This window comes from Mercenaria mercenaria, chromosome 6 (genome assembly GCF_021730395.1).
Source record: "Mercenaria mercenaria strain notata chromosome 6, MADL_Memer_1, whole genome shotgun sequence".
NCBI classification, from domain to species: domain Eukaryota; kingdom Metazoa; phylum Mollusca; class Bivalvia; order Venerida; family Veneridae; genus Mercenaria; species Mercenaria mercenaria.
Genome location: NC_069366.1, coordinates 52,718,517 through 52,774,759, shown reverse-complemented (window position 1 = coordinate 52,774,759; position 56,243 = coordinate 52,718,517). Strand labels below are relative to the sequence as shown.

The 56,243-nt window shown below is 34.4% G+C and overlaps 2 protein-coding genes across 2 annotated transcripts; both read right to left on the bottom strand.

Moving 5' to 3' along the window:
* Positions 1–23,041: 23,041 nt before the first annotated feature.
* Positions 23,042–50,209, bottom strand: LOC128558039 (uncharacterized). Its single transcript, XM_053546811.1, has 4 exons — positions 50,152–50,209; positions 25,292–25,543; positions 24,811–24,953; positions 23,042–23,324 (listed from the first exon to the last, which is right to left on the bottom strand). Exons 1-4 carry the CDS (start codon positions 50,207–50,209, stop codon positions 23,148–23,150), a joined length of 630 nt encoding a protein of 209 aa, XP_053402786.1. The 3' UTR covers positions 23,042–23,147.
* On the bottom strand, positions 50,120–52,628 carry LOC128557740 (uncharacterized). Its single transcript, XM_053545906.1, has 2 exons — positions 52,535–52,628; positions 50,120–51,178 (listed from the first exon to the last, which is right to left on the bottom strand). The coding sequence occupies exon 2, from the start codon at positions 51,164–51,166 to the stop codon at positions 50,591–50,593; it is 576 nt and encodes a 191-aa protein (XP_053401881.1). The 5' UTR covers positions 51,167–51,178; positions 52,535–52,628; the 3' UTR covers positions 50,120–50,590.
* Positions 52,629–56,243: the final 3,615 nt, after the last annotated feature.

Sequence of the window (56,243 nt, the reverse complement as noted above, 5' to 3'; positions counted from 1 at the left end):
ATAAAAATTTACGTCGAATTAAGAATAAGATATGATCTGTTATGTTATATCCATTTTGATGATTGGCTATTGAAAGGAAAAATATGCAAGATGTTTGTCAATTACTTTTGCTAGGTCACAATCGCCTTTTAACCTTACCCTGCTTATTTTCTAAAATGGATGTGTCCTTCATTCAATTTGGACAGTACCACCTGTTTATCAAGGAGGTGTTCACTGAAAATTTATTGACTGAACAGCGAACAGTGCAGACCACGGAAGTGCAGGCTGGTCTTGGTCTGCACTGGTCGCAAAGGCAAAATAACTTGCCACCAGCAGGCAAAAGGTTAATTTATTTAAAAGCGATCGTGGTTTGTGCAAAGATGACCATGTATTTTCGTATTTCGTATTAAAATTAAGTAGGAACAAACCCAAATTTCGAATGGCGGGTTCTGCAAACAAATTTTACTTTCCGTTATTTGTCAAATCTATCGGAAATTAACTTGGTCCGCGATTTATATAGGGAGTCGTGTAATAAACATTACTACACATTATAGTATAACCTTCCATTAGTTGAAACTTAACGCAAATATCATCACCAACATTTCTTTCTCAGTTAGTTCGGTTTGCAAGAGCGTGTAGTCATGTTAAGGATTTCAACGTAACCTATATATTACAAATAAACTTCTTCAACAGGGCTACCGTTATTATAAATTACGTAAATACTTTGCTAAATTTTGCTATCATAATTCAGATTTGGTTTTGAAATACAATAGCAATTCAAACTTCAGACACACGGATTAAAATGGTTATAATACCGATATTTTGAGACAAACAATCTATTTCAAGACAAATTTGAGAAGAGGACATTACGTGGTTAGGAATCTAAGCCGATAGTTTTGACTTATCGTTTAGGAAAAACTCATGTTACGTATATCTGAAAATATTTTATTTTCTTTGATGAATCAACCCTAACAGCAGTTTTTACCATCCAATGACTATATCAACCATACTGCTTTTTTCAAACTAAAATGCGTTGATGCTGATACAGATTCACCGATAATAGTTATTGTCAATGAAGCATTCGTCTGTAGACTCCTATCCGTGTCAACTAGCAATATGTAAACATAACGATCTGAATATGTAGTATAGTAAAATATTAAAACAAACGTAAAAGTCCCCAATAATGATATTTGGAAAAATGCTAAGTAAAATGGCGCCGCCTTTTAAAATAATGTTTTTACGTAAATAATTTCAAAACATTGGTAAACTGAAAACTTTAAAATGGTATAATGCCGTGCATTACATTTAACGAAATTTCTAACGCCAATCGATATCTCTGCCAATAAAATTCATATAATTAATAGTGCATAATTGAAATTCTCACATGTGTAGAAAACTATAATGAAAAATACATCTTAAAAATAAATTATGAAAATTTCAACGAAATGAAAAGATGCTATGATATCAGTTTATTTATTCTATGGCCTTGACCCAATTTCAAAAAGTCACAAAAACTCACACGAATGTCTATAAGTTACAAACGAGCGGATTTCATTAGATTGCAAACACATTTTGACAAAAACAAGATAACTTATACTTATTTATACTGTCATATTTTGGAAATGAATCTGACACTTGTTTGACATTTGACCGTATATCAGTAACAAATCACTCATCTATACGCCTGAAAATAAACTTAAAAATGTTTTTAGTTCTATCTGAAAAATCACTAGTTTTGTGACGTTTTAAAATACAGATAAATTAAGTAAAATGTTTATTTTGCACAAATTTGATTTTGTTGAAATTTTAGTATGTTATTATTTGGGTATATATACACGTGTAAGGAATTTTATAAATTTTAATGTACAATTAGAATGATGAAATATATAGCCAAAAATATCGAAGGGACGTCAGAAGTTCCAACTGATATATTTTAATTCTGAATTAGAAAATACTTTTTCTATTGCGGACGGTTTTCTAAAATATAATGTAAATGCTAACAGAAATAAGCTTACGGTTTTCCTGGAAGAACGACTCCTTTCCGCTTGCCTCTATACCATTTGCCACAAGAACATCTCTCCCTTCGGAGTAAAAAAAAAACAATCTCAATAAATTACTCGTCTTGCTCTTTTAACCATAAAATTATACTTACAAAATCCTGCAATGAAATTCAAATGACGCATTTTTCTTTAAATCCTATTCTTACGAAATGTTTCAATGAAGCTTCAAATGTCACAGTTCATTGAAGGGTTACATCATATTGCTTCACTGGTCAAGCTAAAAGAATATTAACCCTTAGCCTGCTGCAGGCGAATTTAACAGCCTTTGCAAACAGCTTGGCACCAGATCAGACGCCGATTAAATCGGCGTCTGATCAGGTTCCAAGCTGTTTGCTACTCTGACAATATTTCTTCCAAATTTGGAGCAAATTGAATGAACTTTACAATTTTAGCAGACGACATTTCCAGCAGACGACAATTTATCTAGCATGCTAAAGGTTAACAAAAAGGTATGGTTGGTTTACATATACTGCTTAACATTTAGTGATTTTTTTTTATTCTTACGTGTTGTTCTGCAGGTTTGTCGTTATATTTGCCGCCAGCCGTTTTGCTTATCAAAAACAAAGAGATGACACCACTCGTCGGACAATGTCAACAAACGTCCAGTCGAAGTTTTGCATAGATTAAGGAGTAAAAAGGGGAAGCTCAAAAGGAAAATGATTTTAAATCTTGCGAGGCGTTATGTCATCAAGACTTAACATCTACAGCAAATTTTAAAAGCAAGGACGCTGGTCAGTGCATAAATTTATTCCTCTGCCGGTATGAAAATGCACTTCTTACATGTCTACTCGTATCAATTAATCTTAAAGCGTTAGTCTGTGAATTTTGAATAAAAAATGACCAAGTCAAAATAATCGTAAACCGTAAAGATTTTAAGCGACATCTTAACCTAGTGAAGATCATGCATGCAACAGGAACAACAAGGAGAGTGCGTTGGTCATGAAGATCGACGCAAAGAAATTATTAACAAGCTTGGAGTGTTTTAAAATGTTAAAAACATTTTCAAACAAACAAGAATGTTGGGAATGACACCGCGTGTTAATCAATCACAGTACGAGCTAATTACTATACACTCCAGCGACACGATGAGCAAGTAGACTAATATGCACATGCATCACGAAGGTATCCAGTCATCCTTTGCTTTAGAGCGATTGTTTTCACGTAAAAATAATAACGACTAGTCAATATTTCTTTTCGGCAGACTTGATGTCATTTTTGAACCCCAAGGGTACTGCAGATTACGTAGATTTATTAAATAACCAAGGCCTTCGGAGTGGTATCTCTAGGCTTTTTTTTCACAGATCACAGTTCGGATGCGTAAGACTTAAACCACGGTGGCGTCGTTTAACCCAGGTGGTTAAATATCAAATATCTGAACGATGAAGTGTTGGAAACAGACGCTTAATAACCTGATGACATTGTTTACTTTTAATCTAACATGCTCATAAAATAATATGATATACTGTACTTAAATCATACCATTTTAAGTTAAAGATCTCATCGCAAAACTAAAAATAAACTATCAAGAACACGGTTAATAATATTTCAAAAAAGTGACAAAGAAGTATATATTATTCGTAAAAGATTGCCATGCTTACAATCTGTGTCCATAGATACGTGTCTGTAATAGGCTTGCATCTCGTATTCAATTTTCTGCCATCTCAGTAGAAAGCCTGTCCCTGCAATACTTTCATTAGTCGAAAATTCGATTCCAAAGTCAGTGTTTAGGTACCAAATGGCTTTTGGTCGATTTGCATTGCAGTACCTGGAACATATTTCTAAGTAAACGTTAATGAAACTAAACTTTACACTGCTAAACTTCTAAAACGGACTGGTCAATTATTCAGATTAGGCAGTACCATTTATTATTCACTGGAAATTAACTGACTGAATAGTGAACAGTGCGACAAGGCTGATCTTGGTCAGCACTGGTTGCAAAGGCTTAACCACTTGCCGCCATATCAGGCTAAAGGTTAATACATCTTTAAAATCTTATCATAATTCAAAGGCCCCTAAGGTGTCAGTCAAAGTCAATGTAATATTTACGTTTTAAAATGTACGTAATAGTTTTTGTTTTTTAATATCTATTTCTGTCTTTTTGCAGATTCCGTATTAACAAAACTGGTTAAACAATTGTTTATTTGAGAATGTGTCATGAAAATGACAAAATTTAGCTAAAATTTTAGTCTTTAAAAGTGATGTGGCAGATAACAGTCATTGTGAGTCAGTTAAAATGTTATTAAAGAAATAGTTAACAATCGTTAATATAACAGGATATGCGAAGACTTGCAAATTTATTTAAATTAACATTGTTGTATATTTAATACTTAATATTGTTCTTGGCTGACCAACAGCATAAGCTCTATTTAGTTATACCGTTCAAGAAGTCGAGATTTTAAATCATGCACTTTCTGAATTTATCTCCATGGCAAACATTTTTAAGGTGATTAATCATATTTTCGTCAACTAATGATAGCATACATGAATATGCGCGAGCATCTAGTCATCATGGCTTAACAGGCGTACGTTTGGACCCGTATGCTATCATCTGAAAGGATTTTCAACATAAAGACCAGTCAAGTCGTAGTTTCAGCCGACAGGAAGCTAAGCTTTATTCAATTTGTTTAAATAACTGACTGATTTGTGATCCCTGATCCCTAAAAATGTTATGCTCAAAGCATTGGGTAATTGACCTGAACTATGAAATCGGCATGCACATTATAAAAAAGCATTTACTAGTAATGTGTGCGAAGGAAAATTGTATACATGAGATATGTATAGGTCTCTCCAGCTCTGACGTTTAACATGGTTTATCGGCTAACAAAATATAAGTTTATAGGATAAATTTTAATAATTTTCACACCCCGAAATCAATTTCTTAGAAAGTCATATTTTGTCTTGTGAAAATTTACCCCACTGCCTCTATATTGCACTGTATTTGCGGGTAAATATAGCTACTATATAAGAAATTTCCCTTACACGCCTTGAATTTTCCAGATATCTCTGTTTGAGAAATCGAGTTCACCTTCCGATACCAATAAGGACAGCGTAAAATTGTCTGACTTGCACTCGTTCCCACCAGGAATATCGAAGCTGAGAATCTCAATCTTCACTGGATCCTGCATTTCAAACACCCATCGACATGTCATTTTGTTATCTAAAACGAAAAAAAAAGTAAATGAAATATGCGTGCCATCAAGTGATATCTCTTTGGATTAAAATAATTGTACTTAATTGCGATGACTTCAAAAACAATAAATGTCAAATGAGTGTCAAAGGTAGAAACTAACTTTCACTTGTATTTTGAGGAGTACAAAAATGGTTGCTTCGTGCATTTGAGAAGCTTTTGAAATCATTAATATAATGAACATTCGACATGAGTTCTTTTTACAGACATTTATACATGTACTTACCTGTTTCTCAATATCAGAAAAAGAAACATTAATTTATATAAAATTCTTTGTAAATCAAGCTTTTACGGCAATACTGTAAATTTATATCCAGTCATCCGGTATACAGGATGTAGAGTTTTACTGTCTATCTATACTTTTTCTGTTAAAAATACAGACTTTTTTCAGACCAATTGATCAGCATTGTTTTATAAATGACAAGGTATTTCTAAACTAGTATCACCATAGTTAGTTGTTTTGCATACTACTTTCGCTTTTCTGCTGCACAGTTAATAGGTTAAATTTCTTTTTACATAAAGATTATTCTTTCTTTCGAACAAACAGTAGTCCAGCAATATACAGATTCAGATAGTTCATGCGCTACATTTTTATACCCCCTGAACACTCTAGGGTAGGCTAGGCTATCACGCTTAAATGACTACTCCCGCCTTTGAAATAACTAGCCAATCACCGTCTAAACCGTGGCAAGAGATTAAACTGCTTTTACCTTGCTAAGTCTGCACGCCGATTACAAGAGTGGACCAGTCAATTCTATTTAGAGTAGAGCAAGTAGAGTTAAGCTCTTCGGTGCGGAATGTATCATTCGTAGTTTAACTAATAAGAGTTAGCCTAGGTCCATGAACTCACCTCTCTTATTATGTGTTTGGCTGAAATTTGCGTACTGATTTCGGAAAAGACATTGATGAAAATTACATTTCTGTGCTGATATGAACGTCTTGTATCACGTCTCCTTGGTTGTATTACTTGTTTATGTGGATACGAAAAGTATCACAACCAACGAAACATGAAACAAAAGCAAGGACAATATTCCCCTATTTATCTGGGTCTTTTTTTTTAAGACTGGAGATTATTAATTTATTTATTTTGTTGGGTTTAACGTCACACTGACACAATTTTAGGTCATATGGCGACTTTCCAGCTTTGATGGTGGAGGGAGACCCCGGGTGCCCCTCCGTGCATTATTTAATCACGAGCGGGCACCTGGGTAGAACCACCGACCTTCCGTAATCTATCTGGATGACTTCCTCACATGAAGAATTCAACGCCCCGAGTGAGGCTCGAACCCACATCGATGACGGGTAAGTGATTTGAAGTCAGCGACCATAACCACTCGGCCACGGATACCAGACTGGAGATTAAGATAATGTTATCTACAATAGTTTTTGCCAAGTTGTCAGAAAACATACCCATTATAATTCCTTGCTGAAAGAAAACGTCTTTACTTATACATATAAATTTAATAAACTATAAACTTTCAGGCATATGGGAAAATTAGACCCATCGATTTTTCGCACGAGTGAAAATATTTTATATAACGCAAAGAAGGAGCCCTTTACTTTATTCAATTTTATGGGAAAAGTATTATAGGTATTTTAGCTTTGCAAACGATGTGATAATATTCAATGCATTGTCTTTTTAATGAACATTTTATTTTCAAAATCGATTAAACAGAAAATGGTCTTTTTTGTGTATACTTTATGTCTGTCTATCTACAATTAGATATATAGTAAAATATGGATAATTTGCTGAAATTTCTTCTGTTTAACAAAGAATAAACAGATTCTTATTTGCCCTTAAGACAAACGACTTAGTAATCTATATTCATTTAGCTATTGTTTCATATTAACTTCAGTTTTATAGGTGAAGAAAAAAATGGCCTTTTTTAAGCATTTTGCAGATGAGTATAGGTTTTTTATCGTTATCGGAAAGACCCGAACATTCTCGTATATTTCCGTCAATTCTTACGGAATTTAAGCTCCTTAACGGTAAGACTGATTTCTTCTCACCCGCTTAACTGCACACGTGTACGGATTTATAAATTAGTGGAAGCTCCATAATATGATTTTGTTTACAACCAATAGTCAATTTTAAACAGCTTGAGGATCGAAATTTAAAATTTCAAAAAAGAAGAATGTCGGTAAATAGCTATACATAGCTAATGTTTTCCTGTTTACATATATGCACCGACTTTAAATAAATTTTCTATTGTATTGTATTGTATTGTATTGAGTTTGCATCGAATTTGGATCAAGCTCGCAGCTCGAAACTGAAATGTTCAGTGTTTTATTCGAGCACTGAACATCGAGTCTGTTGAAAATGGAAATCTTAAGGAACTGATTTCGAGCTTGAATTAAATTTCGAGAGTGTAAGAAGAAAAAAGACCGCTAAAAGTTCCAAACGTTGAAATTTGAGGCGGTATATTTTGGGCAAGTTAGAAGTAGAAAATCGAAATTCAAATTTTCAAAAGGATGACGTTGAATTTTGCTTAGATTGAATTTCGCACTAACTCGGTAAACGAAATTCAAATCAAAAGAAATCATCGAAATTCGAGGCAGAATTGAAAATACAGCTAGCAGGAAGATCGAAGTTCAAATATTTTGAGAAGAGCAGTGGTCTAGTGGAGATTGTGTCGGCCGTTCAACCCAGGGGTTCGAGCGCCATTGGGATCAAGATCATGACTTCTCATATGACATCAGTACTGGTTTTTCCAGGAAGTCAACTCGAGAGTGGTTACTAGTCAATCGGCATTTTAAAGAAAATTTAAATTGCGATCTTTAAACTGGCTCTTAATTCAATACCTGCTCGATATTCAGATTGAAATTTTGACTTTGATTTTCGAACTTGTTCGACATTCAGTGTTAGATTTTCGAAACGTCGAGCGAATAAGATTAATGCAAGATCGAAATCCAGCTGTTTCAAATTCAATCCCAGTTTTAAATTCGATTGCTTTGAAAATTTGAGCAGGCTTGAAATATAATACCGGGAATAATCTATTAAGACTTTTAAAAACTTGAATTTCAATATATCTGATCTTGCACGATTTTTAATCTTTGAATTATGATCTTGAGCAGATCGCAGTTTCAGTATTATATTGAAAATCAGCTTTACAAAATTTGAACATAATTGCTTGCTCGATAACTGACTTTAAAAAAATTCACGACATAACAATAAATGTGCAGTTATTTGATTACACAAAAGTGATTGTTCGGTTTTATAATAATGTGTTTGTTAAGAATATCGTTATACAGGTATTCTGATTAATCCACCTAATACCATTTAGGTTCCGATTAGTTCCAATTTATTTGCAATCACTGTAAATTAGACTTGGCAATATTTTGTAACAGTACATTGGCGAAGAAGGGATTACTTGTTAGACATCGGCTTAAAATACGGAGTAGGCCGAAAACTACCGAACAGTCTCAACAGCAGATTTACCTGGCCAAACATATTATCGGCTTTTGTTGCGATTTTCGCGATGGGTCTAATTTTCCCATATGACGATTTCATTGAAATACATATGAATTATATGTTACATAACGTGTTAATGTTATCAATTTGAAGTTGTCTGTTACACGATGCATTGGTGTTGTCAATGTGTCAAGCTATATTTTTGCTATATTTACGATAGAGCCCGAGGTAGTTGAGGCTAGAAAGATATCCACATTTAGGTTTGGTGTTGCATAGAGTATGGTCTTGTGATCCCTGGCTTCTGCAAGTTGTGGGTATATTTCTACATCCCTCACAATCTGCAAGAAAAATTATCTATAACTATCTTAAAAGAAAGTTTCATGTTTCAAGTTTATTCATTTTCATCCAGAAGATCTGAGACTCATGTGACAATACAAAAATACATATGAATATAGCGACGCGTATAAGAAGTATACAGGGTTCTGAAATTTGAAATTTTATTGGTAACCCATTTGGTTTATCTGGCAATATTTGCTTAGAGCTTTATAATACAGCTGGATGTGATACGTAAATCAATAAAGGGTTCAGACTCTTATGTTCTTATGGATTTTACTCTACGAAATAGCAATGACTGTGAATCATTTTTTCTCTTAGACTTTTTTCAATTGATTTTAATGAATAAAGCTAGTTTTATTGGGGATTCTTCTCCCTTTAATTATTGCAAAATGGCAATATCATAAAAAGAGGTGTCAATTAATATAAACTTGCAAATCTCTATAAATACAGTATCAAATGCAATTTATCTCGTAATTCGTTTAAAGTTGATGAATAATTCTGTCTGATTCTTAACATGTTTTAATTAGCAGTTTTCATACAAGAACTAAACTGAGTAAATCACGTCTCTTACTTTTTTGACACTTTCAAGAATGTGTAGCATGCTAGTCCCTTTTTGCAGCTAATACACACAACATGTACTTTGTAAAGAAGTTCTTGCTATGTACAATAATGCATTGAATCCTGTTAATGGTACATATTGTACTACCTTACACTGAACTCAATTTGTGCTCTCGGCATACATTCTAGAGGACAAATCAATATTCATGGTATGTCTGTCTCCAAAATCAAATTAAATAACAACAAACAAACAAACAAAAAACAAACAAACAGTATGGATTTGAAAACGGAAATTTATTTATGCCGTATGTCAGTAACTAAGTTTTGAAGATCATTGCAATTGATTCATGTTTTTGTAGAAATCTGGGTAATTATCAGTCATACACTTATAGTTTATAAATGCTAATTATAAACGCAGTTACTGCTAATCCTACATGATTTGTTGCCCGCTGCTGGTATATTCTGCTGGCGTTCCGAAGCGTTCCGAAGCACAAATTGTTTTTATTTAGATGAATGTGCTTTTATTTTCGATATGTTCAAGGCTGCTAGGGAAACAGTCAAAACAAATGCTAAGTAGTAGCAACATTGGCTATTGTTGACATCGGGCAATCATCTCCGGCCACAGCGTTAAAGTATGGAATCTGGCAAAGGTACCTGGTTTAATCGAGTTTCTTGTTTTCAAAAAAGAAAAATGATTGATTTGAGAAAGCCTTTGAATGTGAACATCAAACTGTTATATCACATTTATGCATACAATCATTGTCGTCCTACAAATTAAAACTTATACAATGTGGACCTGTCACGAAACAACAACAGCAACAACAACAAATAAAACAAGGATAAATATCCGACATGGAAAGCCACATTCCAAAAACGCAGCCTTCCCATACTGCAGCTCAGCAAGCGGACGTGCACACGAACAACACACACACGAACAACACAAAATAAACACACGAGGACAAAAACGAGCAAACGAAAGAAAACTGTTGGGCATCGCCTTAGAATAGTTAGTGGCACAATACCACTGGGGAGCTTTAACCAATCTTGTAAAATCTTTCTTATACTGTTACGAAATAGATTTTATGTTGAGCATTTCTGCAGATACGCACTCGAACATTATTACACTGTGGGGCACCGCCTTAGAATAGTCAGTGGCACAATACCACTGGGGAGATTTAACCAACCTTGTAAAATCTTTCTTATACTGTTACAAGATAGATTTTATGTTGATACGCACTCAAACATTATTATTGCAGTTTACTGTGCTTCGCGCTTTTTAGACGATATTTTCAATACGAAAAATCCATTATTTGCACAACTGGAGGAAATTATTAATCCCCGGTATACAACTGCTTCATTTTTAGATCTACATCTCTCTACTTATGACTAGACTTTATAGCAAGAAGGTTGTTTCTTATTTTCCTATCATAGAGTTCCGCTTTTTGGACGGGGAAGTGCCCAAGATAACATCTTATGGGAAATATATTTAACAAATAATCAAGACCTTCAAGTGGTTTATCGTCTAATTTACCGCGGTTCAGAGTTCAGATGCGTAGGAATTGAACCACGAGGGCGAGTAGTTCTTAATAACGTCAGGACTGAGCTGTTTGGATGTCTGTTCTCAGGTCTGTTTCGCCAGGCCCTTAAGGGTGTTAAGGTTAGGTTTTATATATTTCTATACGAGCCTTTTTTGCGTTTTACATAACATACCTTCTGTTGCCTTTGCGTGGAATAACTTTTATATGTACCGTCCTACAACATTTATTTGTACCGTCCTATAACTTTGAAACATGGTTAGGCTTAAGAGTGAGGAAACGTGCACACCATAAACTGACTTAAGCTTCTTAGCGGTCTTTTTGCCACTGACCGTTGCAAGATGGTGCTCGACTTTATTCTTTTATTTGTTCGTTTTGTCATCGTGTCTTTGTTTTGTTTTGCATTTTGGAGAGGTTGTGGTTTTTAACGAGACTTTTCCTATTAGATATTCATCTTTTATTCATAATTTCTATAAAAACAAAGTGAATACTAAATCAAAGTAGAAAATCTGTGAAAAGATTGAGAAGTACTTCTTACCCAATTGTTCAACTTTAAGCGCAAATCCAGTAAATTCTGCTGTATAGTCGAACTCATTCAGACAGGTAATATAGTTTATGTAAAGGTATTCATCTTTTCCGAGATATGTTACCGAGCGTTCGAAAGATGATGCGTTTTCATAAGTAAGTATAAGATGAGGTCGATATGTCGTACTTTTTACTGTTTCTCCGAGTGACAAGAAATCTACACATGTGTCAACTTCGTTATCGGACTGCAAAACATAATGAAATTGAAATACTAGTATTACTAAATGAAATTAATACATCTTTCCTGAAACTACTTTAATAAGTTTAATACTTATCATAAGTTATGGGTGAAAATTGCTACACTAAGTATTCAATACAACAACCGTTAGACATAACCCAGCTCGTCGTATTATAATGTTATATTGAGATTCTACTAACGTAAAACGGCATCTTTTTTTTAAACATTGATATAACATGTAGAAATCAAATGTCAGGACAGGAACCATTAAACTACGACAACCACCCTTGATTTTATCGCACTTTCCATTCATTAATTCCACGTTACATGTAGAAGCTGAAAAGATTTACTGGTACTCCATTTAGGAGGCCATTGACTGAAAATGTTCAGGGCCCGTATCCATAAAGGTTCTAAGGAGAAAACTTAGGAAAATCCTTAACTTTCTAAAATTTCCTGAACAACAAAGAACAAAAGAAAAGTGTTAACTTTATAAGATTTATCGATAATCTTAATTACTATGCCAGACTGTATGTGATAATATTGTTAGACATTCCAACCATCTTGACGATTGTCCACAAAATGCTTTGGAACTTTTCCCTTAGTTAGTCCCTTAGGGAAAATTTTCCCTTAGGAGCTTTATGAATACCAGCCCTGACATACAGAAAAGGTAAAACAACTTTATTGGTGCCGAGCTTTAAACTAGATTTTATTTAATCAATTCCAGTTTTTGAAAAGATGAAAATACTTTATGTTATACTTACTTGAGAGCGTTTCGGAGTTGGTATTTTCAAATCAAGAAAGGTGACCTTCACTGCAGCTTCTGTGTCATTCCGAAAGTTATTTTCCATGAACATTTCATGTTTGTTGGGGAATGAACTCGGTAGCTTGGACTCGTAACGTATAACGGGTCATAAAAGTCTAGTTCAAAGTGACATGGATTTGCAAAGCCTATTCCTATGTAAAGATTAATATATTTATATGTGGTCTTGTCATTCTGTATTTGTTAAAACATTTGTTAGTTAAAGTGTATCTGATTTTCTTTGAAATTATTTTTTCTCCACCTTTCATTTATGTGGGGTAATTATGAGATACTTTTACAGAAAATCTTAATGTAGCAAAATACAGGCACAAACACGGAGTTAAACATAACCTGTTACCATATAAATTTAGCCCAACAAGACAAAACAATTACTCTCTGAATACTACTTACCCTCTAAGCAAATTTTTTCTCCAGATAGCCGATTAAGTATTTTATACTGCATATATTGTGCATGAGTACCAGATTTACAATCATTGTTTCCAACAGAAAATAACCACGTGTTACATCTGTCGTCTTGAATGCAGCGCTGTCTACATTCGGATTCGTTTTCAGCACGTCCTCTCGTATTTATTAATTGGCCTTTGAAAGATACATCTATTTCTGTACTTATTCCAATGGCACGGTGATTGTTTTGACAAACTGGGTCTCGTAAAACTGTAAAATAAATTCCATGGTTTAAGGGTAATAGCTGTATTTAGTGCCCAAAATCAACCACTTTTCAATCAGACTGAATGGCTCTGAGCTCAATATGAAATTGACAAATGGCAAGGTTGTACTCGAAACTCAGTTTCATAACAATTAGAGCCCAGATATAGAAAACCAAATGCAAATTATTGATACTCCATGGAGTACAGCTACTTGTTCTATTAGACTGCGAGCCATTATATTATAATCGCCGTAACGAGTGCGTAATCACTCATGGGTCGTCTTATTCACTTTAGGAGAGGCAAACATCAATCAATGATTAATGTCTCCAATATACATATGAGCCGCACCATGAGAAAACCAACATAGTGCGTTTGCGACCAGCGTGGATCCAGACCAGGCTGCGCATCCGCGCAGTCTGGTCAGGATCCATACTGTTCGCTAATAGTTTCTCTAATTGCAATAGGGTTTAAAAGCGAACAGCATGGATCCTGACCAGACTGCGCGGATGCGGAGGTCCGGATCTATGCTGGTCGCAAACGCACTATGTTGGTTTTCTCATGGCGCGGCTCATATGAGTATACTATTATTAATGGGTTTGTTAGTGACCCTCCACATAAATATGTGGGGTCAGTAGGATAAATGGAGGGTTAGGGGGCGTTAACTGAGTCCCCATATTTATCATACTGACCCCACATTGACACTCCACAGAAATATAGGAGGTCACCACGTGACTACCTTTCAACCAATGAAAATGCTAGAATCTTATGGGAGGTAACTCAACTGATGTCCCTTATTTCGCCTTCCACTTGCAATTTTATTTGTAGAACGAATTCACTAGTACTTTTTTTTGCGAAAACGGCCTTTTTCATTTGTTTGCGAAGTTCTAAATTTGTGCCACAGGAAACACGTGTATTTTACAATCCGAATCACGTTTTGTTTCCAAATCCACGTAAACCTTATATGTTTTACAAAATGTGACGAGTAAAACAAGTAACAATAACATATTGTAGCGTTATTACAAAAGTATTTTATCTTGTTTAAATGTCATAAGTTGTACTACCATTTTGTGAAAACTGCGACAGTTTAGTTTAAACAAAATGTTTTTCAAACAGTCAGTACAAAATATGCATCTGTATGTAAAGGGACGTAAAGGAAATAAGCATATTGTTAAGGTCTTGAGAGTAGGTTAAATGATATTAAAATAGAAGGAAAGGACGATGGAAGGATAAATAAAATCAAGAAGATTGTCTGCGTTCCCAAATGTAGTTTTGAACTGCTGATATACTAGTATTTACACGTGTTTTTCAATCGCTGAGATCCCGGTCTCTGTTCTGTAATGAGATATTGGTCTCTGTTCGGTAGTGTGAAGTGTAATCGTAAAATAGTTGGAAGGAGTTTCAAGACTGAAACGAACTCTAATAACACTAAAGTGGTGACAGTCAAAGAAGAAATGATGATTACTCTCTGAAAGACCACATTTAAAAAAGATGTTAAAGAAATGCTTTCTCTAAAGAAATCTGGTTTCAAGAACTGCTCTCAGTATCGGGTCGATCCTGAAACAGAATCTACCAGCCATTTCCAGTCTCCTATGTAATAGTAACAGAGCATTCTGGAGTCGATATTTAATGAAACTAACGAATTTGATATATTAAAACGTATTCTAACCCCTAAGAGTCCATTGTAGAAAGGCATTGTAGTAAAGAGATGTGCTAATTATCAGTGGCATTACGTAAGTATGTCTAGAAGTTTATTCAACTGATGGCGGGAATTGAGAAGAAAGATAATCAGGAGGAGGTTGTTCTTCATTTTTGTAGAGACGAATTGCCTTATGGTTTGTATTCGACTTTCAAGCGATTCTCAAGGAACGTTTTTTTTTTTTTTTTTTTTTTTTTTTTTTTTTTTTTTTTTTTTTTTTTGCATTTAACGTCGCACCGACACATGATAGATCATATGGCGACTTTCCAGCTTTAATGGTGGAGGAAGACCCCAGGTGCCCCTCCGTGCATTATTTCATCACGAGCGGGCACCTTGGTAGAACCACCGATCTTCCGTAAGCCAGCTGGATGACTTCCTCACATGAAGAATTCAACGCCCCGAGTGTATCTATGTGGTTCATGAAGAGATACAAGTTTAGCACCCCAAGAAACAAAACGTGCATCTTCTTGCTGATTATTTTTTGGGGTTCGAGTTTCACACAAGCATACTCACTTAGCCGTCTAGTTGAAACATGAGAATTATCATAATATCTATTCTTTCCCATGTCCGCTCTTTGAGTAGACACCAAGATGTTTGTCACACATAACCGAGGAAATTAGTTTCCAGATATACACTAAGTTATGTACAATAGGGATGTGCTGTGGTTTGAAGGTACCCTGACTGGTTTTAGTATAGCGTGACTAATTTTTAAGTATGTAAACATTCTAAAGGCAACAAAAAAGGCAATAACTCTAATATTTGTTAAAATATCCTGAAAAAAGTTGCATGTGCACAACTGCCCTACAGTGACCTGTGACCTATATTTGTTTAACATTTGAGCCGCGCCATGAGAAAACCAACATAGTGCATTTGCGACCACCATGGATCCAGACCAGTCTGCGCATCTGGATCCATGCTGGTCGCAAACGCACTATGTTGGCTTTCTCATGGCGCGGCTCATTTCAAGATCTATCAACTGGTTACTATGTTATTATGTTGAAAACAGTGCATTTTAAAATATTTAAAGGGCACAAACTCTGTAGTTACTGAAGAGACCCCGAGGAAAGCTATGCATGTATCCTTCAAAGCCCTAAAGTGATATGTGTCTGTGTTAAATTTCACGAGGATATATCAATGGAATATTTTGTTATGGGGGAAATTATGGATTGTAAAACAATTAAAAGGGCAATTAGTCTATAATTATTTAAATAAGTGATCCTGACGAAAGTTGCACAAGCACCACTATCATATAGTGATCTAAATGTGTATAAAAGTTCATGAAGATATATCAATAGGTTTGTAAGATACAGTCAAAAATACCTATTTCTAACCGAATAAAAGGGAAAATCTCTGCTTTTACTGGGTCAAAGGGAATAGTACTACATGCCTTTTAATAACTGAGTAAAGTTTGGTGATGCCAACTTAAATACGTTTTGAGTAATAAAATCAAGGAAGAATATCCAACAGGGAAAGCCGCGTTCTAAAAACGCAGCCTCCCCAAACGCGCACACGATCAACACACGCACACCACACACACAAAGCAAACACACAAGGACAAAACAAACAAACAAAGGAACACAGTGGGGCACCGCCTTGAAACGGTCAGTGGCAAAACCACCACTGGGGAGCTTAAACCGGTTTATGGTGCACCTAACCTCACTCTTACCCCCACCATGTTCCAAAGTCACATGACAATGTAAATAAAAGTTATCCCCGCCAGGTGAAACCCTAATATACGCAAAGGCAACAGAAAGCATGTAATGTAAAACACAAAAATGCTCTTCTATATATATATAAATACAATCCTTAAGAACCTAAAACGCACGTACTCAATGCCTTTACAGAAGACAGAGCAACAAGGGAAACACCCTTAAGGGCCCAACGAAACAGGCCAGAAGACGGAAATCAAAATAGCTCAGTCCTGGTGGGTTTTAAGAACTACTTATCACAGAGTCCTCCACCTGTTCCGTCAGACACAATCAAAAAGGAAAGCGTAGCGTCCAACTGTACAAGGGCTGAACACCAAACATGCGATGTGTCTCAGTTTGGTCATAACCTATGGGCGGCGGTTACCGCCAAAATTAGTAAATATACAACCCACCCATAAACAAGTCAGTCAATGCAGTGCATTTCAATGCTGTCTAGTCTAAAATTCCATCCCGTCCAATATATTTACATTCAACGCATTGTATTTTGAAACCATTTAATACAAAACTTCATTCCATCCATCTAAACATGGAACGATGCATTGAAAAACTTGTTGCGATGCACCGTAATATGAAATCTAACAAAACATGAAACCATGCAGCTCAAAGTGAACCCGTTTAATGCAACATGAGTACGTGCAGTGTAAGATGAAATTATTTACTACAACTTGACGCTGTTAATGCATACTGACACCGCTTTGTGTAATTGAGAGCGGTGTATTAAAACTTGATGCCATGCAGTCCAATATGAAGACGTTTAACGCAACATGAGTTCGTCTAGTATAAAGTGAAACGATTCATTAAATTTGATGCCATGCAGCCAGATGTGAAACCGTTTAATGACAATGCGTTTAATAACTGCTATATGGTTGTATGTTATACAGCAATGATTGATATATGAAATTTATACACATCAGCAGTCTTCAAAATATATACGAATTTTGACATGCCTTTCATAATTCTCAAGTGTACCCATTATCGTATAGAAAAGACTTGCACATTTAAGTATGTTTTCCGACTGCTTGCGAACCCGTCGCGCATCTTCGGGTTTTTTCCCCGGAAGAATGCTCCGAAACGATGCTATAATTTATGAATAGATGCAAACACCAACGACAATGTTTACAAACATAGGGAATTCAACACTTTTGTAACTCACAAAAACTTCATGAAAATCATTCTTATAATACAGGTAATAAACAGCTATACTACAAGTTTTCGGGGGACAATTTAGGCCCATCCGAAATAAATGTGTTTTCAAAACTTCATACGCAAACGTATTCACTGCATTCAGTCAATCGTTTTTCATCATAGTTTTAATTAAGAATATAAACCTTATATATGACACTGTCAATTTGAAACTAAAAATCTTGTATATCTCATATTTTTCATGCAAATCAAGTATAATTACCATCAAGGAAATACAAAAAATACAGTTATTTTGTGCAAGTGGTGCGTCTTTAAACGGGATATTTTGAATGAATTTTAAAATCACGTGATCCCCGATTACGGAAAAGCAATAAACATGAAAGTAGGACAAAAAAAACACCCATGTTAACCAAAACAAAAACAAACAAAAAGCATCATTCGTTTTTTTGCACATGTTTTGACTTTAAACGAATTTTGCACGGCTATTGTAATGTTTAGTAGTATATTTCAAAATGTGTAGTCTTTTTTAAAGATTTATTCTTTTTTATTCGTCTTTATTTGGTACCTACAACCATCAAGATTATCCAGCCGAAAATAAAAAAAAAACAAAAAAAAAAAAAAACGTCCGATGTATCGCCCTCCCACATCGCTCGGCGCCTCGTTTCTTAAATAGAACGTAATGACGCGACGTTGCGAAGCGTAACGTTTGGCGTTCCGCTAGACGTCGCTGAATTACACCTTCTTCACCTTAATGAAACGTTTAATGACTTTACTAAATACAATTGGAAAATTGCCATGACCCAAAATCTTACGAAGTTTGTAAACCACATCCCCATAAAAACAGATTTTGATATACCTTCTCGCAGAAGTGTCTTTGAATTGCTATTGTATTTCAAAACCAAATCTGAATTACGATAGTAAAATTTAGCAAAGTATTTACGTAATTTATAGTAACGGTAGCCCTGTTGAAGAAGTTTATTTGTAATAATATTATATAGGTTACGTTGAAGTCCTTAACATGACTACACGCTCTTGCAAACCGAACTTACTGAGAAATATATATCCCATAAGATGTAGCCTGGAGTACATTCCCATCCAAATGGGGGAAATTTACAATACTAAAATTAAAATCATCCCTCTTGTCATAAATTTTGGTATGTATAAAATTGTCGTAAATAAGAGAGATGTAAAATCTAGAAACAAAGCAGTAGTATCCGAGTTGTTAGTTTTATTTAATTGCAGCTCACGGGGATAAATATTATCCACCAACTGAGCAAAAAACGGATTATCCATATTACGTATATCATCTAGATAGCGTGATGTACTATTAAATGCAGTAATAATGTCTGCCTGTGTATCTGAAGAAAGGCCCAACATAAAATCTCTTTCATAACAATATAAAAACAAATCTGCGACAAGGAGTGCACAATTTGTTCCCATCGGAATACCAATTACTTGTCTGAAAACTGCATTCCAAAACCTGAGGTAAATATTGTTTAATAAAAAGGAAAGGGCTTTACAAACTTCGTCACATGTCCACATAGTATAATTCGTTACAATGCAACTAGTAAAGAATGCTTTATCAAAATTGCAAGCGAGAAAAGTAGCATTTTCCCTGGCAAAAGTCTTTTGAATTAGGGCAGTTAGTTTTTCATTTATTAAGTTATGTGGTAAAGTCGTATACAAAGTAGTAAAATCGTATGTACTGACTGAAGACACCTTGTAATTATTAATTCTAAATTTATCCAGGATTTCGCCAGAGTTTTTAACCGACCAAAATAAGTTTCTACAAGAGTTTTCGTGTACTTCGTCACAATATCTTTTCACGTGGGCTTTTACAGCAGTAAGGCATGATGTTAATAACTTGGAAATATTTGTGGCAGTACAAGAGCTTGAATTAGCAATAAAACGAGCTTTATGTGGTTGTTTATGTAATTCTGGAATCCAGTACATTGTTGGAAGTTTAATCTGCTGGTCATCTATACGAACTTTCAAATTGGAAACTTCAGTGATGTGATCAGCGAATAGAAATACTCAGTGTATAAGCTTTAGTACTATTTAGTTCGTTTCGTAAAACATTTATATAATGTAGGCGTCAAATGAAGATAATATTGTTAGCCGCCTTGTCTGCTGGAACTAAAACATATTTAGAATGAAATTCTTGGATTTCTTTTTTTTTTAGATGTCTTAACGTGAACTTGGGCTTAGGTGGAAGTAAGTGCTCATTTGTTTTATAAAATTCAATACGGTAATCAACAATATTAAAGATGTTACGTTTCCAAGACGATAATTCATTTGGATCAGCATTTTCACGTCGGCACTATTTAACACAAAAAGTTTCGATGGATTCTGCAATCTGACCACGACATGCATCGAAGTCAATATTTGAAGGAATTCTGTATTTAGGCCCTTTAAAAATAAATTACGAATACATTTGTCTTTGATAATATCAAAATTACCAGTGATGACATGGCCTGCATCTGAATAGCAACATTTTGAGTGTTTACATTCACAGGAAGTTGGAGTACATACATCTAGGTCTGAAACAATTTTATTGTAAATGAATATAATATTTCTTACAGGTGTTTTATATTTATAACAGATAATCGGAACTTCAGAGTTTCTGAAATATTTCGGTACAGAACCAATGACATGTTTATCCCGAAATATACTAGGTACATCGATGAAGTCTATACCTTTATTCATAAAACATATCTTAAGGAAATGTCTGTCATGGTCAGATTGAGTGTCGATATGTGGACGGAGAATGTTGTGTATAACTTTGAATAAGATATGATACAGTGTAAAAAGAATCTGTTTGTATAACATACTGGTCCGCTTCCTCGTCTAGTTTTTTAAGAGACTGAATAGATAAAGATGTGAGACGAGAAAGAATCGAGTGTCTACCAGAGTTTGAAAGAATTAAATCAAGGTCTGCAACAGACATATTGACTTTGGATTTGCGCTTAATATTACTATTGCATCTGGTTCCATGAGATCTATATTTACGTTTTCTAATGTTTAAAATTGAAAAGATATCAATATCCGGGTTTTTGGAGAAATTACCTTCTTGATATATATTATCATTTAAGCCCAACGGAAACGGTGACTGTAATTTTTTTTATCCATTTGAATTCTGCTAAATGTCTGGCTTTAATTTTAAAACTAGAGGTGGAATTTATATCATATACAGGTTGTTCTACTGGCTGAATTGTTACCTGATCAAAAGTATGGCCAGATTTATGGAATGTTGGTATAAAAAGGTAGTAATCTTGTTCCGACTACGTATTTTGTACGAATGTTCGCGGAAACGAATTTTCAAAGATCGTCCAGTTTGGCCAACATACTGAAAGCCACAATTAGGCGCGTTTCACGACAGTACATAAATCATGTGGGAAGTATTTCAATCAATGTCAGAATTGAGTTTTATATATATAAGCAATTTTAATTTTGAATGGACAGACAAACGCACGCACGGATGAATGGACGCATAGCCGGACGAACAACGCCAAATATACATCACTCCAGGCGAAATGAATACGATTGCTAAATTAATATGGCTTTCTTCTTCTGTTATAAGTTCTACAATTAATTAATTAAGCTAAAATCATTTAAGAAACAAATACTTACTAATTTTTGGACAACCAATTAGATCGTATCGTAACCAAATACGATAAGAATGATCAAATATTAACTTTATCTCCAGGTAACGAGCAAATATTTTTCTTCCAAACTTCTTTATTCTCAAGAATTTTGTGTCATTCTTTTCTGTGCCAAATATCTGTAACGGAAGATAATTTGAAAAAACAACACAACAATATATAGAGGATATTTGTTTGTTTGCAGTGAGATATCGAAATATATCATCACCGATAAGGGAGACAATTGAATATTTTCACGAAGGCGGAGCCTGAGTGAAAATATCAGAATTGTCTCCCTTATCGGTGATGATATATTTCGATATCTCACTGCAAACAAACAAATTTTCTTTTTATTTTATGCTAGTTTGTGAAGATCAACGAATTTTCTGTTTATTACGTGCAAAAATGTTCATATAAATCCAATATTTCATGACGAAATTCGGATTTGTTTAAGCTACCGTGTTACATATGATACATCCGCTAAATTACCATGGAAACTTATGCACATTAATATCGAATATTGGTGATTAGGTTCATTAAATCAACACGACGCCATTTTGTTTTTAAAAACAAAAACTGCATTAAATATTTTGTGTAAAAATACACAGTCCGCGGCTAACAGAGACATTGACAAATGCCGGTATTTAAGTAGAAGCATATTTAAAACTTTTCGGGTCAAACCGTCAGTTCGTTGAATAACCGGAAGCTTGCTTTGTTTACCAAAACACACGCTGAAGGTCAGATTAAAAAAACAACACGAAAAATCTAAACAACTGTGGAATATGCGTAAGTCCTTGGAAAATCAAGCTGCAGAGTTAAAAATCATCATGGATTCAATAGAAATAGCTAGGAAATATTGATCTAGGAGCTGCATAACATAAGAAATTGGATGGAAATTGGAACACAACTGGCTGGGCTCGGAGTTGGGTCTTGGAGTGGGAATACTTCCGACGAAAATGCTGGCATATTACGTAAGGTTGAGTTGATGTCTTGTGATAATTAACTAAGACAACAACCAACTGAATGTGCTGTCGCCAGTAAAATCTACCACACGATAGTGAACCAATGGGAAAAAGTAGAGGAAAGTTCAAACACACATATATCTGTAGCTACATGAATAGCAAGGCCTAGCAACCAAGCTGACAAAGGTAACAGTATTTCTTTTGCAAATTTAATTATATAGCTTGCTTGTTCTATATAGGATTGTCTAGCAGTTCATGACTCGTGTATGGCTTGAGTATTAGTATAATCCAGTAATTTTAAAGGCAGCAAAGGGAGGTAATTAAAGAATATATTTCAAGGGAGATAATTTATCTGGAAAAAAAGAAGTTCGGCACTGTGAGTGATATTGATTTATATCTCACTGCTATTTTCCAGTATTTCACCAATAAGCATAAAATAAAACATGATAATACGCCATCTTGTGACGTTCAACATCAATTATCACCGTTACCTGTCATGTCATTTTTTGAAGGATACATAACAAAACATGAATGCTTTATAAGACATACGTATTTTCTGAAAGAGAATGAACAACAGTAAAAATAATAGAATAATTTAGTCCTTTCAAAGCATGACAAGCACGTCGCTAAAAAGCACTGAAAATTCGGAGATTTATACGGCCTAGGCTTTTTTTGAAACTAGTTTGAAAACGATCTGTGCTATATAATGGTATTTGTTTTGCCTTCAATCAAAGTTAAAGATTTTAGTACCAGTTCTTCCTGTTTAGATGTCTCCGAGATTTTATGCCGATCATGCTTGACTTCTACAGTAATAGATCTATCAGCGCTAAAACCAAAGGCCATTCCTTCCACTCCAGTGACTGCAAGTAGATCTATCTGGAAGAACGATATATTTTCTAAATTAAATATGTAAATACACGCCATATGTTTTTTTTTTTTGTTTTTGTTAAACGCCGTTTTTCAACAATATTTTAGTTATGTAACGGCGGGCAGTTAACCTAACCAGTGTTCCTGGATTTTGTACCAGTATAAACCTGTTCTCCGCAAGTACATGTAACTGTCGACTTCCCCAAATGAATTAGAGGTGGATGACGAATCATTTCAGACACATTGTCTTTTATCAAATCGTCACGGAGAACATCGCCCAGGGCTCGAACTCACGACCCCGAAATCCGTAGATCTGCGCTCTCCCTACTGAGCTAAGCGGACGGGCTACACACCATATAAAATGCAGTTAAATTCAATGATAAATTAGAAGTACATATCTGATCAAAAGTTTGTAAATATCGATATTGCAGTCAAAATGCAGTTTCTTCGATGAACACTTGTTGTGCAGCTAATTTGTTTCAAGATACAATGAAATTTATCCACCAAGAATGCGGAGCTTATATTCTTCACGTTGTTATATGATAAAAATGTTGATAATAACTCTTATAACAATTGCTGTTATCGGTTCCAGACTTGGTCGCTATGTTATGTCTATAAAAGATCTATAACTCTTGAAGAACAAAAATGTGATAAAATGAAACACCTTAGAGACTTTGCATCCACATTTAAATACACCCAATGTAAATCATGCCAAATGAAAAGCAAAAGAAGCGCAATTTATTTATTTATTCTTTATTGTATTAAATGCAGTAGATCAAATGTAGTTTTACAGGGCTTTGTGTCAGAATAATTTGTGAAATTATTTGATATATTGCTGACGTAACAAATAAGCACAGATAGTGCTGACTCCTTTTTCATTCTATCATTGCTATAGATATAGTTATGTTGCTGTAAATAATAGAATTTTGGTCATTTATTGACGATTTTGGTAAGTTGCAGTATAATATGTACGAATTTAGACCAATCAGGAACAAGTTCTATAAATAGCACCAATCAAAGCGCACATCTGCTAAGGTATAAATAGGTAGACGGATGACAGTCCCGTGTATGGGTGCTTTACACCTGGCACGTTAAAGAACCAGGGAAGCTTATGAAATTGGAGCGTCTACCGACATCTTCTGACAGCTAAACGTTTTGCATTTTTTAAAAACTTGATGTTTTACATGTTTATAACAGCAGCCCACAGTGTCATATGTTAGATAGATATGAAATTCCGTAAAAATCTCTTTCACAAAGACAACTTTCCTATCTGGCTATTATTTTACAGTTTCAGCCACTATGAAAATACTCAAAACATCACACTGTAGTTGAAATTTTCTAACAGAAACAATTATTCCCTATGTGTCACAGATACAAGAACAATTATATGTTATTTCATAGTAGCGGTTTGTTCTTAAATACAAGTATGCATAAATATCAGTGACGAATATAACATCGTTTCTTGAAACACAGCCAAAATATATATTTCACTTACATCAATTACTTGTCCGTCAAAAAAACGTTTACCAGTAGGATGGTCAAGCTGAAAGAGCGTAGTCCTTCTTTTTCCAATATAGTCTACTTGAAAACGTGCAAGTTTGCCAAGTGCCATTCCAAAATATTGTCCGCACTCAGTCGCTGAAAAACATGATATAAATGTACTGAAATAGTATGATTGGTTGAGAGTCAAACCCTCACGTCTCCCTTAATACTGATATTGAATACAAAAATGTGTATTTGTTTCCATATACTTGTTGTTATGTCGCTTTAATGTAATAGTGGGATATTTTGCGCATCCGAAAGAGTGCCAAATATGGATATTCGATATACATGTATATCAATATCACACGCCCTCTGATATCGGCCTCATATTGCTCATGGGAAAATCTGAAACGAACATTGTACGTAGAAAAAAATATGCACAACAATGACATTTATTGTTCTTATATCCTCAGTCATCTCTGTTATTAGCTCACCTTCGCCATATACTTCAATCTCTTGAAAACTGGCCTCCGTATCCGGTGGTTGTATATATTCCAGTTGCGCAGTCGCATATGCTTGAACGGTCACGTAATATCCGGCTAATGGCTGAACACAGCGCATCTCTATTACACAGACATCCAACAAATCCTCAATTTCCCAGCAAAGTTGGCCACCAAAAGATTGAAACTGATATGGAAGATCATGAATCCATACCGCTATATTATACCATTTGTACGGGTATGCGCCTATAGTGATATATGACAAATAAACTGACTGAGACTGGGATGTAGATCTCTACGGTTAAAAGTGAAAATAATAATAACAAATTAAAAATTACTGAAACGTTTAGATTTTTGAAAGCTTAATCGGTACACAAAATAACATCATTTTAATCAGCAAAATGAACTTAACTTGTTTTTCATAGCATAAGTTTTGCTTATTGTTACTGATTCATTTCGACGGTTGATATTAACCTTTAACCTGCTTGCTGCAAGAGGTTTTGCCTTTGTGACCACTGCAGACAAAGATCAGCCTGCACATCAGTCAGCAAATTTTCAGTGAACATCCCTTTGAATAAGAAGTGGTACTACCCAAATTGAATAATTGGACCAGTCCATTTTAGAAATTTAGCAGTGTAAAGGTTAAAAACAAGGTATTCCTTACAATTTTTTCTATACAGTATCACTGCATGTATTAGATATGCCGAACCCAAATCTATGCGCACCCAAGGTTGATATGTTCTTGATGTAGAAAACTCGGTTGGATTATTTACTGAAAATAAGAGGATTCTGTGAAAAAGTATTTAGATTTATTTTATGCTCTTCAGTGAAATACGGAAATTTATCAGTGAAATAAAATTGATATTTTCACTGTTTCAAACAGTGAAAATATCATTTTTATTTTTCACTGGTAGATCTACGGAATTATAGATAGATCTACACTTGAATGCGAAATAATATGAATTATAGATGATAGAAAATTCCTTGCAAAAATTTCTTCAGTAGGCCTAAAGGTATAAATATATAAAAATAATAACAGGATCATGAATATTTACATTCTATTATAAATACATGTTTACAAAAGAAATCAGGAAACATGATAGAACTATTTACATTTTTTCTACAAAGATTTTCTGACGTCACGATATTATGACGCCATGATGCGATGCACGTGACGTTGCGCGGATAAAACTGGAATATAATTAAAAATGTATGAAATAAAAAGAAAATTTGTTTGTTTCAGTGTAAGATTGAAATATATTTCACTCGTGAACACCATAATTTACATTTTCACTCGTGACTGCGAAAATATTGCATTATACTGTTCACTCGGTGAAATATATTTCGATCTTACACTAAAACAAACAAATATCCTCTATGTAATTGTGCATACCATACATCGTTTCATAAAACTTTCTACCAATCTCTACAGTTTTTAATATGAACTAAGGCAAAGCCTCAAAGCGAGCTCAAAGAAATCGGATTTAGCTAAAAATATTATGCATCATTTATTTGTCACAAAGAAACTATTCCCTACTCACAAGAATTCAGGAGAACCCATTCACTTGAAAAAGTCTACATTTAGTTACACCATACCTGTAACAGCGAATATCATACGTTGCAAAAATTATGGAAAACCGGTGTCACGGTGACGTCATTACCGCGTTCCCGTTTCTTTCTGCTTATTAATGACATTTTTTCCATTTTCTGGCCGATGCTTGATCTTTTAAATGAAAATAATATTTTTTTCAAACAACTGGAAAGCATTCTTTCATTATTGTTGAGTGATGAATATTGTTTTAGCAATTGAATGAAGTTCTGTATTCACTCCGGAAAGAAGTACTTCCTGTGAGCACCTATTCGTTAGGGTGCGCTTTTTAAGAACTTCCGACGAAACTTTTCAAATCCATCACCAAGTGTGGAAGTACACTTGCGTTACCGTAAAGCTCGATTCTCAAGCAGGCCCTTCGGGCCTGCTCTTCGAGCTCGCTATAAACTAAAATATACACGAAATATTTTATTTCACTGCAAGAAATGGCTTTCTGCAAATGAACCCCACTCAGAATGTTTTAAAGCTTGTGTTAATGTTTATGTTTAAAAAAATAAAGTTAGACCTACATATTTCTTCTACATCATGTCTTATCAATTCTTTTTATCATTTTTTTCTTTACAAAGTCATGAGCGTCATGAACAGCGTCAAAACGTCAACACATCATGACGTCACAGCATATTTGTTAGGTATTACTTAGATACGTCCATGAAATTTTTAAAATATTCTAATAAATTTTAATATAGATGCGTTTGTTAATAGAGTCTACTGTTCTATCAAGAAAAGATGTTTGCCAAGTAGCGTTTTTGACACCGACCGTTCTAATGTGATCCTATTTGACTCTGGTTGATCAAATATTTTCAACATGAGAACCACTAACGTCTCAAGCCCCTACCACCCTAATCTCACTGTTTGGTACATAAAGCATACCACATTTAGTCTACCATTATCTTTCATTCTGAAACAACCCATTTTTTTTAGGAGACCTAAACTTTGTATTATTATACAATACACGCACTGTCATTATGTTATAGCGTCAATCTTCATAGCGGCGCGCTGGAAAAGAAAACATAAAAACAGGCAAATATTTGGTGATTATCTTCAAGGATGTAGATAATAATCCTTAATTACGTATTAGAATCGAAAAATATGTCTCACACAGTAATTTCCCCTTAAATAAAATCTTTGTTTGTTGTTCAGATGCGTATTATTATATCACTCGGGCTGGGTCCTCGTGATGTAATTCCTTCGCATATGAACTCCAAACAATGTTTTTATTCAGTGACAAATCACTGTTTCTTCCATAAAACAATCATTCTAACACGACTTGATTCATTTTCCTGCTGAAAGTTGTGTGTTATTTTACAACAATTCACTGTTCTGACGTCACAATTATTACGTCATATAGCGTCAAACGGCATAGCGGCGCGTTGAAAAAAAAACCAACAAGAAAACAGTAGGCAAATATTTGACGGACGTCGTCAGGGATGTACTTAAAAATCCTTGGTAACGTGTTAGAATCGAAATAATATATCTCATTTAGTGATTTGCTCTTGAATAAAATCATTGTTTGACGTTCAGATGCGTATTATTATATAGATCTAGGCTAATTCCTTCGCATCTGAACTCCAAACAATGATTTTATTCAACGACAAATCACTGGATGAGATATATTTTTTCTTAAATAACCGTATGAAATGAGCTGCACCATGAGAAAACCAACATAGTGCATTTGCGACCAACATGGATCCAGACCAGCCTGCGCATCCGCGCAGTCTGGTCAGGATCCATACTGTTCGCTAACGGTTTCTCTAATTGCAATAGGGTCTGGACCCATGCTGGCCGCAAATGCACAATGCTGGTTTTCTCATGGTCCGGCTCAAATGGCACTGGAAGGTATGATGAATCTTGCCTGATCCCCGCCAGTTCAGACCGTCCACTAGGACCCCTAGATCTTCTGTTGGTCTTACGTTTGTGGAAACTGGTCTGTGAAATGCCACATTATGATAGGCTTTATACATATATGCCATAATGTCACCCGAATAAATACCATCTGAAGAAAATGAAGAGAAGAAAAGGTATATTGTAAATAAATTACGTATTCAGAAACATGGGTCTTTAATCAAAGTGCTCAAAATATTGCAATATTAATGACAATCTGAGAAAGAATTTAATCCATTAACACAATTTGTTGATCCAGGAAAACAACTGAATTAATGATATTATGTCATTTTTATTTGATGTATTTGAAATAATTATTTATATAAGAGGCCTTAATTACATGTACCCTACGTTAAAGGGAGCGGTGGTCAAATGGTAAGGGTTTCGGCTGCTCCGTCCGTCTTTGGTTCGAGCCCCGCTGGGGTCACGACTACGCCTTTTCATATGACATCAGAACGTTTTTCTAGAAAACGGACTCGAAGGTTAAAATAAGCTTGAAGCTTTCATCGCAATAAAGCTTAAATAAATAAGTACAAACTAAAGGCACGGTTACTAAACTCTAGCTCCACCTCCCAAAAGTGGTGATATGGAAAGGATCTGTCGGCATTTTCGTGGTGCAGATATTACAAGTTTCTTCCTATAAACAGGTAAATAAACTTTTTATTCAATTTCATTTATATTGATACAGCTTATTTCGAAAATCGGAGAATGTAGTGTCGTGTAAGAATATCAAGAAACACTTGAAAATGTAACTGTTTGTTATGCTGACTGAAAGTTCTGTGAAGTACATACTATTGGTGTATCATTGAGCAGTTATAAATCAAAGCATTGTAAATACTGGAGGACGGATTGTCTTGAAATGTATTGATTCTGTCAGGTCCGCGAGATCAGCAATGTCCCTTTTCTGTTGGGAGTGTTAAACTAGTAAATGTCTTTTTCGGTTGTTTTTTTTACAACAGTGTAACCATTTCCTTGCCAAATTTCTATGTTCATTGTGAATTTAATGACAAAATATGAACAATGCAGACTATCATTATCAGATTGCACAGATGTGCATGTAGACACATGCACACAATTTCAAAACAATCATACATTTTGCAATAACTACTGGACAAATATACATCAAACTATAATAACATTGGGGACAGAACTGAAACACATTTGTTAAGATCACTAATTATAGCTGGGACGATCAGACTTTTAAGGAATACACATATAACTGATTACCGTGTTGCAAATTAAAATAGAATGTAATAGCCAAATCATTTGAGCATGAAATATTTTGATTTTGCTCTAGAATAGTAATAACTTTTACAAATTTACCGAGAGCTAAGTAAGATTGTATTCGGCAATATAATAGATTCCTTTCGCAATAAATTTCCAAGTATCATCAATCATTTGAAAAGTCTTTTACTTCTTTTGATTATCAAAAACATCTATCAAAGTTCTATTATTCTACAATCTATTACACTTATTTGTGGTGATTAAAAATAATAAATATTTTACTTCCCCTCAATTCTGAATTTTTTAGTACAGCTAAATTATATGTGTATTCCATTGATGTAAAATCTTCAATGAAAAATCTGTCATTTAACGATAAGAACACTGTCTCATATATAAAGCGTGCTTAGTTTATTGGTCAACGGGCACATCGTCTGCTCGAGTTTATACTACACTGATCCTCTGCATTCAATTAGGCCTAAAGCGCGCAGTGAAGCGTAGTGATTTCAGTTGTTCTGTTTGAGAACTATTTCCTTTCGGCGGAGTGTGAAATCTACGGTGGTTATCAAAAAATCGATTAGGCCGAAATGCGTATATGTATTATTGTGGTTCCACTGGACGGAATTGTCTTCGACAATCCGTCCAAAAATGGAAACAACTTTCATTTAGAAAGAGTCTCTTTGTGTTTACATATTGCAATGGCTGGTTCTCAGCTTGACACTGCAGTTGCAATTTAGGCGATCTTATCATTTCATTAAATTGGTTAATTATTGAGAACTATTTCTTTTTCTCCCTTTGAAATCAAGCAAATCTGTTTTGTTTCGCCTAGCTCCTCTCATTTGCCAGTAAAAAATCTATTGGTCTTATAGTATCGGATTTTGATAGGTTTGTTTCTGTAATTCCTGTTTTAATTTATTCAGATTCGTTCATTCTGTATTTTTTTTTGTAAGATCATGTAAAAAAAAAGAATATTTTTCATTCAAATTCTTTGAAATCATGTAGAAATCGGAAAGGATGTTTGGAAACATGTCGGACGTTTTCAATTACTTTCAACTTTCTTTTTATTGTTAAAAGATTTGTAAAAAAATCATTATGACTTCATCAGTAAATAAAAACGTCTAGTCGACAAACTGTAAAACATGATTATAAACAAGTCAACGACGAAGCACTCAACAGTTGCAGAAATGAAATTCCTTTCTGTAGCTCAACACGAAACTGGTGCTCAGCTTACAAGTACAATATGCAGGTGTTCCCATACAGAAAGCAAGGTAAAAAAAGCCTCGATGGAATTCCTTTCTGTAGCTCAACACAAAACTGGTGCCCAGCTTACAATTACAATATGCAGGTGTTCCCATACAGAAAGCAAGGTAAAAAAGCCTCGATGGAATTCCTTTCTGTAGCTCAACACGAAACTGGTGCCCAGCTTACAAGTACAATATGCAGGTGTTCCCATACAGAAAGCAAGGTAAAAAAAGCCTCGATGGAATTCCTTTCTGTAGCTCAACACGAAACTGGTGCCCAGCTTACAAGTACAATATGCAGGTGTTCCCATACAGAAAGCAAGGTAAAACAAGAAATATCTTTAAAAATGATGGTCGGCGAATTGTAATAAGGAAAGAAGTTTATGAATTTTTCATCTAACATTCATATTTCATCTAACATTTTTCAAATTGCAAAACTAAACACCGCACTTTAACAATTTAAACGGTTCTATTTTAATTTTTCGCAAAGGTTTCGTAGGGTTGCAGTTTTGTTTCGTTTATCCTTAGACGAATAATTACAGCAGTAGTTTGATGAAGATTCATGAAGCGGGGTCATTAAACGTGTTTATATTTTTAGCTAAATTGGTCCCTATCCCCATTTGTAACAAAATAGCAGGAGACCTTACGATATTGTTACACATCGAGTTTGATAAAAATCCATTACATTTTAGTGGTTAATGCGAAAAAAGGCATATCTACTTTTAGCTATAGTGGTCCCTAATAGGGCCCAAGTTCCTATATAAATAAATTTGGAAGAGGACCTTATAATGATGCTCCAGACCAAGTATGACAAAGATCCACCAAGCTGTTCTTGAGACGCTGTATAAAAGGCATTTCTAGTTTTAGCTCTAGCAGCCCCTAAAAGTGGTCAAATGTCCCAGCTGAACAAAGTTGGCTGCGGGCCTAATAAAGATGCTACAAATCAAGTTTGATTAGAATACATGAGAAAAAATCAATTAAAGCATTTTTTTATTTATTATTTTTATTTATTTCTAAAATAGGCCAACTGATCCCGCTTTAACAAATGCATATTCGCTATTCATGAATCTTTGGACAATGACGTCACACCTATAAAAAAGTGAAGGTCAAGCAAAACATACAATTGTAATTATTTCAATATTTCTGTTTCATAAGCAAAATTTGACCGTATTCATATCACATAGATAAACTGTATGCAACGTACCTTCATTTCAGTGTAATGAGATTCAGTCATTATATAGCATATATATAATGAAACAGATTTCAACTGAGTTCAATATTTGCATACAATACTAAAGAAAAAATATTCATATATAATAAATCAGTTAAATAATTTATAACAAATATATCAAAGCAAACAAGTACTCATTTTAATATGCAATCTTGAATTAGTTCACAAAAGCAAGAAACCTTTTCATATAAGACGACCAATTTTAACAAGGAAAATCTTTAAAAAGCACTTCTATACATAAAGACTCTTATAACCCCTTATTATGTGCTACGCAGACGTATTCAGCTCTTTCTTTCATTTGACATATTGTTGGTATTTGAACGGTTTTTATCAAATTTATAAACTTACTTATCATTTTGAGATATATCAATATTCTTGCTAAATATCTGAGCAAAGTTAGCTTTAAAACTGTGAACAGCGTCGTTTAGATAAACTTTGTCTACATTTCACTCTGCGTAGCACATCATCAGAGTGGAAGAAATTGGACACTCTCGTCCAATCAGGCAGAGTGTTACATAAATCTTCCATTTTGTAAATAAATCTACTAATGCGTTATCAAGTAGTTTGATTGCAAACTGAAGTCACGTGGCTAGGAAACGAAATCGAATTTGACGGCGTTCGCGAAAAAGCCTCGATGGAATTCCTTTCGGTAGCTCAACTACGAAACTGGTTGCTCAGGATTACAAGTACAATATGCAGGTGTTCCCATACAGAAAGCAAGGTAAAAAAAGCCTCGATGGAATTCGAATACTTCTGTCTTTATCGTTGTTTTTAAACAAATGAGCCGCGCCATGAGAAAACCAACATAGTGGGTTGGCGACCAGCATGGATCCAGACCAGCCTGCGCATCCGCGCAGTCTGGTCAGGATCCATGTTGTTCGCTAATGGTTTCTCTAATTTCGAGAGGCTTTGAAAGCGAACAGCATGGATCCTGACCAGACTGCGCGGATGCGCAGGCTGGTCTGGATCCATGCTGGTCGCAAACCCACTATGTTGGTTTTCTCATGGTGCGGCTCAAATATCCTATTATTACCATACTATCGAGACTGGCCGCCGGAATAATGAAACATTTCTTAGAGAAACAAATGGCTATAGAAAATGTATGTTAGTGGACACTCTTTTTTATTTTCTTTACGAAATATGGGTATTATGAGAAAGAATTTAGTTCATTTTGTTTTTAGATCTAAACATTTGGTAAGTGTTAAGATTATATACGTTTTCAATTTCCGGTCAGATACAAAAACAAAATATAATATTTAGTTATTTCCAAAAATAATACGATATGATTCGGCCTACTATTTTTTTCTTGTCATTCTAATGCCTTTATGTCAAGAGTTTGGCACCTTACAACCAACAATGAACTAAAACAATAGAAATTCTTACGTGACTTCAGTGAGCCAAACAAAAGAATTTCTAGCGCAACTTTTGCTGTGGAATTTATTGCAATATGACACGCTAAAATGTCGTACCAAAAAGATAAGATAACAAATAATTACAGAAAGAATGCATTGGAACAATGGAGAGATAAAAGCAAATTTGACAGACTACTGACAAAATATGACTCAGAATTTGTATAATGGCCGAATTTTAAGTTTGCCAGTATTTCTGCCTTCCAGATCGATTTTCGTAAAAAGGCTCTTCTATATTGTAGTTTACAACGATAAAAACAATCACAGCAATGACCGCTCGTCATTTTCTCTATCCAAGTCTCATTAGAAGCTCTACGGTTTCAGTCACCTGACACTAATAAGCTTTAAGGGTCATTACAACGTTGGAATTAGACAAAATTAATCCCTTATTTTCATATATATATTGCTTAGGACTTTTCTGATGAGCACATACACTCAGTTCCAAAAGAAAGTGTGCACTTAGTTTTCTGTTATTTTTTCTCGGTTATTTCATGAAAATTTATAATGTTTGGTACAATATTTTAAATCAGTTCGTAATACAAATTGGTGTGCATTTTAGATTTTGAGTTATACCTGCGAGTTAGTGTATGAAAAAAATGAAACAAAAAAGTCGGGGAATTTTTTGAAATATTTAAACTTAAAAAGTGCACACTTTCTTTTGGAACTGAGTATATATTGGTAATGTGGCGAGATGCCTCTATCAGGATGTTTGATATGATTTAGTTACCGCATACCTTATAATTCGTACCTAAATAGTTAACCAATCATACTCGCACCAACGAGGAGCAGTTATAAATTCAATATTTCAGATGATAGACTAATGAAATAAGCATATTTTCATGATTCTAGAAAAGAAAGTTCTATCTACTGAACGTTAATTACGATAGTTTCAGGCTCTAATTACGGGAAAATACACAAATTAGGGACAAATTACGCACTTTGATGAACATTGTACTAAGGGCTGATTTTTCATTATATCATTGAGCGCTATTAATTAACAGTTGGGTAAAGCTTATAAATACCAGGCCAGCGCCACGAAGAGATCAGAACCTAGCCTTGCTACCGAGGTAGTCAACAAGTCAAAAGAAATATATTATATGAATTCTGCCAAGCTGCCGAGCGATAATAACTAAGAAATAATTACCATATACTTTGGGTTTGACCTCCTGTCATAGTCTGAGTTCTTACTCAAAACATTGCGTTTCGTTTTAAGGGCCACGACGACAGGAACTTGACATCTAGTAGTAGTTAGGTAATGCTAATGTATGGTATTCACCTCAGGCATTGTTTGTTGAGAATCACCATACTACAAGTCCCATCCACGAAATTTGGAGTGCTCATATCAGTTAAATTGAGATAGATGATTAGAATTAATTATTTTTATATTTCACCATCATTTTAAAAATCATTTGTTTTCCAATCAGTCGGCAAGGAAGCCCATAGAAAAATTATATTATATTTAATATACTGAGCTAGACCGTGCACGCTACAGTAATAAAATTGTAATGCTAAAAAAATCTCAACCGTGACGTTTCTTTAGTTTGTAGCCGCAATAAAACATATGCCACAGCGCCGCAACTATGTATAGCGCCAGTACTGATCAATGCGATGGCTCATTTTCATAAAGTCTGGTGTTTGCCTTTGGAATCATTATATACATTTAAATCAATAACATGCGCGAAAATGTTGTGTAATGTGTCTTTGCATCGAAATTCAGATAGAATACAGACATATATTAATATGCGCAAACGTCTGAATCAGGAGAAAGGCTCTCGACACAAAAATTTACATAATATTTTAACGAAAGGACTGTCACCTTTAGTGAAAGTGTTCTTACACGGCACTACCTTCTCGAAGTTCTGTCAATAAAAATTTAAGACAGAATGTAAATCTTTACAGTTAAAAATGAGTGCCGACAACTTCTTTCCTTATCGTCACATTTTGGTGGTGGAGCAAGGGTTTGGTAGCCGTGTATTTACCGCACAGCTCTGGATCGCAATTATGTTGCCGCTGTTTTCTGTTTGTTTTTACATAACACGTCGGCCACGAATTCTCAGAAGACGTTCTGAAAATATAAGAGAATTTTAGGACGGCAAGAGGGCAAATAAGATAAATATTTTACATTTCTTACCATTCCTACTTAATAATTTGATAACTATTTTTTCATGTATAAGGAGATACGCCGAGCTAAAATTTAAATCTACCGCCGAATGTTTATAAAAATTAAAAGCAAATCACTTGACATCAAACGGCCGAGTTCGATCACCTACAATTGTTTTACATGCGTGTGATCGATTACGTGCTTCAGCTGTTACTATAGTAGAGCTACTGCTCTCTATTGTTAGATGTGTAGGAGTAATTATGTTTATATGTCGGCGCCAATAGATCTTCGTACCATTTACTTTTTTGTATTGTTGACGATTAAACAGGACAAAGGCCACATCCAGACACAGTTCTCAACGATCCATGTGCCTCGGATATCTTTTATAAGCAATTAAGAGCAATAAATTCAAATTAAATACAAAAAAAATATCCACAGCCTCGTTAACATTTTCTATCCTTTCACTACAAGAACCACGTTCATCCGTTAGTTGAACTGTAGTTAAAAATTACGTTATATCGGTCAACTGTAGGCAGTTCGATGCAACAATTGTTACAATAGCAGTTGACCAAACTAGGTCAATTTTAGTAATGATTATACAATGTGAATTTAAAATTTTGACTGTAACGGCACATATTATGAAAACCTGGAGATGTTTTGAAATATTCTTGTATATTGAAGGCTTGCATGTGATCAGTACTTTTAACATGCACTTACTCGCAAAGAAAACTAATGAGTGTGCTTTACAATATTTTCAGTCTGTCGAAACACAAAATTCGGAAATTAGTTTACGGACAAACTATCATTGTGTTTCTTAAGGTATGGCGTAAAATTTTTACCAACTGTTACAGTACCATACTATGCATGCAAGTTATAGCTAGCAAGTTGCTTGGGACATATTTACAACGTCTGAATTACATATTCTCCCTCGTGCCAGTGTTTTATTTTCGTAAATAAAATCTGCAAAAAGATCCTTTGGAAGCATATAATGCAATCAATCAATATAATAGCAGGCTCGGTTTGTATGTTCATGAGCGAATAGAAGTCCCTTAAAGGATTACTTGTTGTATGTTCCGTCCTGTCGTATTTCCAGTAAAATGGTTTGCGTAAATTATAAATATAATACAAGTGTCAGTCAGAGTAATGTAGACCGTTTAATTAAAATATCTTTAACATGCATGCCCTGTGTGATATTCTGAACAAAACACCGTAACTTTCTATTTGCACATTCCTCTTGGCGTTACTGCGGCAGTATTTTCATCTAGAGATGTTGGACTGATCAATCCCTAGTATTTCGTTACATGGTGAAATTGAAGAAATCTCATAGTCTGGTTGAGCGACTCTGTAGCTTGCTCCACGGTAGTGACATAAACACATGCAGTACGATCTGTAAGGTTATTGTACATGTTTGATAAAATGTATACATTAATGACTAGCACACCGAAATTCCAATATGAAATCCGCGTAATGTACAATTATTGCAGTCCGTACCACACAAAGGCCTCATTTAGTGTTTTAGTACATAAAATTCGTGTTTTGACTTCAGCCAAACTTGTGTTGAATATAGGCCGGTCAAATAGTACTTTCTATTGCAAAGTTAATTTCATTATGTAGGATTGTATGTCATTGTTATTTTTGAAAGACGTGTTAGAAGTTCTGAATAAAAAGGATTAAAGGAGAAATCAATCCATGCTAACTCTCATTAATAATAATGATTAAACTTTATGTATTTCAAACATTTTTTTTATCTAATATTCTATCGGTTCTAAAGTTTTAATTCTCTTTTTTGCGGCCGGGATGGGTGGGGGATGTTATTATTGGTTTACTTAACCACTCTGCCTTGAAACCCCTTTAAAAGGTTTGTTTTAGATGTATGTATGATACCGTGCTATCAATTAAACTAGACTAAGTATGATATATAAACAAGCATATACACAAAACATGATTACCGTGGTTTTTGTAGAAGCAATATGACAAATTAGCGTAGCCATTGCCTTGAAAATATAGTCAGGGTATCTTACTGATGTATTCACTCTGATTTCGTTCGTTAGAATGTGAAACAACATTCTTGCCTTATTCTGTGCCTTCACTGGTTGACAGTCTGTATTTGAAGCCTTGAAGGGAATGAAAACCCAATTACAAGTTATATTATTAAAACACTTTCTAATATCGAGATATTTCACTTTTAGTATATCATATTAGAGATTAATTTGAGGAACAAAATGTTCCGTACGTATTACAGTCATATCACTATAAGTAACGAATGATTTATTTTTTGTTGTTGTCGTCGTCTTTTTTTTTATTTTATTTATTTTTGTAACCACTCCCTTTAATAAAGGGATGCACGTTAAAAAGCTGATAATTTCATTTGATCAGACTATGGAGCATGTACTCTAGAAATGTAAAAGGCATGACCAGGAACGAGCTTGCGATTGGCCGACAGATACTAGATCCGCCGAAAATGTATGGAGGCATTGAGTCATCGAGGCTTCAAGAAGCAAGGTTTGATTGCAAGCCTTTTCAGGTTTTACATTTCAATTTTACAAAATAAGGGATATTACAGCTCGTTTATGTTCATTCCATTAAAAAAACATTGTATATATGCATAATTGTTATTACGTGAAATTCCACAAGAATAATTATTTGGCTTGCATCCCACACCATAATGCATTTGATGTAGAAGCTGACTAAGTCTCATGCAGTTCCCGCGATTACAGCGCATCACAGAGAGTCGCTTTGCACGTCATTTTTCTGACAATATCGCACCATGCGGACAAACACCCACCAACATCGAAAATTATCGCATCACACACCTCACACGTCAAGTCTCGGCTATTCTATCTCTGCTTTCCTTTCAACAGATGTTTTACGTATATTCCACTTTTCTTTAGCGAGGAAAGTACCTGTACCATGTTTCCGTATAATTCGTTCTTAACCCTTACCCTGCTAAATTTCTTTAATGAACTTGTCCATCTTTCAATTTGGACAGTACCATTGACTGTTAAATGGGTTGCTTACCAAAAAGATACTGACTGAATAGCGAACAGTGCAGACCATGATCAGACTGCACGGATGCAACGGATGTGCAGGCTGTTCTTGGTCTGCACTGGTCGCAAAGGCGAACCCTTTTGCCGCAAGCGGCTAGAGGTTAACAAGAATATCAAACTTTGTCTTGGATAAAAACTTTTTGTTGCGAATAATATCTTCATATATACGCATTATTGTTATATAATGTAGCCAACCCCTCCCCCACCCATAGCTTTCTACCTTCTATCTGAAAAAGAGCGTTTTATAGCAAAGCATAAATAAAACCTTTAGCCATCACTCGCCCCCTGCCAGGCTTTCTTTCTTCTATTTTAGAAAGAGCGTTTTTACGACATAACATACTAACGCAGTACGTGCCCTACATTTTTAAAGGTCAAGTTCCACTGTTCACAACCAAAGAATAATCACGATATTGAAGGGAGAACAGAGACGATATTGCTTTTTGAAATACACTGCACCTTAATTATCACTATCATTTTCTTATTCAGGATAATACCGACTTATCTGACATTCTGAACTACCTACATTTTATTGATAATCTTTAACCACGCTACCACATACCGGGTGTACTATACCTTTATCTACTAGTACACATAATACATACTTATATGTAATATCGAGCACACCCTGCAAGTTTTCATGGTTTATTGCTGAAAGGGCAATATCGTTTGCTAACGTAGTGTTTCTCGGTATCTAAAACAGATGTGCCAAGTCCACTTTTCCCTATAGTTCTACGATAAGTCCATCAATAAACAAGTAATCTGGGTCGATAATTACTCCTCCCTGTCGGATTCCTTAATGAACTGGAAGACCTTTGACTGTAAACAGTTTGCCGCCACACAGCTCGACATGTAAGTATGGGTGCCAAAAAAATAAGGACCAAATGTTACACTGAACCGCAAACTTAGAATACTTGTAAAATACTGCATTTAACCAGAAAGTATCAAAAACATTTTTGTGTCTGGAAAGGCTACAGGTACATGTAAATTTAGCTCAGTATTATGATATATAGAACCCTGAGGGTTAAAATAAGCTATTACTGCATCGGAAATATTTAGTTACGCGCTCTTTTGATGGTTTGGCAAGTGGATGTTGCTCCGTAATCATAATTGTTAGTCAACCCTGGATGTTTTTTTAAATAGTTTACTTGTAACCGGGAGAAGGGTAATAGGACGGTAATTGTTTGGACCTGTTCGGAGTTTAACGTTGTCATTTTATTTTGGGATTATCATCCTTTTCTTATATATGACTGGAATTTTACCTTCCATTGTTATCATATTCAAGAGGCTTAAAAGTGAGCAAATGAATTGTTTCCCCTGTATCTCAGGAATCTTTTTTGCATATCGGATTGAGAGTCTCCACATACTTTGCAGTATCTTCTGGTGAAAGGCATTTGCTGTTTTTGAATGGACATTTTTCAACTCATTCTTAAACATAGCTGTAAAGTCATTACCGAAAGCTTCATTATGCAGTGGTGAACAGAACCTGTATGTAAAAACGTATAAAATTTGGACTGTTAAGGACCTCTGGGCATCGAGAAGCCGAGATCTGTTTCTGGACTGTAACACGTCGAGGCCTTCTTAATCTGTACGATTTTAAAACTTAAACCCCAAATAATTTTCTCTGGTGTGATTAAATTCAGCCAAAATTAATTGCCTTTAAGTTTTCTAGACTTTCCTTCAATATTTGGTTAAACAACAATATTTGATTAATTCCACAATTCTTTTCAACATGTACATAGATCAAAGAGGCATACAGGATTGAGTAGGAGCTGAAGCTTGTTTTTTGAACTCTTCCTTAATATTTACGTTCATCTGTTAAATCCGGTAACTTATAAAGTGGTGCTATATATAAATAGCTGCAGTCTTATTGTAATATACAGATTTGTTCTTATCTTACCTATATATAGATAGTATTTTTAGGTAATAACCATGTTACGCGCATGAACGCAAAAACAAAATAGGGACAATAATAACATTATGGTAACAGGTTGTGTCAAAAATATTACTTAGTACTAAAATGTGTTGTCTATGTGGGAAAGAAAAGGAGTAGGAGGCGAAAAATAGAAATTGAGAAGAAATGAGTTGAATGGTCGCTTTAGAGAATAGGTTGATTTGAACTTTGTCTATATACCGTGTGTAAATATTTATGGGTTAGTATGGCAGTTCATAGTAATTATGTTTGAATTCTTTGTTTTTTGTATTGAACTTTGTATGGGCAGGAATATTGAGCGTTGTGTGTGTTTGTATTCGAGGTTTGTCACACATAAGCAGTGTTGTTGTAAAGTAACAGTCGTTAGTGGTTTGATATTGTTGAGAGTCAGTGGTTTTCTATGATATTTTTTGGACCAGAAAGAAATAATGATGGGATGTTTCAACTTCACCGATGGCACAGACGGACTGATGACAATTGTTTTTGGAATAAGAGGTGTTCGTATGAGAGCTACCGTTGAGTCCGAAGACTATCGTGCAATATTTGATATTTGCTATATCCAATATAGTAATGACTAGGAGGTTTGGGTATGTCAGGCAAAGAGTCTTCTTTTGAAGGGTCGACATGTTGGAGAGTTTCGAATGTCTGCTTAGATATGGTTCAGTCAGTTTATTTTTGATTGGAAGGAAGGGAGTTAGCAAATAAGTTGGAGTATTACATTAAAGATTATATGTTGCTGGCATTCTAAGATTGGATGGAGAAGCCTGTCTAACTGTGTGAAAGAACTAGTGTTGAGAGATATCGAGATTGAGATTATACAAATATTATAGAATAGAATGAGTTTGCGTTTTTGTCTTATGGTTTTAGAGCGCTCGAATCTGTGTTCTGTGTAGAGATTTTCAATGAGGACTAGGATTGGTTGCACTGGTGTAATTCGACTGGCTTCTTATGACATTTTCTCAAGTCTGTTCTGTTGTTGGGTAATATTGCTCCCACTTCGTCCGAATACTCCAGAGTGGTTAAGAACGATAAATAAATAGTTTTCAAATTGCTTTTCAAACTAGAATTAATTTTAGGGATCTCATGACTCAGGCTTTCTCTTTGATGTTTTCTATATGTTCATGCCAGCTTCCGTCGTTCGAAAATGTAATTCCAAGATTCTTGTGGGAATCAACGTCGTTTATTTGGGAACCATTCATCAGAGAGAGGAGGATGGATAGGTGGTATTTACGTGTTATGAGAATAGTCTTGGATTGCAATCGACAACCAATCATTCACCAGTTGGTGATTTTCAGAGATCAGAATTAAGAATATCAGCAGCTGTAGTTGGATTATAACAATGGATGTATAGGCTTGTGTTCGTAGCCCCCAACAGTTTGTAGTAGAATTAATGTCCTTAACAATGTCGTCGATGAAAACGATGAAGAGAAGTGGACCATAATAGACATTGAGGTGTTCACAGCAGAAATAGCAATGTGTGGAAGAAGCCAACAGGAAAGAACCACTTCTGACTTCTATTGGATAGATAGTCTCGAAACAATTCCAAAGGACTTCAGAAATTCTTGTAGACTCGAGCTTATGAGAGGACCTCTATGCAATTACACGATCAAAAAAGCTGTAGCGATATCGCAAAGGACTGCACGGACTTCTTGTTCCCTTCGTCAGTGCTTGACAGAATGTATTGTATATAGATACTAATTGGTTTGTTGTTGAATCATTTAACTATTAAATATTTGTAAACGTACACTTTGACAACTTGTAATTTCTGAAAGATACATGAGAGTGGCCCCTCGGTCGACATTAAACAAGTCAAACACCAAAGTTATATTTGGCATTGACAAAATCATTGAACATGGCAGTCGACCTCGGCTTTGAATTGAATTTAAAATTGTATAAATATTGTTTTGGAAAAACAAATATAGTTCCTTACGATTTATGCAAACAAACCCTGGTAGGAATAAATAATAGAAGGTGTTAGGGGAACATTTATTACAGCTAAACCTGGACTGGTCTGTTACATCAAAGTTTTCACCACATAGTATTTCTACTTTTGCTACAAGCTCTGTCTCGCTTTGGTACATGATAATGCGATTTAGAAGTTATATCAGCATATATTTGTTCTTTATAACATGGCAAATTATTTTGTAATTACAATCTTTACAGTGAATTTCCATTAAACGTAACATTTTTCACTACAAAAAAGATAAAATTTATCTTTTTTATATATTCTGTGAAAGGTATCTAAAAAAGCTCCGGCTTTTTTTGCAAAAATTGAGGCCAAAAAAAGTTTTAACTTTTTGGAATCAGTATTTCATTCCTCCATGAAACCCCATTTCTTAGTGCCCCAAAAGCCGTGCCATCTTTTTTTTGTTCACTTTGTTTGTGATGGGGGAGGTGAAACGCACTTGAAAAAGAATTGAGGGTGGGTTTTAAAGTTTCGTTTACCAGTTTTTTCACTTTTTTAAAAACGTTATTGTTGTCAGAAAAATTATATATGAAAAAAAAAGCACCAAAAAAGGAAATTATCAAAAAAAATGGAGGGCAAACTTGATTTTTCAAGTAAAAGGTCAAATTTAGTACAAATACAAAACAAAGGGCATATTTGAATTTATTTTTTTTTAAAAAATTAGTTTGTTGTAAAAGTACTCAGCTTTTTTATGTAATGGGGCATATATCCCCAAAGTCAGAAATGCAAATTTAATGCAAAACGTAAAGTTAACACGGTAATTAAGGTCAAAGTTTTTTCTTTGCAAAAATGTGAAAAAAGTACCTTTATTTTTTCTAATCTTTTTTAATATGTTTTAAATTTTAGAAACTAAAGTTAATTGTTTTTGTCTGATGTCGGGCAAAGTCGGCAGGCAATGTAACCCCAAAACTGCCAAGGATAAAGCTTTTATAAAAGGGGAAAAATTTTTTAAATTTGTGTAAAAAAGGGCATGTAGCTCCTGTTTAAATATAACGTTATTTTTAATATTATTAGTAATTGTGTTAAATTTTTTTTAATGTATATATGTCCCCCAATGTGGTAATAAAAAAATCGTCTGAAACAACAAGTTCAAAAGTGATATTAAGGGTCAAAGGGCATTTTTTCAATAAAAAAAATGAAAAATAACTTTAAATTTTCTTTTGTGATAAAATTTTTGCGATTTAGTAACGTATCGTTCATTTTTTGTAAAAATTAGGCGAGTCTGGTAGCATATTAAATTTAAAAATCAGGTAACCTTAATACAAGGTTTAAAGGTAAAAGGGTAAATGTTTCAAAATACCCTGTTTTTAAAAATTTTTTATTGTTTAAAAGAATTTGTTTTGTTTTTTAGTAACGATCGTTGTTTATTTTACTGTATATATTTGGGCAATGTCATGGAAGGAAAATAATCAAGGTCAAACCTGGGTTTTAAAAATAGGGGTTTTTTGTGTAAAGATCAAAAAGTAGATAATAACTTTTTTTTGCTCAAAAATGCTGTTGTTATAAATTCATGTTGCAATTTTTTTTAAGTTAAGGTCAAGCAAGGGCAGCTATTTAGTTCTTATCCCTAAGTAAAAGCCAAAATGTTACAAAAGTCAAGGGGACAAAATTTGTGGAAAAATTTGCAAAAACAGAATTTTTGCAATGATTTTTCTTTATGATTTTGGGGATTTCAAAACTAGTAATGATCATTATTCATTTTTAAAAGTATAATAACAGATGAAATTTTTTCTTTAAATAGTAATGAAAAATTAGTCAAATTGACATTAAAGGTAAAAGGGGAGGGCCTTCAAAAATTGTTTTTGAAAAAACTGTCGGGAAAAAATTGAGGAGGTATGTAAAGATCCCACAGCAGTCTACCAGGCCCGTACGGCCCTAGCAGAGTACGCCAACCCCTCATTGGTAATGGGTTTCCAAAATCAGTAAAATAAAATGGAAAAGTTAAATTCGGCCTGGGGTAAACTCGGGAAAAATGATAACAAATTTAATAAAAAGAATGGGAAAAGACAGCCATCCCCAGCCATTTGAGACAAACAGAGTACAAAGACAGTAGGAGGTGCCAGGAGTAGAAGAAAAGGAAAGCAACTCAGGCTTCCCAACAATCTCTTATGCTAGAAATGATCAATAAACCGCTATCCCTCACACTCATGGATCCAAGCATATATCAATGGATCAATGGAAAAGCAGATCAGAATGCTGGGACTGTGCCTACATCAAATTTACAGATAGTTCCACTCTCACACTCTCATCCATTCGCAAGAGATGCTCCAACTACAGATCCAGATGCAAGCCCTCACATCGGCGACACTCCAACTGTATGAGCGAGAAGAAAAGGGACATATAAAATTTTCCTAACAGACTCCAAGTCAGCTCTCGCTCTCTTCAGCAGATCCATCAGACAACTTAACCAGACAGCTGTTGAAAAACATCAAACTCCTGTCTGAGAACAACAATGTAGCATTTCGATGGATTCCCTGCACATGTTGGGCATAGCAAGGAAATGAAGCTGCGCATCAAACTTAGGCGAAGGAAGCAAAAAAAACCCACCCGCTAATACGAGCCCAATCTCCAACTTCAATACAGAGAAGCTCAGAACCTCGGTGGAAAGAACAGCTTTGCGTGCAGACTGGAAGAACAATAAATGGAGGCAACCTAGCCCAATCAGACAGTCTAACATAAGCTTAACCGGTACAGCAATTAACATCTTTCGTCCGCGCACTGAGACTGTGGCCAGAGAAAACATATGAAGATGCTGGGTGTTGCAGAGACAGCTAAATGTCATTGCGATCAGAGGAACAAACAACCATTTCACATCCTCAGAGCTGTTCCAATCTGGAAGAAGCAGCGCATAAAGTTTGGCCCACAGACATCCCTTTTGAGACCAAAGGCTGTAAGATGCCAGCCGACCTGCAGAATACGGTGCAGTTTCATTGCCGATCTAACTTTAAGATAAAAAACGCCATAAAGAAGATGGAACGCAGTAAGGAAGTAAGTAAGTAAAGGTTAACTTTAAAATGAATTAACATCAAGTTATAACAAGATATGTTTGAACAATGAAATAAAATAACAGTGCTATATTTTGAAATTTATACCAGAAGAAAGGAATTTTTAACCTTAACATCAGGGCAGATCTAGACTCCATGTCTGTGATAATCTTCCTTGTTGACAATGACACACTGAATAAGTATTTCAAAAATGCTATTTTTTGCGATCTTTCAACAGAAATTTGACCTTTACTTGAAATAAGCTTTACCAAGATGTTGAATAAATTAGATCTGCATTGCTGACATTGACTTACAAATATACATAAGAAAGAATTATTTCCAATGTAAAAAACAACAAGCTATTTTTGTTATAAACGTTATTTATCCGAAAAACGTGGAATAAAGCCTGGATTCGGCGTACTGAAATGAAAATCATTTTATGAATTAATAGGCAACCAATGATAAAATTTTATACAATGGGCACGGTTACTGTCTTTCTAAAGTTAAAATATGATTTAAAACAAATGACACGTTAAAATTCAAAAATAATGTCTTAAAATTAGCGGGAAAAGTGCGGTTCACTTAATCATGGTTAAATATCTCAAAATTAAGAACACGACCTACAACCTATTTTATTTCACCACAATATAGGCCATATTTTAATTTACACAACTGTGGGAAGTTTCATTAAAATCTTACATTGAAGAAAAATTCCTATTCGCGAAAATGTTATGGAAGTTAAGATTTTCCCATAGACTTCGCAAGGCTCCATCAAATAAAAATATGATAGCTACAGCGAAGGTCCTATTTTTTTTTTCAATCAGTCCCTAGCAAAACATCAACAACATGATCCTTTCTATTTTTATTTGCTGAAGTTTTCTAGGTATAATCTGAAGTTTTGAAAATCAGAGTTTAATCAAATTCTACATTGTAGAAAAAATTTCGATCCTAACGTGCAGAACTACCTTAAACAACAAAGAATATTAAAAATAGGTGATATTATTGCAACATTTTACTCACTTTTTTACCTTTGACCTTTGATATTATGGTTATCATGGAATGTTTTGAAATATATGTGCATACCAACATCGCATAGCATTTATACATTAAAAAGAACTGCTATCATTGAACTAATATCGACATATAATTACTAACAAACGGGAGAAAAAAGTAAAAGAGGCTATTTTTTCATTCATGTACTTGAAAATGACCTTGACCCTAATATCACATGTGAACTTTTCTGATTTCAGACGAAATCCTTTAGTACTGACATGTGGGACATAAATACATTAAAATCAATCAAAGCAAATAACTAATAAAATTTAAGATATCTGTTATATTTCAAACAGGAAGCTATTCAACGCGATTTTCACACAAAAGTTGACCTTTGATATAAGCTTTATCCTTGGGGGGCAGTTTTGGGGTTACATCTGCACTGCCAACTTTGCCTGACATACAAACATTAAAACGAATTATACTTCCGTGACTTTATTAAATGTGAATACAATTAAACTGATTGGAAAAAGTAAGATAACATTTTTAAACATTTTTGCCATGAAAAGAACTTTGACCTTCATTATCAGGGCTGACCTGACGTTTTGCATTAAGATTTGCAATTCAGACTTTGGCTGATATATGCACATTAACATAAATAAAGCTGAGTGACTTATATAACAAACCAAATTTGTTAAGAATTAAAATAAAGTTTTAAATATGCCCTTTTTTAAGATTTGTACATAAAATGTACATTTGGACACTGATTATCAAGTTAGCCCTCCATTTCTTTTTTGATGACTTCCGTATTGCTGACATTGTTTGACATATATACATTTACTGACAATCAGATATTTACTGTAATTAAACAGTGAAAAAACAGTAGACGTAAACTTTACCCGACCTCCTAATATTTTAACAAGTGCGTTTCCCTCCCCTTATAACACAAACAAAAGTGAACAAAATTTAGATAGGCCACGACTTTGACACTTACGATTAAATGGGGAGTTGTATCCATGGAGGATAAGAATATTGACGGTTGGTTCCAAAAAAGTATAAACTCGTTTGGCTTCAATTGTTGCATTAAATCCGTGAGCTTTTGGGGACCATACGATATCTAGCCACAAAAGTTATATCTCGGTTGGGTTACCAGGATATAAAGACTAATGTGAAAATCAATCAAGTATAAAGTGCACAGTGAACATATATTAGTATACATGTTTTTAAACATTTAATTACTTGACCAAAACTAAAAGGACAATATTTTAATCTTAGTAAAGTAAATTGTAGTCTGGATTGTCGGGTCATGATTTAAAAAGGCATGACTGAGAATAAATTTCAGGTCTAAGATAGATCTATAAATTCAAATTATTTGAACTGACCTAAATAAGACCTTGTTACTTGGTCTTTTTATGCTCGCCAAAATCATTTCATGATCGGCATCCACCATACGGAAAACTTCGGGGCGATAAACAGGCAAACTGACATCTCATGCTTCCCATTTCTCAAAATTGGGTTTAACCACGTACTTAAACCAAATATCATGATATGCAAAATGCAGTTATATATAATTGTTCTAAATCAAGGAAAACATATAGAATAGTCATATCATTTTTATTTATTAAACAAACGTTAACAATTTTTGAAGGTTCATTGTAAAAGACAATTGTAAAAGACAATTGAAAAAAGAACAGATTTAAGTCAACCTTCGCAGATTCTTTTTTTTCTGAATTCGTATCTTCGTAGCTTCACATCGTGAATATTATGGCACTGCTGAATTGAGGTGTGCATTGCGTTAAGATAAAGTAATATAAATTGTTAGTCATTATATACTAAAACCAGCTTAGTTTCTTGTGTAAAATATTCGAATAAATTCACAGAATATCAGTAACACATTTATTTAATAAAGTTTTTAACTCCTTTCAACATCTTATTTGTGAATCATACAAACAAACAAAGGCTTACTGGACCCTTTATGACAAATTATTTGACTACAATTTAAGACACAGCATTAGGCACTGTATCCTACAATAATGTACATTTCTTTTTGCGTAAGTAAAATTAATTGCATAGAATTTGGATTTGGGCCCTTGTACCAACATGGCGCTGATACATTTCATGAAACATTAAGTTTCGTTGTTTCTATCACAAATGACGAGATGAGTACATTACAGTGCATGATGTACGAAAGGAAATGACCCCAATTTTCAGGAATAACGAAAGTTCATAGTAAAATGTAAGATAGCTTGTTTTATTACGTGTTGGACTAATCTAAAGAATGATGCATTAAAATGTAGCTAAAGTTACACCAGTCGTCTTTTAATTAAGGTAGTTCTGCACGTTTGGATCGAATTTTTTTCTACAATGTAGAATTCTTGAAAATTAAACTTCTGATTTGCCAAAACTTCAGAATATACCTAGAAAATTCAGCAAATAAAAAGGTTATGGATGGTCGTGTGCTTGATTTTTTGCTAGACTGATTGGAAAAAATATGGAACCTCACGCAATTTTTCATAATGCGAATCTATAGAAAATTGCGACTTTCAAAACATTTCTCGCGAATAGAAAAGTTTCCACAATGTAGATTTTAAATGAAACTTCCTCACAGTCGTAATAAACATATGCCTATAATATAGTGAAATAAAATGAATAGGTCCTGTCTTATTTCTGCGAAATCTGGCTATGTTTAAAGTTAATCGCCTATTTGAAGCTAATTTTAAGACATTATTTTGAATTATTTAACTTGTCAGATGTTTTAATATCATATTTAACTTAAGAAAGATAGTAACTGTTACAATTTAATAAATTCATTCACAGATCGCCATTAATTCATAAACTGATTTTCACTTCTGTACGCCGAATCCGGGCTTTATTCTACGTTTTCCGGATAAATGACGTTGTGCCGTCACTTCCGGTTTATCAAACGTGCAAAACTACCTTAACACAGGCACAGAACTTTCCGCAGTTTTATTGGGCTTTCATTTCCAAAATTCCTTTAAAATTCCGTTTGCTTTTCAGAGTATAATCATGTCTGACGGTAAATTACTTTAGAAATGTACGAGTTTTTTTCTGAGTTCATGCGAAATGCACTGCATATCGGTGAATTTCACACCGATTCATGGTTATTTAGCGATCATTTTCGAAAAAAAATCCTTTCTTATATCAACATTATATTTCCTTTCCATTTGTTAATAAGTTTGGTTTTTAACATTAGGATCAGCTTCCCAGTCATTCTATTTACCATACAGAACAGCTGCGACATCATCTAAGGAATGTTCTCCCTGACTACACGTGGGCATCTTTAGAACAACGGCACGTTATCACTAAGCGGCGTTATCGTAACTTTGGCTGAGTTCCTTTTGCGATTCACATGGAATAAACGTCATAATTTTCAAGAAAATATGGATAATGCAAATACGTTATGATAGAGGGATCCCTTCAAATGAAGGTTGAAGAATAGCTCCAATTCATGGTATTTTAGTACACCAAATGGTAATACAAAAATAATTTTACGATTTTCATACTTTATATGACATTTGTTTGTTAGATTAGTGTACAGTAGGATGTTATTCTTCATAACTTTCAAAGCTGAAACGTGTTGCAATTATCTTATGAAAATCTTAATTCTATTTTCAAACATTAAAGCTTTGTTTTCCTATGGTTCATATTTGTAACCTTAATCAGTACGGATAGGCTGGTGGTGGCGCTGTTGGAGTATTAGTTTGCTGAAATCCGTATGCTGGAGGCTGCTGTTGCTGTCCCATGCCCTCGAATCCGTATGCTGGAGGTTGCTGCTGTCCCATGCCCTCGAATCCGTAGGCTGGAGGTTGCTGTGATCCAATACCATAGGATTGCGAAACTGGATATGGGGGTGGATTTGAACTTTGGTTGAACCCTCCAGTACTAAAGACAGGTGGCGGTACTGTTGAATGGCCATGTGCAGTTTGGCCTTGGCTATAAGTAGTTTGACCTTGATAATACTGTGTTGTTCCTACCGTCGTTGGATACGTCTGAGTCATTCTCTGGTTATATCCCTGATACCTGCAGCATGTCCCCATAAATCGAAATGAAAGGAATGTAGCGATTAAAAGCAAGACTATTCCCGCCAAGATACATGCCGATAGTGTGACATGTATCTTTGACTGGTCGTCTTCGTCGTCGTCGTAGTATCCACTGTCGTTATTACTTGCTAAGAACAATATATTCATCATGATTCCAGATATGGCCACCATAAACACAACATATCCAAGGATCATCTGTATACAAGCCTGTAAAATATACGAGAATAACGTTACAGTTTGTTTTGCAGACTTTATATATTTATTGTTCGGTAAGTGTCATCTACATACATTACTTAATATTAAATTTAAACATGTATAAAGCCATCCTATTTATAGAATTGTAAGGGGCAAGTATTAATACTGTACACAGCAAACCAACATTATATTACAGGATAAGAGACATAGAACGTTCTCCCATCGTTACACATAAGCAAGGGTGGAATCCCAACCCACGAACTACCACCCGACATCTAGAGAAAAAGTATTGTCGAAAGGAGGCATAATTTGGTAAAGGTGCAAAACAAAGTTATGGAGCATGTGCCATGCATGTCGGGTTATCACAGCGGAAAAATGTTTGAAGTATTCCTGGGTACTGATATACCAGCTTATATACAACAGCCTTAACCGAAAATGGTTAAGTAAAAAAGGGAGCAAATACAAGAAACAAAACAAAAAAAAAACGCAAAGCAGCGTTATGGAACTTGTGCAATGCATGTCAGATCAGCACTGTGAACAAATGTATGATGTTTCACTTCATTCTCATTAGCGGGTATTGAGAAAATAACTTTACAAAAATTGCAAAGTTGAAAACGGTGACTATGCAGATGCTGTAATAGGAAACAAATATGCTATAACATGCTATAACACGTTTTATTACATGACTGTATTCTATTGTTTCTCTGATTGGCTGAAAACGGTTCGAAAAGTAATGAGTACATATCATATCAACTTATTTTGGATTATAAATAGCACGATAATAAAAATAGATCGAAGTAGGTGCTTGGAAAACCAATATCAACCTGATTTGGTCTAAATTTATTCCTTATTTCTTTATTAAAGATACAATTGTAATAACAAGACTGACTATACATTTATTCATGTAATAAAACAATTATTAACTTTTTCATAGGTTGATATCAGGATTTATCAACCCTCAAAAAGTTATATTCACCTCGCCTTCGGCTCGGTGAATATAACTCTTTTCAGGTTGATAAATCCTGATATCAACCTAAGTAAAAGTCGATAATTGTATAATATTCAATAATATAATGTTTAAAAGGCTAAAAAAAATTTAATTGTCCACCAACGTCACTGCCATAGAATATTCATGAAATGCTTGGAAATGTCAACGTTGTTAGGTTTGTTAGGTTAGTACTGAAACGGTACGTGAGCACAAAATTCCTCTATTAACACACATTTACTCTTCTGTTAAAACACCCCCTCCACCAATGAAAACTACAAAAATATTTTTATGCCAGAACAGATTATCAGTATTTCACAGTGATTTTTTTTTTTTAAATGTTTTAACGCACCTGCAAAAATATGGTTAAAATAATACCTTACCGTACATTGCAATTGTTTTTGAAGATTAGATACGTCGTCACCGTTATAAGATGAGGCTTTGGATGACGTGTATAGCCCTACAATGCCTGCTACCGCACCCTTGGAAAGGAAATAAGGAATATGTATATTATAACACAGGTGTTATATGGTAGAAAACCTTGAAAGACTCTGCTTTACATTGAGCAAACATTGAATTAAATGAGATATTAATTTGATACTGAACCGATACTAAACAATACCGTCTTCACCCTTTTCTTTCGTTCATGCTAGGTTACATTTAGCCTGTTGGCAGCAAGTGATTCTGCCTTTGAGACCAGTGCAGACCAAGATCAGCCTGCACATCCGTGCAGTCTGATCATGGTCTGCACTGTTCGCTATTCAGTCAATAAATTTTCATTGAACACCTCTTCGAATAAAAGATGGTACTGCCCAAGTTAAATGACGGACCAGTTCATTTTAGAAATTTAGCAGGGTAAAAGTTAATTTATTCAGTGAATAAGATGATGACAGGGTTGCAATAATTTTCCTTTAAAGGGGCCTCCGTGGCCAAGTGGTTAAGGTCACTGACTTCGAATTACTTGTCCCTCATCAACGTAGGTTCATTAAAAGTTAAAAGGGAAACTGGCTTCTCTTCTCTCATACCCTCGTGGCGATGGATATTCCCTCAGGAATTAGGTGTGATTAATATAAGTTGTAGAACTTGCTTCACAATCGAAAATTTAAAAAAAAATATTATAAACTATTTAAAGTCTAGTCACAAAGAAAATGAGGAGCAGACAAAAGGAAATGTAATACTATTATTCCACATGTGAAGCCACCAATAAAATATGTATAATATTCATCCTCTTCCTGTTTTACGACTGCTACAATTGCGCACACGAATAATGCGACTCCCAGTAAAAGTTGTGCCGCAGAAACATACTTCAGCCTCTCAGTGCTCGTCTTCCGCTCAGACTTTTCTGAAAATTACAAATGTAAATATTACTACAGGCATTATGGGTACATGAATCTATTTTTAAAGCGAAAATTTATAGTTTATGTAAGATTGTAAATGCATTTTCTCGCAATTCTTTAGTATCGCATTTGTTTTCAAATTTAATAATCAGATTACAAAGAATGTATTATGAACATGCTATGACATTATATATACTTCATATTGCAAGTCAGTATTTCAGTCTATTTGACGTTACTTTTTAATTTTATTTACCATTTTTCTACGTCATAATTAAATACGAAAACCAACTTTTTGTAATTTGCCATATTCAAAAGATACCCATATAAAGTCAAATTATACTGGGAGTTTGAAACACCACTAGTATCTACATGTAAGATAGACGGATTTTCACAAAAGGCCAAGGGTTTGCTAGTGGAAATATATAAACAAGAGGGACAAGCCCTTATCATAATTATTCTAATAAATAAGTAATGACTAAAACATCAATAAATCATAAAGGGGCTCTGTTTTTGTATATTATTGTCCGTTGTTTACACAACATGGCCCAGGATTATATATCAATGTGGCTGTGAATACTTTTAACCTCCTCTTACTGAAAACAAGCCTCTTAAATATATTACCCTTGAATATATAAATATATCATTGCCTTTTTTAAATCTACCACAGATGCTACACACTCATAAACTTTGATTAATAGTGATATGCCTTTTATGAATACATGTATGAATAATCCTAATTTCGTTTCACATTAAGAACATAATGATATATCAACATAGAGTGGTCCAAATATGTATTTCGCATTTATTCAAATTTCAAAACTTTCTCTTATAGAAGAAGGAACAAGCTGTGTAAATGATGTTAGTCCCGAAAAGAATAGGCTTAAGTTTACTTTTTAAAAATAAAACAAAAAGCCTTACTAACCTGCAGAAAACATTGCCTCTTTCTGCGAAGAAAAGTCTTCAAAACGACTAAAAACAACGAAGAAGAATGTAATATCCACTGTATATTTAAACAATATAAAGTATTTCGCAATGTCAGTTGATATTGATTTCAAACTGTGTCAATAATCTGTATCACCCGTTTCCAATTCAAACTATGTATAGATCGATAAAACTTACAATGAACTATATACTGCTCTATTTAGGATCAGCTAAAAGAAACACCAATCTTATGTAAATATCATATGTTTTTTTTATAAACTGATAGTCAATATTAAATGCAGGGTAGAACAAGGGTGGATCAGAGAAATGTATTGATTTCTAGGTTCTTATATTTGAGATCGTATATATCCATGTCAGTACGGCGCTGTAATCTAAGATCACATAAAGCATTTTGGAATATAAACAAATATAAACATAAAGTATAAGATATACAGGATATTTTGTTATTTAAGTGTAAGATTGAAAATTCTTTCACGAGTGAACATCAGATGCAATATTTTCTCTATGTAAGATATGGTACATGTATTCATAAGTGAAAGATATTTTGATCTTACATGTAAAACATTATCTCATGTTTTGACTAAATGTACCCATTTTATTGTTTCTATTGTTTCACACAAGTTCAAATATATTTGATATTTTTAAATGTGAAAATACCAGATATATTTCACTCATACATTTCGATAATTTGTTGAAAAACATAAAATAAAATGATATTCGTTTCTCTGTGACTGAGAAGTTGTCATGTGCCTTAGGTTTCCATTCCAATGTTTTCAATGTCTTTGACGTAATTGTGTGTGTTAGTAAAATATTTTCTTAGGGGGAATAACTTGTATTTACACTGTGCCGTGACTTTAGAGTACGATGGGGGTCAGGTCATAGATAAAGTATCAGAGATCAATCAATGGCATAAACAACAATCCAATCTGGCATTTATCTACGCACCGATATGACACCAGTTAAAAGAAACAATTAACTAACTTTATTGTGAAAAACTTGGTGATAAGTCATTTCATTTTAATGTCATTTTTCAAGGATATGGTGTGTGATATATGGTGCAAATAATATTATCTAAATTTCAGCTAAGTGGATTTATTTTATTAGTCTTATAACATTTTCTGATACCGTTTTAAACTCCCTGCTGAGGTCTTGCCACTGAACGTTCCGAGGTGGTGCCCTTTTTCGTTCTTGTTGTCTAATGTCTTTTTATCGTTGTATTTTTTGCATCAATATCAGTCACTGATGTATCAATACTTACACTGCTTATAGGGTTTCGTTTTTAAATTATTAATCATGTTGCTTGTCTATAGATATTTTATTTAGCAAGACAGGATATATATCTGACAAAGATAAGTTTATTTAGACCATTTTGTTTTACAAAATAAATACGGTATTATTAGTAAATACAGGTACAAATGCTTAGAGACACGTTTTGTTGTTATACCATTTGCTTTCCATGTGTAGTTTGAAAACCCGAGAAAATATATAGCTTTGTAACACAATTCTGTATGATTATTCACTATAAAGTCCTAAAATTGCGTCAGCATGGTTAAAATTCGTCTAAACTTGTATATAACCGCCAACTTGGTATAATTGGTACTAAAATGGTATATCCCTATAAAGTGTCAGCATGGTAAAATTGTTACTTAAATTGTATTTAACTGTCAGCATGGTAAAACTGGTACTACAATGGTATATGACTATAAAGACTTTGGCGTCAGCATGGTAAAATTGATACTAAAATGGTATATCACTATAAGTTCCTTGGTGACAGCATGGTAAAATTGGTACTTTTAAAATGGTATATCAGTAT

Bases quoted from the DNA above. Each gene is read 5' to 3' on its own strand.
- LOC128558039 (XM_053546811.1), bottom strand. From the start codon at position 50,209: ATGCCCACGTGTAGTCAGGGAGAACATTCCTTAGATGATGTCGCAGCT. The intron at 25,544-50,151 runs GTAAATAGAATG...ATATCACTATAG, and splicing joins TGTCGCAGCTGTTCTGTATG to GCGCATACCCGTACAAATGG. The intron at 23,325-24,810 runs GTAAGTGAAATA...TCGTTCTTCCAG, and splicing joins TTGACGGACAAGTAATTGAT to ATAGATCTACTTGCAGTCAC.
- LOC128557740 (XM_053545906.1), bottom strand. From the start codon at position 51,166: ATGATCCTTGGATATGTTGTGTTTATGGTGGCCATATCTGGAATCATG.